This window comes from Oryctolagus cuniculus, assembly GCF_964237555.1.
Source record: "Oryctolagus cuniculus chromosome 16 unlocalized genomic scaffold, mOryCun1.1 SUPER_16_unloc_1, whole genome shotgun sequence".
In the NCBI taxonomy this organism is placed as follows: domain Eukaryota; kingdom Metazoa; phylum Chordata; class Mammalia; order Lagomorpha; family Leporidae; genus Oryctolagus; species Oryctolagus cuniculus.
This window is the reverse complement of record NW_027208201.1, coordinates 5,676,619-5,748,707: the sequence shown is the minus strand read 5'-3', so window position 1 is coordinate 5,748,707 and position 72,089 is coordinate 5,676,619. Positions and strand designations below refer to the sequence as shown.

The window sequence follows — 72,089 nt, the reverse complement described above, 5'->3', positions numbered from 1 at the left end:
GCCTAATGGCTCTGGATAAAACTTCCATTACTATATTGAATAGCAATGGTGAGAGCCGGCATCGCTGTCTGGCGCCAGATCTCAGTGGAAAGGCTTCCAACTTTTCCCCATTCAATATGGTGCTGGCTGGGGGTTTTTCACAAGTTGCCCTGATTGTGTTGAGGAATGCTCCTAATATACCCAATTTGCTTCTAAGATCAATCCCATTCACAATAGATACAAAGACAAACCAATACCTTGGAATAAACTTAACCCAGGATGTCAAAGATCTCTATGATAATTACCTTCAAGAAAGAAATAGAAGAGGATACCAAAAAAATGGAAAAATCTTCCATGATCATGGATTGGAAGATTCAGTATCACCAAAATGTCCATTCTCCCAAAAGCAATTTATACATTCAACACGATACCAATCAAAATACAAAGACATTCTTCTCAGATCTGGAAAAAGTGATGCTGAAATTCATTTGGAGGCACCGAAGACCTCGAATAGCTAAACCAATCTTGTGCAAGAAAAACAAAGCTAGAGGCTTCACAATACCAGATTTCAGGACATACTACAGGGCAGTTATAATCAAAACAGCATGGTACTGGTACAGAAACAGATGGATAGACCAATGGAACAGAATTGAAACACCAGAAATCAATCCAAACACCTAGAGCCAACTCATATTTGATCAAGTATCTAAAACCAATTCCTGGAGCAAGGACAGTCTATTCAATAAATGGTGTTGGGAAAACTGGATTTCCACGTGCAGAAGCATGAAGCACGACCCCAAAATTACACCTTACACAAAAAGCCACTCAACATGGATTAAAGACCTAAATCTATGACATGACACCATCAAATTTTTAGAGAACATCAGAGAAATCCTCCAAGATACAGGCACAGGCAAAAATTTCTTGGAAAGGACCCCAGAGGCACAGGAAGTCAAAGCCAGAATTAACATTTGGGATTGCATCAAATTGAGAAGTTTCTGTACTGCAAAAGAAACAGTCAGGAAAGTGAAGAGGCAGCCAACATAATGGGAAAAATATTTGCAAATTATGCAACTGATAAAGGATTAATAACCAGAATCCACAAAGAGATCAAGAAACTCCACAACAACAAAACAAACAACCCACTTAAGAGATGGACCAAGGACCTCAATAGACATTTTTCAAAAGAGGAAATCCGGGCTGGTGCCGTGGCTCAATAGGCTAATCCTCCCCCTGTGGCACCAGCACCCAGGGTTCTAGTCCCAGTCAGGGCACTGGAATCTGTCCCGGTTGCTCCTCTTCCAGTCCAGCTCTCTGCTGTTGCCCGGGAGTGAAGTAGAGTATGGCCCAGCTATTTGGGCCCTGCACCCGCATGGGAGACCAGGAGGAAGCACCTGGCTCCTGGCTTCAGGTCAGTGCGGTGCAGCGGCCACAGCACACCGGTCACAGTAGCCATTGGGGGTGAACCGATGGCAAAAGGAAGACCTTTCTCTCTGTCTCTCTCACTGTCCACTCTGCCTGTAAAAAAAAAAAAAAAAAAGAGGAATTCCAAATGGCCAACAGACAAACAGACACATGAAAATATGTTCAGGATCACTGGCCATCAGGGAAATGCGAATCAAAACTACAGTGAGGTTTCACCTCACCCTGTTACAAAAAATGAAGAATGAAATGGGAAAAAGATTAGGAGATGGAATGGTTTGCAGGTGGGAGGGTGGTTATGGAGGGAAAATTGCTATAATCCAAAAGTTGTACTTTTGAAGTTTATATTTATTAAATAAAAGTTTTCCAAAAAAGCTAATGAATAGAGATGGAAGTGGTACAGAAAGAGGCAGTGACCCAAATGCATATATATAAATACCAAAAGTGTTCCTTCATATATTCTAAAACCTTAGGTATATATGATTTGAATAATTATCATACTATGGTACACCCTAATTCAAGAGATTATGATTGACACAGTCATCCTTTGTAGATACCATACATATTTGCCTTTGTCACTTTTATTCCATTCAACCCCTCTCTGTGGAGGATCTCAGGCAAGGCCATTATTTCATGCTGTGTTGCCAGAGTGGGACAATCCTAGGGAATTTTTCAAGTGTTTTCCATAACAACAGGGGTTGAATTCCTAATGCATAGTTAGTTCCTAAGTAGTGGAACCCTCATACCCCAGATTCAGAATCTTAGAAATGGTTTAAACATGAACCATGTACATGTGACTATATGTGTTCATGTCAACAATGTGATATCATTCATTTCTCTGTTGGCCTATATATTTTTGAGTAGTTACCCCAAGTATTGTGCCTACAATATGCTATCATTAGAATATTTTATATAGAATTTAAAGTTCCAGCTCAGATAAGGATGACAGCTTGCTAAAAATATTATTAGCCATACATGTTCCCTGAATCATTGCCATGTTAGAGAGATGTTGGATGAAGTCCAGGAAGCATAAGGCTCAGCTGTCCACCTCCACAAATTCTAGACCCTCCATCTCTCAATTACATGGTGGCCCTTGGAAGTCAGGCCCCTTCCCCACCACTACTGCTACCGTTCTATCAAAGATTCCTCTAGAATTCTATAAAAAATCACATTCTTACCCACTACCTACATGACCCCTTTTTTTCCTGATCTAATGAAATTGTCAAGCATTGGTCTTCTGTTTTATGATATGTTATTTATTCAATTTCTAATTCTTCCTGCACTAAGTACTCTTCACATTTCTTTTTAGGTTGGTGTGTGAGTCTTGTAGAATGGAGGCCTATATGTGAATGAGTGTAATTGGTTGCTACCAGATTTCTCATAGGTAATTGGTACAACCTTGAAGGGCATGATCATGATGGGGAAACTAAACTCAATAAATTTAAGCAAGGAAGTAGAAGATATACAAACTAAGATCTTCATAAGATAAATGGAAGTGCACACAAATAAATGCAAAGAAATATGGTATTCATGTATTATAAGTATTAATAGCCTTAAAATATACATAATATGAAAAGGCATATAATAACTTAGTTCAAATCATGTCAAAATCCCCATGTCATTTTTCACAGAAGTAGAAAAGAACAAAGGTTACCAAGGCTGGGAGTTTCAATGCTCAGAAGTTAGAGAAATAAAATTTCATTTAGACAAGACCAATGAGTTCAAGTGATGTGTTGCACATCATGCGGAGCCTGGGAACAGCATGCAGTTTACTTGCAAAATGTCTGAGGCAGATGACTTTAATGTGGTTAACCCAAAAAATTGAAGATGATGAGAGGATGTGAGGTAAACACATGGCAAAGAGCTGGATGAACTGATTCACAATGTGCACAGATACCAACTCATTCACTTGGAACCATAAGTCTAGACGATTTAAAGTTAACAATTAAAAACAGGTAAGAAGATTATTAATTAAAAAGGTAGAGGAAACAGCACTCTGGCCTCAGAATCAGCCCTTAAGGCACACGGATCTGGCTGAAAAGCCCATGAGAGTATTACAGGCATGGAAAGCCAAAACACTCTGGCAAAAAAAAAAAAAAAAAAAAAAAAAAAAAAAAAAAAAACAACAAAACCCTACATGAAAGATCTCTGCGAGTGAGATCCCAGTGAAAAGAACAGGTCATCAAAGAAGGAGGTACCTTTCTCTGAAGGGAGGAGAGAACCTCCACTTTGACTACGACCTTGTCTAAATATGATCAGAGTTGGAGAACTCAAAAGGCTTCCATAGCCTTGGCGACTCATGACAAGAGCTTAGGGTGAGTACTGATGCCATTAACAAGAGTGTCCATTTGTTAAGTCAACAACAGGAGTCACTGTGCACTTACCCCTCATGTGGGATCTCTGTCCTTAATGTGCTGTACATTGTGATTTAATGCTATAACTAGTACTCAAACAGTATTTTCACTTTGTGTTTCTATGGGGGTGCAAACTGTTGAAATCTTTACTTAATATATGCTAAACTGATCTTCTGGATATAAAGAGAATTGAAAATGTATCTTGATGTGAATGGAAGCGGGGAGAGAGAGGGAAAGGGGTGGTTTGGGGGTGGGAGGGAAGTTATGGGGGGAAGCCATTGTAATCATAAGCTGTACTTTGGAAATTCATATTCATTAAATAAAAGTTTAAAAAAAGGGTAGAGGAATATTGTTTAGAATGTTTCCTGTAAAAAGTGAGAGAAAATAGACAGCCTGAGAAATCCATGTTTGATACAGAACAGAATTCCTTTCACTTGTCACATGGAAACCATACCAATGCTAAATGCTTGTTAAATGCGGAGAACCTCAGGGAGGTGGGTAACTGGATAAATTGTGTGGAGGGGTATACATGGTGAAAGAATTGGTCCCCTTTTCTGAATATGCCCGTTCATTCTTAATCATGAAGCCAATGTTCCCAGCAGCATTCTGTAGACTTGAGATTGATATTAGATACAGCAATGAAGAGACTGGGTGGGGAGCACAGAGTCATCAATGATAGACATCAGACCTTGACTTCTTTCCAACTCATATGTGGAATTATGCAACTAGATATTTTGTTGATCCTAGCATCGACTCTTTCTAAACTTGCCAAACACACCAAGAAGTCCCCTGGAGTAACACTTAACACTTTGTACACAGTCCAATCATTCAGTGGTCCCCAGTGCTTTGTTGGACCATGATGAAGTCATACAAGGAGGAGAGGAAAGAGAGTCCAAAACATGTTTTTCCAACATGTTTTCCCCAATAATGGAGGGTGACAGGTGCAGGGCCCCAGGGCTGGGTGATCCCTTGAGTTACTGTGTGGGACACAGTGAAGCAATGAAAAGGCTGAGCTGCAAGTGCTGTGCTGATCACATGGACACCAAGGGCAATGTCTCACTGCATGGACTTCCTTAGAAATAACTCCCTGTAGTTGCTAGTTGTGCCCCTTTCTGACTCACTAGACTTGAAGACAGCGATACTGGGATTCGGCAGTGCCCTGCACAGAGAGCGATTCTCTGCAGGGGATTGAGCCTGCTGACACCTGCCAGCTCCTTGTTCCCTAACCTCAGCTGATGTTCTGGGCTTCATCTCTGCATTGTGAAAACACTGGCAAGATGTTGTCTGTGAGCCTTCTGTGCCTACTCCTGCATACTATACACACTTTACAGGGCATGACTCACAGGGAATGCCATCATTACCTTAAGCCAAGTATCAACCAAGACGGAGACCTGATCTTGGGTGGCTTTTTCCCTCTCTACTATCCAGAAACAGAAACTGAAAAGGTCCAGATATCTTTTTTACATCGTCCCCAGTATAAAACTGTTGTTTCGTGGTAAGTTCAAGATTGTGCATATGTGTTAAGTCTGGTTATTCTTGAATGTGAGTGTATGTTACTATGTCTGTGTTTAATACTTTCTGAGAATGCTGGAAGGTATGCAGAAAGTGGCATAAATGCCAATAAAGAAAGGCATAGGTTCCCTCCACTCTTGTTCCTTCCACACCTTCCTGTTCATTTTTCCATTTGTTTCTTAGTCTTTCAGGGACAGAGCAGTGACATCAATAGAAATGTGCCCACTCCATGTAGCCCTGGACATCTTGGGATGAGTCAAAATGTGGGGACTCCAGATCCCATCCCACCTGCATGCATGGAGTGGGCACAGGTGTCCTGAGACACTGAGACCCTGGTCTGGGGTCAGCGTTAGGATTAAGAGGTCATTCTGGGTGTCAGTGCTGACAAGAGCATTGTTGAAATGCACTTGATAGTGAATCAATGTGTGTCTGAGATGTGCCACCATAAACAGACTGTGACAGACTGTGTCTCACCACATGTCAATAACTTAGCCCCAACAGACTGCAGGCATTAAGTCTCTGAAAGTCACAAGGAGAAAGGGGTTTGTCTTCCCCAGTTCTTTTGCTTGGATCCTGATGGTTCTCCAGGAATCACACAGAAAATTCTGGGCTCGACGTACCTGTGCAGCATGTGTTTTAGTAACTTTTAACATGGATGTCTGAAGAGGATTAGAAACAAACATCCTGTCTCTGCACCCTTGTTGATGGTGACAGTGGAGTGTGTTTCTGACTCACTGCAGAGAACCACATGCTCATGTGTTCAGAAGAGGGTGAGGCAGAGAGCTGTTGGTTTAAATGGTGTGTGTCTGGCTTTTCCATGCTTTTTGGAATTTAAAGCTTATCCACTCAGCAGATTGCCATGCAGTGTGGGCAACTGATAATGGGCCTGGCAACTTCTGAGGCACAGTGTTACCATGTAATCTCTCATCTCAGGGACACTGGGAGACAGTGAGGACCTGTCTTGTTCATGATCTCAGGGTGAGGTCCGCCCACGCCAAAAAGAGGAGGACAGGCTTTGCCCTGCCTTCTGTTCCCCAGGTAGAAAAGTGTCTGGTCACCCTTGTTTGTGCAGACATGCCAGCCTTCATGTGCTTGTCACACTCTAAAATAAAATTATGTATGCTTTAGTCTCCTTTAGTTAATATGGGCCAGATGATTAATTCTTTGTGGACTTTGGCTTCAAGCTCCAGCTTCAATACAATGACTGAACTCCCTTAAAGCTGATGGAAGATGTGTTGTTATTTGCCTAAAAGGAGTTATTTTATGTGCAGATCCCACACTTGTTTACCCAGTGTTTGGCCTTTAATTTGGCATTCATTTTGCGTGACTGTATGTAATACTCTAATGATCAATTTCATTTAATAAACTGCATATTTCTCTGAGATGATTGGGGTACATCATTGAATAATGAGATAAAGTCTTTTATCAAGATTTTTAAAAGAGTTACCAACTCATTGCTGATAAACCTGTTAATGTTCATCACCCACTCACAAATCCCCATAGTCCTTTTCAGTGTCTCTACATTTTTCATTCTTTCTCTCCTAGTCCATACCACCCATCTGTCTTGTGTGTCTGAGGATCAGTCTGTTATAGCCCCTCCATGTGAACTGATTCATACCCCTTGTGGTCTTTTGTGACTAACATCTTGCAGTGCACCATGTTTTCCTATTTTATTCATGTTGTGGCTTGCAACAACATTTAGTATACTTTTCTCAAAATATCTTAATATCTAGGTCTGCTTTGGTGTCAGACACTCCTGTTTACTTAAAATAATAACTCTGCATGCCAGGTTCTGTACTTAACAACTCACAACTTTGCATTCAGGAAAAAAAAAGAATTAAGCTAGTCAACTTTCAGCTGATAGCACATGCTGTAAATAACCCAGGGTGAATGCAGTATGCCCTTCACAATGAAAAATTCTATTACTAAGACTAAATGTGTAAAAGAAAAAAAAGTTTATTCAATGGTTTTAATTTATTATTCAAATAAATAAATTTAAGCTATGGACACATGACAGTAGCATGATTTCTGTGCCAGGTTGACTTCATTTTTAACAAGTAAGTCCTTGACATATCTGAAAATCTCCTTGGATTAAGTGTGTCTAGAATATTGACTTTTACCTGGAGGACAAAATTAAATTTTAAACTCCACATATAAGAACAACATGCACAACACTGTCTGACCCAATAAATACTGTTCAGCTAAAAATAAAGCACTGTCAATTAGAAACTTTTTGAATGTGTTTATAATATTGAGGATAAGAATAAATGACAAACTCTTAATTAAGCCCAAAACAGAAACATAATATCCAATGCAAAGTAACTAAAGGAATGATTGGATGAATATATTGAGTCCCAGGTAACTTATTAACATGTATGACTTTTCTTAGCTTTCAAATTATGGAAGCAATGTAATAAGTTATAAAAGTTCAAAAGAATTCCAAGGGAAGAAGAAAAAAGAAATCCATAGTGAGGAAATAGACCATCTACTCTCTCATAAAATGTGAGAGTTCCTAAATTCTCAGAAATCCTATTTTCACTTAAGATATATGTTGTGATTATAGAGTAAATTGAGATTAAGTTATATCAAAGATTAAATGAAACAAGAGAAAGGAAGGAGGGATAATTGAGGGAGGGACATATGGTTATCCTCTTAGAATATCTATGAAATATATGAAATCTTTGTATTAATAACAATTTTAAGAACATATATAGAAAACAGGAGGCAACATGCAAGTGTAAAATATGAAATGACAAATGTGAATTCAATAGAGAAAAAAATAAATGGAAACTAAGCAATCATCAGCAATTATCTGACAGATTTCAGGAGTCAAATGTTTACATTCAAGGAAAACAAAATGTTAAATCTGATTTGAGCAAAGCAAAATATTAGAGTAGAAAATTAAAGTGAGGACTAGGGAAAAACAGCTCAGGTGGCCCTGAGAATGTTCTAAAATTTTGGACAACAGATGAGTCAGGTGGTATTCAGGCTACTCCAGAAATTACTGAAAACAGAAATGCTTGCTCCTGGGTGTTGTCCTTAGGTTGAACACATCAAAGATTCCCTAGAGGGTTCATGAAGGTGAGAGTGATCATAGACATGGTTTGCTTCAGAGGAGTCCAAGGACCTTGCCAGGATCTTCTAGAGCCCTTGGAACCTCCCTCACACCTCCTCCATGTGCAAGAGCTGTGGCACAACTGAGTGGAAGCCTGAGTCTGACCATTGCTGCTTCAGGGCGTGGCTGTGTTGTTGCTCTGAATTCCATGCTCTGAACCTTCTCCCTGATGCTGCCCCTCTTTTTAGGTGGCTGTGGAAGAGCTACCAATACGTGCTGGCCTTCCGCTTTGCCATCCAGGAGATCAATAAGGACCCCCAGCTACTCCCCAACCTGACCCTGGGTTTCAAATTCTTCAATGCCTTTGCCAGTGAACAGTATACCTTATTGAGTTTAGTGTATTGGTTGGCTGGGATGAATCTGGCTTTTCCTAACTACAGCTGCCATAAACAAGGAAGACATGTTGCCATCATTGCTGGAACCACATCAGCATTGTCCATTGAATTTGGAACACTTTTGGAGCTCTACAAAACCCCACAGGTAAATGAGTTGTGAATTTGGAGAACAATAGTTGAATCTCCTCCAACACCATTCTCTCACCTCTGAAAAATGGAAATGGGGCAGCCGAGTGTGCATATTCCACCATGGTATAGGAGAGATCCCATGGATTTTTCAGGGACATGAGATTATTAACAAGGGAAGGATAAGGAATAAAGGCAAATAGCAGGATATGTTGACCATATTTCTTTTTTTTTTAACAGGCAGAGTGGACAGTGAGAGAGAGAGAGAGAGAGAGAGAGAGAAAGGTCTTCCTTTGCCATTGGTTCACCCTCCAAAGGCCGCTGCAGCCAGTGCACTGCGGCTGGCGCACCACACTGATCTGATGGCAGGAGCCAGGTGCTTATCCTGGTCTCCCATGGGGTGCAGGGCCCAAGCACTTGGGCCATCCTCCACTGCACTCCCTGGCCACAGCAGAGAGCTAGCCTGGAAGAGGGGCAACTGGGACAGAATCCAGTGCCCCAACCGGGACTAGAACCCAGTGTGCTGGTGCTGCAAGGTGGAGGTTTAGCCTAGTGAGCCGCGGCGCCGGCTGACCATATTCTTAATATTCCTGTCTAGGGCCTGTGTAACCATCTCCCACCAGCTGGAAGCATTGACTATCTAATATTCTCACCTCTATGCCTCATAAAAAATGTCCACAGCACACAGACATGCCCCATCCTAGGACAGCACTGTCTCAGGTGGCACCCAGAGATCTAGGACTAATGGATATGGGGATCTACCTCTTGGTTCTCTTTGGGAAAACACTGAGTGTAACAGTGAAAAATTATTTTTAAAAAGACTTCCATATTTGTTTATCTAAATGGCAAAGCAATGGAGAAAGAAGGAAAGGCACATACACATACACACAGAGGTGGGGTGGATCTCCTATTCCACAGTGTCACTCCCCAAACTCCCACAACAGCTAGATCTGAGCCAGCCAGCAGCTAGCAGCCAGCAGCCAGCAGCCACTATCTCCTTCCAGTTATACCACATGGTAGAAAGGGGCCTAGTACTTGTGTAACACATTGCTGAATCCTCAGGCACATTGGCAGGCAAGTAGATCGGAAGCATATTAACCAGGACTTGAACTGACAATTTAAAATTGGATGCTGGTATCATCATTGATAGGCTAACACACAGTGCCACAAGGCTGGCTCCACCATGGAGTGTTGAGACTCATATCCAGTTATACTGGAGCTCAACCAATCATGTTTTCAATCCTAATTAGTCACAAGCACACAGATTGATTTTTTTCACATTCTCAGTGGCCATGCCATATACAACTCTACATATCAAACATGTGGACATTGAATCCAATCTTCAGGAGACAGCGAAGCAGCCAGTCAGACAAGGGGCTCCAATATAACCAGCTCTGCTGGTTTGCTCACCAAATGTCTGCCATGATGTTGGGCTGAGTCTGCCAGAGCAGATGTGTAGAACCAGGAAGTCATTCCACATGAATTCCATGACCCAATGACTTGAGACATTATCACTTCCTCCCTAGGTCTGCACCAGTATCTAAAAAAATACTTCCCCAGGGACACACTACACAAGAAAATGTGCCTGCCAAACATAGACCACATGGTGAGCAGAAGTTTCTGTTTTGGAAAAATTATTTTGCCCCAAATCAAAGAGGGTTGGTAATTGTATTCTTGGAGACAATGCAGGATTCCTGTGGTAATCCGTGTACACCAAATACCAAGAGATCAACACAGTAGAGATTTCTGTCTAAAGTTATCTACCATGGAGAAGGTGGCTCTGCTCCACCAGTCACCCTGGGCAAGGATGTGGGAAAGACCACTGGCTGGGTGAAGCAGCATCCAAAGTTTCTTATTCCTCAGTCCCCACTGCAGGACATGAAGAGCATACAGAAACTGACAGATTTTCTTTAAAGCTAAGGATGAGGAGTCACATTTATTAACCTAAAGTAATGTGCATATGAAGCATGGTCTTCTCTGTGGTCAATATAGCAAGATTTTTCATCTCACTGCACTTTTTCTTTTCACACAATAGTAACCTACTTAAAGCTCACCTTGGGGAGATTTTTTTTCACTCACTTCCAAGTGAGATAAGACAAATCTCACAAAAATGTGATCATGTTTTTCTTTGCTTTCAGCTCACCTATGGTCCTTTTGATCCCATGCTAAATGATAAGGACCAGTTTCCCTCACTCTATCAGATGGCCACCAGTGACAGCTCTTTGGGCCATGGAATGATCTCCTTGTTGCTGCATTTTGGCTGGATGTGGGTGGCTCTTTTTGTGTCTGATGACATGAAGGGAGAGCAGTTCCTTCAGTACTTTGAAGCAGAGATGCTCAAGAAAAGTGTCTGTGTGGCCTTTACAGTGAAGCTCCCTGTCACAAAGAAGTTGTATGGGGATAGTGATCTCACTTTCATGAGTAGCATCAGAGCTTCATCTGCAAATGTGCATATACTCTATGGTGATGTAAGAGGTCTCATCATTGTGGATATTTCAGTGAGGTCCTTTTTAACCATGGGGAAGGTGTGGATCTTGACATCAAAGTGGGATCTTGTTATGTCTGAGACAAACCACATGTTGCACTCTCTACATGGAGGCTTCTCATTTTCACTCCACAAGGAAGAAATCCCTGGCCTCAAACATTTTGTCAAGATGGCAAACCCTTCCCACTACCCAGAAGACTTTTACTTTAGTAAATTATGGCTTTTCCATCTGGACTGCTCACTTGCAGGGTCATTTTGTGGACGTATTGGAACCTGCTCACGAAATACTTCCTTAGAGTTTCTTCCAGGACATATTGACCTGTTGACCATATCTGACTACAGCTATTTAGTCTACAATGCTGTCTACACAGTGGCTCATGTCCTCCATAAAATGCTTTTGGAGAAAGTAGAAACGGGATCTCCAGGAGAAGCAGCCCAGCCCATGATTCTTCCCTGGCAGGTAAATCTCCCTTAGAACAGAACAAGCACTGGCCACTTGATGGAATCTAGAGATGTTTTATTGAGGTACAGCATCATGACCCTGCTTTTCATCTCAAGTTCAGAGAGATTAGGTACAAAAAATATGGGCTCTTTCTTTTGGTTAGTGGTATATCTGTGATTGTTGGCTTTGGCTGGAAATTTCAGTCACTGTAGATTTTGAATGTTTACTTTCTAATCAGAAATCATATTAGAAAAGTTTCTAATGCTGGCTGAAATACTGTAAAGTATACAATGAAACACATGAGTAAACAACAGATAAAAAGTTGTCATTCCCTAATATTCTTTGGAATTTATATAAAGCCAAAAAAGACATATTGACCAATTATTTTTCATTTCTATTCATTTTTCATTTGTAAAATTTAACAATTTTGGCATCCTGCTACGTGTACATCACATGTAGATATTTATATATATTCATATATACAGCTTTTTCTTGGAATAGGACTATTAATTTAAAAAGGTGAGGGATTAATGACAATGTTCCTAATAAAGGGAAATTAGGGTGTATATCATATACATGGTATGCTTCATGGAAACAACATGCTAGGATATCATCACAGTGTTTGTACTCTGTATATTAACTTGAACAAATCAGAAAAACATCTGATGTTTCTTTCCTGGGCCTGCAGTATCTCACTCAGCATAGTGATCTTCAATTCCATGTATTTTGTTGCAAATATTGATCAAATCTATAATTGACTAATTATACATAATATAAATTAATTATATACATTATGTAATTATATAATATAGTACACAATTAATTATTATATCAATAATTAACTATTATATAATTGATTTTAGATCAATAATTAATTATTGATTAATAAATTGATCTATAATTCTGTATAATCTGTGGCCTCAGCCCTTAATGAGATAAGATACTTTTTGTGAAAATAGACATGGATTTCACATAATATCCTAAACATGATAGGAAATGGATGGGAAATAAAGCATGTTAGACCAATTGTCCTTACAAACTCTGCAGCAATCAGGGAGTATGGACTGTAGTCTCATTTCTTACACATGAGACTACTGAGGATGCACGTAAGCACAGGATATGCCCTCTGGATTACAAATGAATCTGTCTGGGTTTTAACCCTAGCTTACATAATCCATTCCCTATATATAGAATGTATTTAGGAACTTCTGTTTGTGTATGCAAAGAACAAATACATTCATAAAATTGCAGAATAAATTAAATAAGTGTGATATGTAGAAAAGGTAAAATGTATATGCAAAAATTAACATGAGAAAGTTTACTTCATAAATTAATTATATTTTACTCATAAGAAGCATATTTTATAATCCACATGATTAGAGTCAAACCTTGGTAAAGAAAATGAATTTTTCAAGAAGGCTTCCATAGATATAATTTTGAATTATTTGTGAATTTTGTCCTCTACATTACTTAAAAATTAAGTGAAAACTGTTTAAAAAATAAGAACTTAGTTGTATCCCATAGCAGGTGTGTTGTGATCTAGAAGGTCCAAGGTTAACACATACTATATAAAACATAATAAGCTTTCAAAGATTTGAAATTTTGCCTTTAGTCATACCATACTTCCTGATATGTCAAAGATAGTCACAGTCATCAGAATAAGTGACCCAAAACCAAAGAAAGGAAGAACACCATGTTGTACCACATTCAACCTGTGTTAAGGTATACCTTATAAGGTATAAGACATATTGCTGATATATGTAATGTACATAATGTACATATTTATAAATATGGACCTCTGAGGTGTTACCAGTTGTCTTGAGTCTCTTGATGGAAAATATCTTATGAAACAATCATGCATAAATCTCTAATTTTTCCCCAACCAAAATACACTAATCATCAACTATATTTTGAACCTTATGAAGAACTTATGTAGATGCACACTTGTGATATATCATAACACCTATCAAGTTATTTCAGTAGCCATCTATGTGGTTCCAAACTAGTAACAGTAGAGTTAGATTCCACAAAGCCCCAACCAATCTTTCATGACCAAGGCTGCAATACAGCCTATGCTCCAGTCAACCTCTGGACCAAAAACTATAGTTTTCTGATTGGGGACAATCACTCTTTGATGTTTTGTTGAGGGAGCAGAGGAGTACCTGAACCCAGGAGATGTTTAACCATCCAAAGAAAACTAATGTTCTACCAAATGGAAAATCTGAATGCAGAAGACAAGAAAGAGGGCTTGTTTAGAGCATCTGACTTCCAACAACTAATTTGGATGTGCTCTGTATTTCAATTATATCTGTCCTCCAGCTCCATCCATTTCTTAGGAAAATCCAATTTACAAACAGCGCTGGAGATGATGTATCCTTCCATGAAACAAGAAACCACATGGTGCATTACTATATCCAGAACGTTGTGAATTTTCCTAGTGGTCTTCGTTTGCTTATTAAAATTGGAGAGTTTTCCTCCAAGAATCCACATGAACAAAGCTTACTTATCAATGAAGAGATGATAGAATGGCCTGTTGCATTCAAAGTGGTATGATTCTCTTTTGACAAGGAATACCCATAGAGAGATCCGTGAGTAGTCTTGTGAGGAGATTAAGTGTGAAATGATCAGGTTCCTTTGTAATCCTTGGGAATCAGGGTCAGTGAAACAGGAGTGGTAATAGTTGAAATACTGAAATGGATGTCTAGGTATTGACCACAGGTACAGGAGGAGGGGATATAGTTGTGACTTTCAATTGAAGACCAAGGTGTTATGTAGTGAGGAGGGCTCTACTGACATCCTTCACGGTGGCTGATAATAAACCAAACCATGATCATGCTTCTCTTTTTCCTTCAGACTCCTCGATCTGTGTGTAGCCAGAGCTGTGGTCCTGGATTCAGGAAAATGTCACAGGAAGGAAGACCTATCTGCTGCTATACTTGTGTTTTGTGTCCCGAGAGAGAAATTGCCAATCAGACAGGTAGAAAATTTCCAATCCATAATTTATGGTCCTAATTAATTCTCCACAAAAGGGAAACCAAAGAGTTTCAGTAGGACCCAGTGAATTTTTAGTGCATCATTTTTTCTATGCACATATGTACTTGTTAATTCAATATATCAATTTATGATCACTACAGCTATTTCTTTATGTTTAAGCTGTTGTCTGGTGGTGCTCATTCTAGAAAGTCAACTTTAGCACTGATGCTAAAAGACATCACAACACATTAGATGAGTCATCATCTGAGATTTGCAGGTGGAACCTGCTATATTGCAGCTGAGAAATTCAGGAAGTATAATAATCAAGACTTTCTATTGGTGCCTGTAGATCATGAAACCAATTCATCTTTACAAACACATGATAAGCACAGAGCAAGCACTTGTATGTCATCGTGGAAATACCATATTCCTTCCTGCACTTTCATTAATCTTGTGCATGGTATTAAGGATGTCTAATTAGTACCACAGTTACATTTAGATTTCTAGAATTTATTAAAGGAAAGATTCAAGGTGAAGTATGCATATCACATCCTGCTATAATATATAGTTTGGCATACTCATTAAAAATGTTTGAACAAGACAAACATAAAAAGAATTACCTATCAAACAAAATGTACCAAGAATGTAAAAACTATGCAAGGTCTCATTGAGAAATAATTTCTTTTTTTCAAAATATTAGAAATAGACCTAGTAATGATTTGATTACCTCCAAAAGAGCATCTCAATTCCCATTGTGTTAGCAGTAGCAACCATCTGGCTTTATTCATTTCCTAGAGGGAATAAATAGTTTTGGTCATGGAGAAGATAACTGAACAGAGTTAACCTATGCTTTTTTTTTTAACAAAAATTCAATAACAAGTAAAAAGAATTAAAAAAAAACTAATTCTGGAAACATGTTGTAAAACAATACTTGCTTGTATGTGCAAATACTGTATAAAGTATCTGAGATTGAAGACAGAGCCTCTGGAGACCCCAAGAGGAGGAATGAGTACTTCAAGATAAGAAATCCAGAAAGATTTACTCTAAATTACATTGGGATCTTGTATGATTGAAGAAGTATCATCTACAAAACCTAAATCAAAACCTTATGACAAGTATAGCCAGACCCCAATATCATCATCTGTATTTTTTATGATTTATTTACTTATTTGAAAATCAAATTGACACAGAGAAAAGGAGAGGCAGAGAGAGAGAGAGAGACAGAGAGAGAGAGAGAGTCTTCCATCTGTTGGTTCACTCTCCATTTGGCCCCTATAGCCAGGGTGGCACTGATCCAAAGCCAGGATCCAGGAGCTTCTTCTGGGTCTCTCATGTGGATGCAGGGGCCCAACAAAGGACTTGGGCCACTCTCTATTGCTTCCCCAGGCCATAACCAAGTGCTGGATTGGAAATGGAGCAGCCAGGACTTGAACCGGGGCCCATATGGGATGTTGGCATTGCAGGAGGCAGCTTTACCTGCTATGCCACAGCGCCGGAGCCCATCTTCTGTATTTAACTAAAACAGAGATATGTCCATTCATTGACTTGTCTCTATGACTTATTTCTTGCCGTACTGGCACTGAAATGTTATTTCAAGAGAGACAACATGGTGTCCAGAGCTGACGTTTTTCCCCACCATCCACAAGAACAATGGGGTAACAAGCCATGATTTCATGAAAATGAGTGAAAAGTTCAAAAAATACAAAATAAAAAATTACTCAGAGTTTCCACGATTATTTTAAACTTTAATATGTATAAGTGAAATGGACACTTTGTTTTGGTTATTGTTTATAGCCTTTGCCTCCATTCCCACTGAACTATAGTCATTAATTTTTACTTGTTGAATTCTTGATTTAGTGGAGTTTTAAGCCTTTGACTATAATGTAAATTAAAAATATGCTATTTCAAAAAATAAAAAGGAAGAAATGAAGGAAGGAATTAAGAAAAAGAAGAAAAGAAGAAAGGAAAAGAGAAAAAAGAAAGGAAAGGAGGGAGGGACGGAGGAAGGTAGAGGTGAGGTGGAGAAAAGGAAGTATCTTAAAATGGTACCAGTGAATGGAATGTTAGCTCTTTTGCTTTTATTAATATCATACTAACATGAGAATTGGTGAGAATTATGTTATAGTAATTATCATGCAATTGTTGTGACCCTGAGAATGTAATATATTAGTAAATTCATTTTGAAATTAATTTATACTATGTACTAACTTGAAAAATATCTAATTTCTCAATCAATAACTTGATAAATTATCAATTGCACTCAAATTTCTTTATTTATAAAAAACACCTCTGTTCAAATCCAAATGTTGCTTACTTGATAAAATGCACCTCAAGATTACATTAAAATTGAAACAAGGTTCCCAAGGAAATAAAAATATAAAATGAGAAAAGACTTTTTCTGCAGATATCAAGTAGTATGCAGTCAGGAAATGCTAGCAATTGGAGTATTGATGATGGTAAGTTTATCTTGCGAGGTTTGGGTTATTTATTTCTGTGTCTGAAGCATGGAGATACAGGATGTGACATGAGGCTGACTTAGGAGATAGTACAGACAAAGGCTGGAAAGCATCCATGCTCGTGGGAACAGCACTGTGTCACAGGATGAGTTAACCGAGCCCCCATCTCCTGAAGGTGTTGTTTGAATGAGTTTATTCCAATCTGCCGATGGGCATGCTCCCTGGTCAGCAATGCAGAAACCTGATTGGGTGTGCCCTGGTATACATCACAAGCTCCCACTGGCATTGCAGAGTTGACCATTTTTGACAATAGGAAAAAATTCAAAATTTCTGCAAAGTAAAAATTCAGTATTTCTCCTTCATCAGATGCAAAGCAGTGCATGCAGTGTTCAGACGATGAGTACCCAAACCAGGAAAGAAATCGCTGCCTCCCTAAACTGGTGACCTTCTTAGCCTTTGAAGAATCCCTGGGGATGGCTCTGGCCTGCATGGCTCTGTGCTTCTCTGTCCTCACAGCTGCGGTCCTCTGGGTCTTTGTGAAGCACCGAGACACTCCCATCGTCAAGGCCAATAACAGGACCCTCAGCTACATCCTGCTCATCACCCTCCTCCTGTGCTTCCTCTGCTCCTTACTCTTTGTTGGCCGTCCCAGCACAGCCACCTGCCTCCTGCAACAAATAGCATTTGGCCTTGTGTTCACAGTGGCTCTTTCCACTGTGCTGACCAAGACCATCACTGTGATTCTGGCCTTCAAGGTTACAAAACCTGGAAGAACAATGAGGAGATTGCTGGTATCAGGCGTATATAACTCTGTTATTCCCATCTGCTCCTTGATCCAAGTGGCTCTCTGTGGCATCTGGTTGGGAACCTATCCTCCTTTTATTGAGTTAGATACACACTCTGAGCTTGACCACATCATCCTGGTGTGCAACAAGGGCTCGGCCACTGCCTTCTACTGTGTCCTGGGATACCTGGGCTCCTTGGCCTTGGCCAGCTTCACTGTAGCTTTCCTAGCCAGGAATCTGCCTGACACATTCAATGAAGCCAAGTTCCTGACATTCAGCATGCTGGTGTTCTGCAGCGTCTGGGTGACCTTCCTGCCTGTCTACCACAGCACCAAGGGGAAGGTCATGGTGGCCGTGGAGGTCTTCTCCATCTTGGCCTCCAGTGCAGGGCTCCTAGGCTGCATCTTTTTTCCCAAGTGCTATGTTATTCTTATTAGACCTGAGAAGAACACTTTGAAAGGCTTAAAGAAAAAAGCAAGTTCTAAAGGATTCTAAATTTTTTCCACTTGTTTTATTATCATATATTTAGAGTTTAGTACCAAGAATCCACTCTGAAATAGCATTCCAGAAATATGGGGGAACTAAAATTGATTTTTCCTTTAAAAACTTATTGTATTGGACATTATCCTAGCATTCTGAGTGCATGGCATAAATTTCTACCTTTGGCTTTGGCTCCTGACATGGACGTCTGACTCCTGGGGACCCTGGAAGGAAGGGTTGAATCTTCATGTTAACTTGGTCCTGGCCACCTATGTGAAAAACTGGGGTCTGACTGCCTGTTGTTGGTTGTAGCCTCAGTCCAGGACAGGCATGGGGTTGTGTTTCTCTCCCTCTCAGAGTTAGTAATGGATTTTAGAGAAAAATTTTATATTGAGTAAAAATAAATTATGATGTACATTTTCATCCAGGCTACAATGACAATGTTATTTTATATTAAAAGGCTATCCCTGAAATGGTGGAGACTGAATTAATTTATATTTTTTATCAATGTACAGACAATGTAATTGTTCATATTTGCTAAGACATCTAATTATACAAGCTTTATGTTCTGTTTGCCCTGGCTATTGAGTGCTTGACATCTCTTTGTTGACATTGTCATTTAAGTGAGATTCCTTTTCCAGACACGGGAGGTGCTTGGTCATACAGTGTTCCTCTGTAGAGATATTGTGTTGCCCAAAATATCTTAATAAATTCTCATTGTTGAGCTATTTTGAAATGATGTCTTTATCAAACATATATGGAATATTCATTTAAACATGGCACCGAATCATTAACTGTATGTTCTTTCATCAATATATTGGTTTTTGTTTTTGTCTTTGTTTTAAGTTTTATTTTTTCACTTGCACATGCGACACAATGTTGTTTTTATTAATGTGAAATTCTCATAGCTAAGATGAACCAATTTTAAACTGGATAAGTCAAAAGCATTTAAGTACATGCATATTCATATTGAACATTCAGATTGTGCATAGTATGTTCACACATTCGTGCAATAGTCTTGTCTAAGTGGATTGAAGACATTTTCATCACCCTATAAAATTACTTTATGCAATAAGAAGTCAGTTTCAAACTCATATCATGCAAGCAATCATCTTCTTTAGTTTCTCTGAGCTTACCTTTTCTGAATAATTCTGATCAATATGTAGCATAGGAGTCTGGCTTCAAACCCATCCACATTGCAGCAGGCATCATTTATTTCTTTTTCAAACTGTATAACTTTCCATCTTACAGATTTTTATCATTCTGTTTTACAATTTTATTGATTCATTTTATTGCTCAACCTAGTAATATTTTATTTGTTATTTTGAGATAGTATAGTTTTAGCTTGCATTTGACTCAAAGGCTTAATGCTGCACTAAATAAAGTGTTCAACAAATACCAAGAAAGAAGACCATAGTTCTGCAGGAATATAGGCAGGGGATATAAATGATAATCCAATGAAAAATGTTCAACTTCTCTTATATATAGCAAATTTTAAAATAACTTTTGAACATTCATGCTATGGTAGTGTGCAGTGGAAGGTTTCTGGCACATAACAAACCTTCCCAGGCAGATGAATCAATTAATTCACAAGCTTTTATTGGGATTCCGCTCCTGGGCAAGGTTTCCCAGCCCCAACAGAGCATCAGAGGTTGGAAGGGCTCCTTTAATAGATATAGGGCATAGAGGTTAAAGGTTGAGGCAGGTCTGATCCTCGTGGGTTGACCTTTAGGCAACCGGTGGACCTTCACAAGGACTTTTCTTTCCCAGAAGTGTGGGTAGGGTCTCTCCATTCCCAGAAGTATAGGCCTTCTCTCCTTGTGGATCCCAAAGCTACTATGTAGTTCTTAATAATTTATTCCACAAAGATTTAAAACTAAGTATGGCAAAACATTGTATTTTCAGCCAAAATGATACACACAGACAGTTTACTTTCCTTTAATTTATTTTTATTTCATAGCCAAAATGAATTTTTTCTTTTATTTCCCCAGAACACTTTTATTTAAGGTATCTAAACTTCAAACATTTCATAAATACAACCTTAGGAACATTGTGAATCTCCACATCCTTCTTCCTCCTTCCTCTCCAATTTCCATTCCTACTTTACACTGAGATCTATTTTCTTTTTTTTAACTTTTATTTAATGAATATGAATTTCCAAAGTACAGCTTATGGATTACAATGGCTTCCCCCCCATAACGTCCCTCCCACCTGCAACCCTCCCCTCTCCTGCTCCCTCTCCCATTCCATTCACATCAAGGTTCATTTTCAATTATCTTTATATAGAGAAGGTCAGTTTAGCATATATTAAGTAAAGATTTCAACAGTTTGCATCCACATAGAAACACAAAGTGAAATATACTGTTTGAGTACTCGTTATAGGATTAAATCACAATGTAGAGCACATTAAGGACAGAGATCCCACATGAGGAGTAAGAGCACAGTGACTACTGTTGTTGACTTTACAAATTGACACTCTTGTTTATGGCATCAGTAATCACCCTAGGCTCTTGTCATGTGTTGCCAAGGCTATGCAAGCCTTTGAGTTCACTGATTCTGATCATATTTAGACAAGTTCATAGTCAAAGTGGAAGTTCTCTCCTCCCTTCAGAGAAAGGTACCTTCTTCTTTGATGACCTGTTCTTTCCACTAGGATCTCACTCGTGGAGATCTTTCATTTAGGTCAATTTTTTTTTTTTGCCAGAGTGTCTTTGTTTTCCATGCCTGAAATACTATCATGGGCTTTTCAGTCAGATCCGAATGCTTTAAGGGCTGATTCTGAGGCCAGAGTGCTGTTTAGCACATCTGCCATTCATGAGTCTGCTGTGTATCCCCCTTCCCATGTTGGATGGTTCTCTCACTTTTTTATTCTATCGGTTAGTATTTTCAGACACTAGTCTTGTTTATGTGATCCCTTTGACTCTTAGTCCTATCATTATGATCAATTGTGAACTGAAATTTATCTCTTGGACTAGTGAGATGGCATTGGTACATGCCACCTTGATGTGATTGAATTGGAATCCCCCGGCATGTTTCTAACTCTACTGTTTGGGGCAAGTCAGCTTGAGCATGTCCCAAATTGTACATCTCTTTCCTCTCTTATTCCCACTCTTATGTTTAACAGGGATCACATTTTAGTTAATTTTTAACACTTAAGACTAACTGTGTATCAATTACAGAATTAAACCAATAGTATTAAATAGAACAAACAAAAATAATACTAGGAGGGATAGAGTATTAAGTTGTTTATCAACAGTCAGAGCAAGGACTGATCAAGTCACCATTTCTCATAGTGTCCATTTCACTTCAACAGGTTTCCTTTTTGGTGCTCGGATAGTTGTCACCGATCAGGGAGAACATATGATATTTGTCCATTTGGACTGGCTTATTTCATTCAGCATGTTTTCCAGATTCCTCCATTTTGTTGCAAATGACGAGATTTCATTGTTTTTCGCTGCTGTATAGTATTCTGCAGAGTACATATCCCATAATTTCTTTATCCAGTCTACTGTTGATGGGCATTTAGGTTGATTCCAGGTCTCAGATACTGTGAATTGAGCTACAATAAACATTAAGGTGCAGACCGCTTTTTTATTAGCCAATTTAATTTCCTTTGTGTAAATTCCAAGGAATGGGTTGGCTGAGTTGAATGGTAGGGTTATATTCAGGTTTCTGAGGAATCTCCAGACTGACTTCCATAGTGGCTTTACCTGTTCACATTCCCACCAACAGTGGATTAGTGTCTCTTTTTCCCCACATCCTCACCAGCATCTTTTGTTGGTAGATTTCTGAATGTGAGCCATTCTAACTGGGGTGAGGTGAAACCTCATTGTGGTTTTGATTTGCATTTCCCTGATTGCAAGTGATCTTGAACACTTTTTTAGGTGCCTGTTGGCCCTTTGGATTTCCTCTTTAGAAAAATGTCTATTGAGGTCCTTGGCCCATCTCTTAAGTGGGTTGTTTGTTTTGCTTTTGTGGAGTTTCTTGATCTCTTTGTAGATTCTGGTTATTAATCCTTTATCTTTAGCATAGCTTGCAAATATTTTTTCCATTCTGTCCGTTGCCTCTTCACTCTCCTGACTGTTTCTTTTGCAGTCCAGAAACTTCTCAATTTGATGCAATCCCAAATGTTAATTTTGGCTTTGACTGTCTGCACCTCTAGGGACTTTTCCAGAAACTCTTTGCCTGTGCCAATATCTTGCAGGGCTTCTCCAGTGTTCTCTAATAATTTGATGGTGTCAGGTCATAGATTTAGGTCTTTAATCCATGCTGAGTGGATTTTTGTGTAAGGTGTAAGGTAGGGGTCTTGCTTCATGCTTCTGCATGTGGAAATGCAGTTTTCCCAGCACCATTTATTGAATAGACTGTCCTTATTGCAGAGATTGGTTTTAGATCCTTGATCAAATGTAAGTTGGCTGTAGATGTTTGGGTTGATTTCTGGTGTTTCAATTCTGTTCCATTGGTCTATGCATCTGTTTCTGTACCAGTACCATGCTGCTTTGATTGCAACTGCCCTGTAGTATGTCTGAAATCTGGTATTGTGATGCCTGCGGCTTTGTTTTTGTTGTACAAAATTGCTTTAGTTATTTGAGGTCTCCTGCATCTCCATATGAATTTCAGCATCATTTTTTCTAGATCTGAGAAGAATGTCCTTGGTATCCTGATTGGAATTGCATTGAATCTATAAATTGCTTTTGGGAGAATGGACATTTTGATGATACTGAATCTTCTAATCCATGAGCATAGAAGATTTTTCCATTTTTTGGTATCCTCTTCTATTTCTTTCTTTAAGGATTTGTAATTATCATCGTAGAGATCTTTAACATCCTTAATTAAGTTTATTTGAAGGTATTTGATAGTTTTTGTAGTTATTGTGAATGAGATTGATCTTAGCAGTTCTTTCTCAGCCATGGCATTGCCTGTGTATACAAAGGCTGTTGATTTTTGTGCATTGATTTTATACCCTGCTACTTTGCCAAACTCTTCTATGCATTCCAAGAGTCTCTAGTACAGTTCTTTGGATCCTCTAAGTAAAGAATCATATCGTCTGCAAAGAGGGATAGTTTGACTTCTTCCTTCTCAATTTGTATTCCTTTCATTTCTTTTTCTTGTCTGATGGCTCTGGCTAAAACTTCCAGAACTATGTTGAATAGCAGTGGTGAGAGTGGGCATCCCTGTCTGGTGCCAGATCACAGTGGCAATGCTTCCAACTTTTCCCCATTCAATAGGATGCTGGCCATGGGTTTTTCATAAATTGCTTTGATTATATTGAGGAATGTTCCTTCTATACCCAATTTGCTTAGAATTTTCCTCATGAAAGGGTGTTGAATTTTATCGAATGCTTTCTCTGCATCTATTGAGATGATCATATGGTTTTTCTTTTGCAGTCTGTTAATGTGGTGAATCACATTGATTGATTTGCGAATATTGAACCATCCCTGCATACCAGGGATGAATCCCACTTGGTCTGGATGGATAATCTTTCTGATGTGTTGTTATATTCTATTGGCAAGAATTTTATTGAGGATTTTTGCGTCTATGTCCATCAGGGATATTGGTCTATAATTCTCTTTCAATGCTGCATCTTTCTCTGGCTTAGAGATTAAGGTGATGCTGGCTTCATAGAAAGAATTTGGGAGGATTCCCTCCTTTTCAATTGTTCTGAATAGTTTGAGAAGAATTGGAGTTAGTTCTTCTTTAAATGTCTGGTAGAATTCAGCAGTGAATCCATCTGGTCCTGGGCTTTTCTTTGTTGGGAGGGTCTTTATTACTGTTTCAATTTCTGTTTCAGTTATGGGTCTATTTAGGTTTTCTATGTCTTCATGGTTCAATTTAGGTAGATTGCATGTGTCTAGGAATCTATCCATTTCTGATAGATTTTCTTGTTTGCTGGCATACAAGTCCTTGTAGTAATTTCTGATGATTCTTTTTATTTCTGTGGTGTCCGTTGTTACGTTTCCTTTTTCATCTCTGATTTTATTGATTTGGATCTTTTCTCTTCTTTTTTTTAGTTAGTTGGGACAATGGGTTTTCAATTTTATTCATTTTTTCAGAAACCAGTTCTTCTCTTGGTTGATTTTTTGTAGTATTTTTTTTGGATTCAATCCTGTTAATTTCTTCTCTGATTTAAATTATTTCTCTTCTCCTACTAGATTTGGGTCTGGTTTGTTGCAGATTTTCTTTGAGATGCAGTGAAAGCTAATTTATTTCGTGCCTTTCCAATTTCTTGATATAGGCACCTATTGCTATAAACTTGCCTCTCAACACTGCTTTTGCCATATCCCATAAGTTTGGATATGTTGTGTTGTTATCCTCATTTACTTCCAGAAAGTTTTTGATTTATTTTTGATTTCTTGAATGACCCACTATTCATTCAGGAGCATGTTGTTCAGTCTCCATGTGTTTGCATACTCTCTAGGGTTTCCTGAGTTGCTAATTTCCAGCTTCATTCTGCTGTGGTCTGAGAAGCTGCATGGTAGAATTCTAATTCTTTTGAATTTGCTGAGACTTGCTTTATGGCCTAGTATGTGATCAATCCTAGAGAAGGTTCCATGCACTGCTGAGAACAATGTAAAATCTTTAAATGTAGGATTGAAAGTTCTGTAGATATCTGTTAGATCCATTTGGGCTATAGTGTCAATTAAATCTGCTGTTTCCTTGTTGATCTTCTGTCCTGTTGATCTATTTCTTTTTTTTTATCTGTACCCCCATATTTATTGCCGCTCAATTCACAATAGCTAAGATATAGAATCAATCCAGATGTCTATCAGTTGAAGCCTGAATAAATTACGGTATATTACACCATGGAATACTACATAGCAATTAAAAAAAGGGAATCCTGTCATTTGCAACAAAATGGATTCAACTGGAAACCATTACACTTAGTGAAATAAGCCAGTCCCAAGAAGGCAAATACCATATGTTCTCCCTAATCTGTGGTAACTAATATAATAGAGTACCTAAAAGGTAATCTATAGAACTGAGTTTGGCACTTTGAGATGTGATGACTTTGAACAGCCCTTGTCTCAACAATTGAGGAACAGACTTCTTTTGCATACTATTCGTTTAACTCTTTAAATTAATGTAAGGTTAATCATAGGTGTATAGGGCTGGCGCTGTGGCTCATTTGGTTAATCCTCTGCCTACAGTGCCGGCATCCTATATGGGCACCGGGTTCTAGTCCTGGTTGCTCCTCTTCCAGTCCAGCTCTCTGCTGGGGCCCTGGAGGGCAGTGGAAAATGGCCCAAGTGCCCGGGCCCAGCACCCGCATGGGAGACCAGGAGGAAGTGCCTGGCTTCGGATCAGTGCAGCACCAGCCATGGTGGCCATTTGGGGAGTGAACCAACAGAAGGAAGACTTCTCTGTGTGTGTGTGTGTGTCTCTCTCTCTCACTGTCTAACTCTATCTGTCAAATAAAATTTTTTTAAAAATTAGGTGCATAAAGATAATTTAAAATAGATCTTAGTGAAAAATAATAATGGGAATAGAAGAGGGAGGAGGCAGAAGGATAGCAGGAAGAATGTGGGAGGGAGGGCGGGGTGGGAAGAATGAATCACTATGATCCTTAATTTGTATATATGAAATGCATAAAGTTTCTATACCTTAAATAAAAGGTTTCTAGTTTAAAAAAAGACTAGCTTCTTTAATTTAGCATAATCATTTTGAGCTTCACCCACGCTGTGGCTTGTATCAAGTATCTAGGTTGTTATTGCTGAATAGAATTCCACTGCACAAATATACCCATTTGATTTATTCATCTACCTGGAATAGACCTTAAATTGCTTTCAGATTTTATCATTATGAATAATATTATCAAAAACACATCTCCAGCTGGCGCCATGGCTCACTAGGCTAACCCTTCTCCTGCGGCACTGGTACTCCAGGTTCTAGTCCTGGTTGGAGTGCCAAATTCTGTCCCGGTTGCTCCTCTTCCAGTCCAGCTCTCTGCTGTGCCCCCGGAAGGCAGTGGAAGATGGCCCAAGTGCTTGGGCCCTGCACCCGCATGGGAGACCGGGAGGAAGCACCCGGCTCCTGGCTTTGGATCAGTGCAGTGCCAGCCGTAGCAGCGATTTGAGGGGTGAACCAATGGAAGGAAGACCTTTCTCTCTGTCTCTCTCACTGTCCAACTCTGACTGCCAGAAAAAAAAAATCTCCCCAGTTCTTATGTGAACCTATGTTTTTATTTCTGTTGGACAGATTTCTTCTATGCTTTTTAAGATTGTCTTACAGTATACTGAGTTGAAAGAAATATTTAGATATTATTAATATAATATCTTTTAGGTATATGATTTGCAAATATTTTAACCTAGTGTGTAACTTTCTTTTTTTTAATTTTTATTTAATGAATATAAATTTCCAAAGTACGGCTTATGGATTACAATGGCTTCCCCCATACCGTCCCTCCCACCAACAACCCTCCCCTTTCCCACTCCCTCTCCCCTTCCATTCACATCAAGATTCATTTTCAATTCCCTTAATATACAGAAGATCAGCTTAGTATACCTTAAGTAAGGATTTCAACAGTTTGCTCCCACACAGAAACATAAAGTGAAAAATAATAGATGATTTTTTAAATGATAATGAAATCAGATCCGAACTATTGTTATGTTTAATCCCAGTGAGAGTCAAGTTGGGAATTGATAATTTCTTTTTTTTTTTTTACAGAAGATCAGTTTAGTATACATTAAGTAAAGATTTCAACAGTTTGCACCCCCATAGAAACACAAAGTGAAATATACTGTTTGAGTACTCGTTATAGCATTAAATCACAATGTAGAGTACATTAAGGACAGAGATCCTACATGAGGAGTAAGAGCACAGTGACTCCTGTTGTTGACTTTACAAATTGACACACCTGTTTATGGCATCACTAATCTCCCTATGCTCCATTCATGAGATTCCAAGGCTACGGAAGCCTTTTCAGTTCTCCGACTCTTACTTATTTAGACAAGGTCATAGTCAAAGTGGAGTTTCTCTCCTCCCTTTAGAAAAAGGTACCTCCTTCTTTGAAGACCTGTTCTTTCCACTGGGATCTCACTCACAGAGATCTTTCATTTAGGTTTGTGGTTTTTTTTTTTTTTTCCTCCAGAGTGTATTTGCTTTCCATGCCTGAAATACTCTCATGGGCTTTTCAGCCAGATCTGAATGCCTTTAGGGCTGATTCTGAGGCCAGAGTGCTGTTTAGGACATCTGCCATTCTATGAGTCTGCTGAGTATCTCACTTCCCATGTTGGATCACTCTCCCCTTTATTTGTTCTATCGGTTAGTATTAGCAGGTACTAGACTAGTTTATGTGCTCCCTTTGACTCTTAGTCCTTTCATTATGATCAATTGTGAACTGAAATTGATCACTTGAACTAGTGAGATGGCATTGGTACATGCCACCTTGATGGGATTGAATTGGAGTCCCCTGGCATGTTTCTAACAATACCATTTGGGGCAAGTCAGCCTGAGCATGTCCTAAATTGTACATCTCTTCCCTCTCTTATTCCCACTCTTATGTTTAACAGGGATCAGATTTCAGTTAAATTTCAACACTTAAAAATAACTGTGTATTAATTACAGAATTAAACCAGTCATATTAAGTAGAGCAGACAAAAAAACTACTAAGAGGGATAATGTATTAAGTTGTTCATTTACAGTCAGGGCTATGCTGATGAAGTCACCATTTCTCATAGTGTCCATTTCACTTCAGGAGGTTTCCTTCTTGGTGTTCCATCAGTTGTCAAGGATCAGGGAGAACATATGGTATTTGTCCCTTTGGGACTGGCTTATTTGACTCAGCATGATGTGTTCCAGATTCCTCCATTTTGTTGCAAATGACTGGATTTCGTTGTTTCTTACTGCAGTATAGTATTCTAAAGAGTACATATCCCATAATTTCTTTATTGAGTCTACCGTTGATGGGCATTTAGGTTGGTACCAGGTCTTGGCTATTGTGAATTGTGCTGCAATAAACATTAGGGTGCAGACTGCTTTTTGTTTGCCAATTTAAATTCCTTTGGGTAAATTCCAAGGAGTGGGATGGCTGGGTTGAACGGTAGGGTTATATTCAGGTTTCTGAGGAATCTCCAGACTGACTTCCATAGTGGCTTGACCAGTTTGCATTCCCCACCAACAGTGGGTTAGTGTCCCTTTTTCCCCACATCCTCGCCAGCATCTGTTGTTGGTAGATTTCTGCATGTGAGCCATTCTAACCGGGGTGAGGTGGAACCTCATTGTGGTTTTGATTTGCATTTCCGTGATTGCTAGTGATCTTGAACATTTTTCATGTGCCTGTTGGCCCTTTGGATTTCCTCTTTTGAAAAATGTCTATTGAGGTCCTTGGCCCATCTCTTAAATGGTTTGTTTGTTTTGCTTTTGTGGAGTTTCTTGATCTCTTTGTAGATTCTGGTTATTAACCCTTTATCCGTTGCATAGTTTGCAAATATTTTTGCCCATTCTGTCAGTTGTCTCTTCACTCTGCTGACTGTTTCTTTTGCAGTCCAGAAACTTCTCAATTTTATGCAATCCCAATAGTTGATTTTGGTTTTGACTGCCTGTGCCTCCCGGGTCTTTTCCAGAAACTCTTTGTCTGTGCCAATATCTTGAAGGGTTTCTCCAATGTTCTCTAATAACTTGATGGTGTCAGGTCATACATTTAGGTCTTTAATCCATGCTGAGTGGATTTTTGTCTAAGGTGTAAGGTAGGGGTCTTGCTTCATGCTTCTGCATGTGGAAATGCAGTTTTCCCAGCACCATTTATTGAATAGACTGTCCTTGCTCCAGGAATTGGTTTTAGATCCTTGATCAAACATAAGTTGGCTGTAGATGTTTGGGTTGATTTCTGGTGTTTCAATTCTGTTCCATTGGTCTATCCATCTGTTTCTGTACCAGTACCATGCTGTTTTGATTATAACTGCCCTGTAGTATGTCCTGAAATCTGGTATTGTGAAGCCTCTACCTTTGTTTTTGTTGTACAAGATTGCTTTAGCTATTCGAGGTCTCTTGTGCCTCCACATAAATTTCAGCATCATTTTTTCTAGATCTGAGAAGAATGTCCTTGGTATCCTGATTGGAATTGCATTGAATGTATAAATTGCTTTTGGAAGAATGGACATTTTGATGATGTTGGTTCTTCCAATCCATGATCATGGAAGATTTTTCCATTTTTTGGTATCCTCTTCTATTTCTTTCTTTAAGGATTTGTAATTCTCATTGTAGAGGTCCTTAACGTCCTTGGTTAAGTTTATTCCAATGTATTTGATTGTTTTTTAGCTATTGTGAAAGGTATTGATCTTAGAAGTTCTTTCTCAGCCATGGCATTGCCTGTGTATACAAAGGCTGTTGATTTTTGTGCATTGATTTTATATCCTGCCACTTTGCCAAACTCCTCTATGAGATCCAAGAGTCTCTTTGTAGAGTTCTTTGGATCCTCTAAGTAAAGAATCATATCATCTGCAAAGAGGGATAGTTTGACTTCTTCCTTCTCAATTTGTATTCCTTTCATTTCTTTTTCTTGTCTGATGGCTCTGGCTAAAACTTCCAGAACTATGTTGAATAGCAGTGGTGAGAGTGGGCATCCCTGTCTGGTGCCAGATCACAGTGGCAATGCTTCCAACTTTTCCCCATTCAATAGGATGCTGGCCATGGGTTTTTCATAAATTGCTTTGATTATATTGAGGAATGTTCCTTCTATACCCAATTTGCTTAGAATTTTCCTCATGAAAGGGTGTTGAATTTTATCGAATGCTTTCTCTGCATCTATTGAGATGATCATATGGTTTTTCTTTTGCAGTCTGTTAATGTGGTGAATCACATTGATTGATTTGTGAATGTTGAACCATCCCTGCATACCAGGGATGAATCCCACTTGGTCTGGGTGGATGTTTTTTCTGATGTGTTATTGTATTCTATTTTATTGAGGATTTTTGCGTCTATGTCCATCAGGGATATTGGTCTATAATTTTCTTTCAGTGCTGCATCTTTCTCTGGCTTAGGGATTAAGGTGATGCTGGCTTCATAGAAAGAATTTGGGAGGACTCCCTCTTTTTTGATTGTTCTGAATAGTTTGAGGAGAAATGGGATCACTTTTTCTTTAAATGTCTGGTAGAATTCAGCAGTGAATCCATCTGGTCCTGGGCTTTTCTTTGTTGGGAGGGTCTTTATTACTGTTTCAATTTCTGTTTCAGTTATGGGTCTATTTAGGTTTTCTATGTCTTCCTGGTTCAATTTAGGTAGATTGCATGTGTCCAGGAATCTATCCATTTCTGATACATTTTCTTGTTTGCTGGCATACAAATCCTTGCAGTAATTTCTGATGATTCTTTTTATTTCTCTGGTGTCTGTTGTTATGTTTCCTTTTTCATCTCTGATTTTATTGATTTGGGTCTTTTCTCTTCTTTTTTTTTAGTTAGTTGGGCCAATGGGTTTTCAGTTTTCCTTATTTTTTCAACAAACCAGCTTCTTGCTTGGCTGATTTTTTGTAGTTTTTTTTTTTTATTCAATCCTGTTAATTTCTTCTCTGATTTAAATTATTTCTCTTCTCCTACTAGATTTGGGTCTGGTTTGTTGCAGATTTTCTAGGTCCTTGAGATGCGCTGAAAGCTCATTTATTTGGTGCCTTTCCAATTTCTTGATATAGGCACCTATTGCCATAAACTTGCTTTCAATACTGCTTTTGCTGTATCCCATAAGTTTGATATGTTGTGTTGTTATCCTCTTTTACTTCCAGAAAGTTTTTGATTTATTTTTGATTTCTTGAATGACCCAGTGTTCATTCAGGAGCATGTTGTTCAGTCTCCATGTGTTTGCTTACTTTCTGGGGTTTGCTGAGTTGCTAATTTCCAGCTTCATTCCGCTGTGGTCTGAGAAGCTGCATGGTATGATTCTAATTCTTTTAAATTTGCTGAGACTTGCTTTATGGCCTAGTATGTGATCAGTCCTAGAGAATGTTCCATGCACTGCTGAGAAGAATGTGAAGTCTTTAGATGTAGGATTGAAAGTTCTGTAGATATCTGTTAGATCCATTTGGGCTATAGTGTCGATTAAATCTGCTGTTTCCTTGTTGATCTTCTGTCCGGATGATCTGTCTATTTCTGAGAGTGGAGTATTGAAGTCCCCCAGTACTATTTTATTGGAGTCTAATTCTCCCTTTAAGTCCCTTAACATATCTTTTAAATAAACCGGTGCATGTAATTAGGTGCATATACATTTATAATAGTTACATCTTCCTGTTGAATTGAAACCTTAATCATTATATAGTGTTCCTCTTTGTCTCTCTTACCAGTTTTTGTATTAAAGTTTATTTTGTCTGATATTAATATGGCTACACCTGCTTTTTCTTGGTTTCTGTTGGCATGGAATATCTTTTTCTAACCTTTCTCTTTCAGTCTGCATGCATCTTTGTTAGAGAGATGTGTTTCTTGTAGGCAACAAATTGTTGGGTTGTGTTCTTTGAGCCAGTCATCCAATCGGTGTCTTTTAACTGAAGAATTCAGACCATTAATGTTTAATGTGACTATTGATATGTAGTGACTTTGCCCTGTCATTTTCCCGTAGATATTTTCTAGTATATGCTTTGAGCTTCCCATGCTCTTTTACTGGTAGGTGTTCTTCCTTTCCCTTCTTTCATATTGATGGCCGTGTTTTTGTGTTTCTGAGTGCAGCACATCTTTAAGCATCTTTTGCAAGGCCAGATGAGTGGCCGCAAAGTCTTTCAATTTCTGTTTGCTATGAAAGGTCTTTATTTCACCTTCATTCACAAATGAGAGCTTTGCAGGATATAATATTCTGGGCTGGCAATTTTTCTCTCTTAGCACCTGTGCTATGTCTCACCATTCCCTCCTAGCCTGTAGTGTTTCTGATGAGAAGTCTGCTGTGAGTCTGATTGGAGATCCTCTGAGAGTAATCTGACATTTCTCTCTTGCACATTTTAGGATCTTTTCTTTATGTTTCACTGTGGTGAGTTTAATTACAACGTGTCGTGGTGAGGATCTCTTTTGGTCATGTTTATTAGGGGTTCTATGAGCTTCCTGTACTAGGATGTCTCTGTCCTTCTCCAAACCTGGGAAGTTTTCTGCTAGTATCTCACTAAAAAGGCCTTCTAATCCTTTCTCTCTCCCCATGCCTTCAGGAACTCCTAGAACTCGAATGTTGGTTTTTTTTAATAGTATCCTGTAGATTCCCAACAATATTTTTTAGGTTTCTAATTTCCTCTTCTTTTCTTTGGTTTGACTGTATGTTTTCCTGTGCTCTATCTTCTAAGTCCGATATTCTCTCTTCTGCCTCACCCATTCTGTTTTTAAGGCTTTCTAGTGTGTTTTTCATTTGATCTATTGAGCTCTTCATTTCATTTTGATTTCTCCTCACTGTCACACTTTCCTGTTCTAGTAGTTGCTTTATTTCATTTTGATTCTTCCTGAAAATTTCATTTTCACGAGAGAGATTTTCAATCCTGTCAATAAGGATTTCTGTAGTTCAAGGATTTGCTTTTGAAAACTTCTAATTGTTCTTATCATAAATTTTTTGAAATCTGTATCTTGCATTTCTTCTATCTCATCATCTTCATAATCTTGGTTTGGGGTGTTTTGTTTATTTGGAGGCATCATAGTGTCATCGTTGATCTTGTTCCCTCGATTTCTGTGTTTGTTGCTTGGCATAGTTAATTCTTCTTTCATAACTGTGCGTTTTTTAATTTTTTTTTTATTTTATACTATGTCTGTGTTAAGTGTACTGCCTGCTGTTGGAGGAGCCTTGGAGGCTTGAGATGGGTGTGGCCTGAGAGCTCTGCTTGGTTTTTCCTTGTTACGCATGTGCAAAGGTGACACCCTCAGGTTATGCGTTTTAAATCTCTCTTTTCATTTATTTATCTATTTATTTATTTTATTTATTCAGGGGGTAAGTAATATCGCATGCACGGCTGTGCAGAATTGATGGTATTTAGCTTCCAATCTCTGGCTTCTACCCAAAGAGTCTGTGCATGCTCTGTTTCTCCTCTGGACTCCCACTGGGTTGCCTAGGCTACTGAATTGTAGTGACTCAGTTCCTTAGCTCTCCCCTGTTGTTATGTAAATCCAGAGAGGGGGCCTGCTCTTTGTCTCTTGCAAACTCTTGCAAACTCTTGCAAACTCTCCCAAGCCTTTCAGCCTTGCAACCTTTGCAAGGTTGGCAGAGAGAGAAACCCCCCACCTTTTTTTCCTTCTCTCCTATAGTCAGTCTGGTGCACTTTCCCACTCCCCTCTAGATTCTGACCTCCGTTTCACTACCAATGTCTCGGGTTATTAAGCTCACCTCCCCTTCCAGAGCCAATGTGTGGACTTGGAGCCCTGGGCATCCCAACTCTCCCCGCTGGTGACTGTGTGACATCCCGATCTGTCTATTTCTGAGAGTGGAGTATTGAAGTCCCCCAGTACTATTGTATTGGAGTCTAAGTCTCTCTGTAAGTCCCTTAACATACCTTTTAAATAAACCGGTGCCCTGTAATTAGGTGCATATACATTTATAATAGTTACATCTTCCTGTTGAATTGAACCCTTAATCATTATATAGTGTTCCTCTTTGTCTCTCTTAACAGTTTTTGTGTTAAAGTTTTTTTTTGTCTGATATTAATATGGCTACACCTGCTTTTTTTCATTTCTGTTGGCATGGAATATCTTTTTCCAACCTTTCACTTTCAGTCTGCATGCATCTTTGTTTGAAAGATGTGTTTTTTGTAAGCAGCAAATAGATGTGTTTTGTTCCTTAATCCATTCAGCCATTCTGTGCCTTTTAAATGGAGAGTTGAGTCCATTAATGTTCCATGTGACTATTGATAGACAGTGACTTTGCCCTGCCATTTTCTCAAAGATATTTTCTCGTGTATGCTTTGAAGTTCCTATGATCTTTTACTGGTAGGTTCTCTTCCTTTACCTTATTTCATATTGATGGCCATGTTTCTGTGTTTCTGTGTGTAACACATCTTTAAGAATCTTTTGAAGGGCTGGACGAGTGGTGACAAATTCTTTCAATTTCTGTTTGCTATGAAAGGTCTTTATTTCACCTTCATTCACAAATGAGAGCTTTGCAGGATATAATATTCTGGGCTGGCAATTTTTCTCTCTTAGCACCTGTGCTATGTCTCGTCATTCCCTCCTAGCTTGTAAGGTTTCTGATGAGAAGTCTGCTGTGAGTCTAATTGGAGACCCTCTGAGAGTAATCTGACATTTCTCTCTTGCACATTTTAGGATCTTTTCTTTATGTTTCACTGTGGTGAGTTTAATTACAACGTGTCGTGGTGAGGATCTCTTTTTGTCATGTTTATTAAGGGTTCTATGAGCTTCCTGTACTAGGATGTCTCTGTCCTTCTCCAAACCTGGGAAGTTTTCTGCTAGTATCTCACTAAAAAGGCCTTCTAATCCTTTCTCTCTCCCCATGCCTTCAGGAACTCCTAGAACTCGAATGTTGGTTTTTTAATAGTATCCTGTAGATTCCTGAGAATATTTTTTAATTTCTAATTTCCTCTTCTTTTCTTTGGTTTGACTCTATCTTCTAAGTCTGATATTCTCTCTTCTGTTTCACTCATTCTGTTTTTAAGGCTCTCTAATTTGTCATTTTTTCTATTGTATTCTTCATTCCATCATGATTTCCCCTCACTATCACAGTTTCATGTTCTACTAGTTGCTTTATTTCATTTTGATTCCTCCTTAATGTTTCATTTTTTCATTTTTTTCTATCCTGTCCAGTAAAGAATTCTGTAGTTCAAGAATTTGTTTTTGAGAATTTCTTAATATTCTTATTAATATTTTGAGATCCGCTTCTTACATTTCTTCTATCTCATCATCTTCATAATCTTGAATTGTTTTTTTTTTTTTTTTCATTTGGGGGTATCATAGTGTCTTCCTTGTTCTTATTACCTCGGTCTCTGCATTTGTTGTTTGGCATTGTAGAGATATTCTTTGGTTTCTTCACTGTGGTGTTTTTTCTTGTTGTATTATGACTAGAGTAAGTGGACTGTCTGCTTTTGCTGGATCCTTAGAGGCTGTGATGGGTGTGGCCAGAGAGCTCTTTTTGTTTCTTCAGGGTTAAGGTTGTACAAAAGGTGACTCAACCAGGTTGTTCTCTCCCTTGCTCGTTCTCTCTCTCTCTCTCTCTCTCTTTGTCTCAGAAGGGAAGTAATTTGCACAGCTGAGTGGAATTTAAGGCAGTTTGTGTATGAAATCTGGCCCCTGTGGGTATTAGACTGCTCTACCCCAAGGATCACACAAAGGGTCTATGCAGCCCTCAGTGTGGTCTCAAATTTCTCCGCAGTCTCTCACCAGATTGCCAAGGTGACCGAGTTTGTGTACTCAGTGAGTTCTCTCGCCCACTCTTAGATTTTCACAGTCTCATTTCATTAGCTCCACACTTTCACTATGTTCTAACCTCCAGTTATTTCTCCCCACCAGAGTCAGGTTTTTCTGCTTGGCTGATGGTGGGCACCGCTTTGTATGTCCAAAATGGTGCCTGCTCTTTGTCTTGCTTGGCTTTGTAAGCTGAGTGGAGAGAAAGGCTAGTGTCCATGCCAGTTCCCCTTATTTATTTTTTTTTCTTCATTCCTGGTGAACTTTCCACAGTGGGGCTTCAAGCCTCCTTCCCTCTAGGCTCTTTCTGCCTTTCCCCGCCAATGACTTGGTTACCGAGGTTTTTGTCTCACCTCCCCTTCTAGCGCTGGCATGCAGACTCCACACCTCGGCTTCTGTGCCGTGGGCATCCTTGCTCTCCCTGTAGGTCCTCTGTGTCATATCCACTAGATCAGGAAGTGTTTCCTCTGCAATTTTTTTCCGAGCCTTTTCCTGAGACTACAGTAACTCCACTTTTATTAAACTATCTTTTCAAGATGTATTTTCAAATAACTTTATACACATAAGCTTAATTCTATGCTAAATAAAAGTTCAACAAATAGTATGAAAAAATAAACCATTCCTCAAAAATTGAGAAAAGGGCTGTTCAAAGTCATCGCATCTCCAAGTGTTGTTTTTTTTTTTTTAATTTTCATCTTGTGATTATTTTAAAGTTAGCTCCCACATTTTAGGGAGAACCTGTGGTATTTGTCTTTCTGTCTACCATATTCATTTTATCTACTTGTCTACAGCAGGACATTCATTTTTTTCCACATTGTAACTGGTATAAACTAGTTCTCCATACTGTTTTATATAGCCGCTTTACCAGGTTACATTCCCTCCAACAGTAGATTAGCGTTCCTTTTTGCACACATCCTCACCAGTATTTGTTGTTTGTTGATTTCCATATGAAAGCCATCCTAACTGGGGTGAGGTGAAACCTCATTGTGGTTTTGGTTTACATTTCCCTGATGGCTAGTGATCCTGAGAATTTTTTTCATGTGTCTGTTGGCCATTTGGATTTTCTCTTTTGAAAAATGTCTGTTTAAGTGCTTTGCCCATTTCATCACTGGGTTGTTTTGTTGTTGTTAAGTTTCTTGAGCTCTTTATGTATTCTGGTTATTAATCTTCTATCAATTGCATAGTTTGCAAATAATTTCTCGCATTCTGTCAGAGTCTCTTCACTTTGCTGATTGATTCTTTTGCAGTGCAGAAGCTTCTCAATTAGGTGAAATCCCATTTGTCAATTTTGGCTTTTATTGCCTGTACCTCTAGGGTCTTTTCCAGAAATCTTTGTCAATGCCAATGGCTGACATCATTTTAAAATCAGTATTTTATGACTTCATGATGAAGAGTAAGAATAGATTATATCAAGGTACATACACTTCCCAAATCTGTAGGCAAGGGCAATGGCTTCACTTGTATTTTCCATAGCCATGCTCACTGTCACTGTGCTCCCATCTTTAGTGATCTCCCACTCAGCAGTTTCTGCTGTACTGTGGTCTCTCACAGCTACTCATCTCAGAACTCTGGGTCTATGACAAACAAATGCTGTGAAAACCTAGCAACCAGCTGATTTCTCTCTGTTTTTTAACAAAATGGATAGCAAAAATTTTAGCCTAGTGATTATGATGACCATGTCCTCAGTGGAGTGTCTGAGTTCAAACCTTGGCTCCAGCTCCTGACCCCAACTTCTCAGTAATTCAGACTCTGTGAGGCAGTGGTGACAGATCAAGTATTGGTTCCCTGTCACCTATGTGCATTTATTTCTGGGAATCTGGTTCTGTCCAAAACCAGCCCCAGCTGAGTGGGTGATTTTTCTCTTTCCTCTTAGACTTATTAAAACATAAACATGGCTGGGGAATTTTTGAAATAAAAGAAAAAGAGTAATTGTGTGAATCTAACCTCAGCTGACTAGCAAAGATATAAATAATAATGTCATATTTATGAGCAGCTATTCCTGAATTTGGGAATATTGAATTAATATCTATTTCCTTAATCAATTTACTTACATTACAATCACTCATATTTGATATGATATCTATACTACATATGCTTTTTGTTCAGTTTACTCTGGCTCATTTGAGTTTGTCATTTCACTGTTGGAACCATAATTTAAGTGGGGTTTCCTTCCCAGTAGCAAAGTCTATTGATCATGCTATTATCCTGAAATGGATACTGTACTGTCCACACAGCTTTTAATGAATAATCATTGCCCATCTACACACGCTGGTATTCTCAAAGATGTCTTGATCCTTGTTCTTATTAACATCAGAGTAGCTGACTGTGGGTTACTATGTTCTACCCCAACACCCACCCCCATCCCCCAAATCCTACATACTCTAACAGAGAATATGCTTATGCCAAGAATCTGTTTTAATCATGATTTACAATGTTTTCTTCCTGAACATCACATTCCTATGCTTTTATGAAACCACAAAGCTGCTAACATAATCTTCAGGGGAAATCGTTGTAGAATCATTATTTAACTAATGAACTTTTCTTATTCATACTCAAAAAATAAAAATAAGGTGGTATCTTTATCACACATATATGTATTTTTCATGAATACATAGAAATAAGTCTGTAATTAAATACATAGGACTAAATCTATCTATTGACTGCTGTTCATTTTTCACTTCGCTTAGAGTTTTTTCCATTATTCCAAATGCAGAGAATGCTGTTTCTATTGATATATAATTCACAAAGCTAAAAAGTGTATCATTTTAAACTGAAAACCTCAGTGGAACTGAAGCATATTCATACTTACATGGTACATTCGCATTGTATACAACATGTTTACAGATTTGTGCAAACAACATCTCTATGTAGATCCAAAACCACTTCACCATCCCATAGTCAATCTCTTCTCCATTAAGCAGCCACCAGCAAGTTCTCAGACCACAGGGCATAGAACCCTCCATCTCCTTCAGGTTCTTTTTTAAATTTTTTAAAAATTTTATTTATTTATTTGAAAGTCAGACTGACACAGAGGCAGAGAGAGAGAGAGAGGTCTTCCATCTGTCGGTTCACTCCCCAAATGGCCACCATGACTGGAACTGGGCCAATCCGAAGCTAGGAGCCAGGACTTCTTCCAGGTCTCCCACATGGGTGCAGGGGCCCAAGGACTTGGTCCGTCTTCTACTGCTTTTTTAGGCCATAGCAGAGAGCTGGATTGGAACTGGAGCCGATGGGAATCCAATCAGCCCCCATATGGGATGCCGGCACTGCAGGTGTTGGCTTTACCATGTACAACACAGGTCCAGCCTCTTTCCTTGTTTCTATAGGTTTACATATATTTTACATACGATAGAAAATATACTAAAAACATATTATCTGTTGCAAAGTGCTTGGACACCATCCTTTAAGTGTGGTCACACAGAAAAATGAAAAGGATGTGAGGTAATGAACAAGACACATAGTTGGATAGAGCCAATCCTCAGTGTATGCAGTTGCAAATCATTCTCATGGAACCATAACTTGTTACATTTTAAATAATCATATAAAAGTATTTAAGAAAATTCTTTTGAGATTTTTTCTATGAAATGTGAGAGAACATAGATATGACCAGGAAATCAATGTTTGATAACGAATACATTTTCTGTCACTTTTCACAGGATATGTCACTTATCACAGTTCCTGTGACTTTCCACTTGCCATGGGATGTTTAAAGAAGCCTTGCTGTTGCAGAATAGAGAATTGAGAAGATTTTTGTGGAAACAAATTTATTGTGTGGAAGGGTAGGTCCAGGGGAATGAGCAATTTTGAGAAGTATACAGAGAAGTGACAGAAATCCAGTCCTTTGAAAGTTGAGTCCTTTTAATTTATTTTCCCTTCCACAGCTGTCATTTCTCTTTTCTCCCTCTTTTGCTCCCTAGTCCCTCAGAACAGAAGAGAGGTGTCAACATTTTTAAGCCCACTAATATTGCCACATTCCCCGATCTATTATTTGGGGTATTGGAATGGGTGAGACTGTTGGGATCCACAAATGAGTCTAATCAGTGTCCATGGAGATAGCTCACAGTTGTCCTGAGACACTGATAACCTGGCATAAGGTCATGCTTAGATCCCAAGGGGCTCTCCCTGGTATCATGGCCTAAAAGGGCATTGTTGAGATGTGCCTGAACTAGAAGCTATGAAAGCCTGAGATCTACCACTCTAAACAGACCCCCCATCAATCAATAACTCAGTTCTACCAGAGAGGAAGCATTGGTGTTCCTGATCATGAAAAGAAAAGGAAAAAGAAATATGTTTCCTAAGGAGTCAATGTTTTTTGCTCTAGGATGCTGATGGTACTTTTTTAGGAGCATTACAGAAACGGCATTAATTCTGGGCTGGGCTGCTAGTTTGCTGATTAACAAGGGGGTTTAACACCTTGTTGGTCACAACAGTGGAGAGTGCTTCTCAGACATTCAAGAGATCCACAGGCTCATGTGTTCAAAACAGGGTGAGGAACATTTAAGTTGTTTAATTGGAGTTAGTCTGCCCTTGTGAGTTTCTTTTGGAATTTACACCTGTCCCCTCAGCAGGTTACCTTGCATAGGAGGGAGCTCCTTGTTTTGGGGACAGAATTGCAGCCTTGTGGTTTCCCTGACCTGTGCCTTTACATAACCTATCCCTTATTACTGTTTCCACTTGGTGTCCCAATCTCTTTTAGTATTTCCATTTCTACCCAAAATCTGAATGGAAACATTTTTGTGGGAGGTCTTTCATGTGTGTGAATTCCTTGGTTAGGTGACAGCTACTGACTGTTTGCATTGTGTTACAAATGAGGAGGTGGAATGTGATCTGAAGATGAAGGAATCCCTAACATCAGAGTGAGAGCCTTTAGCTCAGGTACCAAAGCTGGAGGTGCACTCTGCCTTCTGTCCTGAAGCTAGGGAAGTATCTCTCCACCCTCGTCCTGTGCAGAAGTGGCCCAGCCATCAAGTGCTTGTCACATCCTAGAATTTTTGATGCCTAGACCTTGGTAATATAACATGGGCACCAGCTATTAGTTCTGTCTTGGTATCTCATTAAGAATATCAAAATTATTTAAAGATTTAACACAAAATAAAATTCCATGTAATTTATTAGTTAGAACAAAAGAATCATGGAAAAAACAATGATTTAATGGACAAACATTGTTAGTCTTTCATAATTTATTAACAAGGAAGAGTTTTTATATTCAAATTATGTAGGTAACTTGAGAATTCAGAAAAGATGAGAATAATTCAAATAGAAGAAGAGAAAAATAATTCACAATGAGAAAACACAATTAAATATCATAGAAAAATGATATGTGGGAGTTATTTTTAAATTCCAAGAATAAATGTAGTTGGCTAAACCACTGAAAATAAGCAGAACATATTCAGGTGCAAAATGTGAAATGCAGAGAGGAAAATTCATTACCAGGACTGAAAATAAAGACACTTGAGTAACAGGCTTGGATTCTACACAATAAGTCATAAGTCCTGAAGTAAATGCTCATCTTTCTAAGAGAATATAGTTGAACAAAACTGCCTTCATAATCATTGACATATTAGAGTAGAAAATTATACAAAGGGCCCAAAAAAGTTCCTCAGGTGAATATGGATAAAGAGGAGAATGCTTTCCAAAGCTGGAAAAACTGGCAGGTTGGGTGGTTATTTAAAATATTCAAAACCTTATGGGAAATAGAAATGCCTGTAAGTTTGTTTCTGCTACTGAGCAGAAATTGGATTGCAAACTGGATACACCAAGTCCTTTCCAGAAAAGTTCATGAGGCTGAGTGTGTGCACAACTTTTTCACACCACTAGAGGGCAACATCTTGCTGTCTGGTCCACACATGGAGACACACCCCTACTATTTGTAGGACCTTCAAATATCTGTCCAGGAAACAGGAGTATGCTACCTCACCCCAGTTACAAAACCTGAACATCCCTCACAGTGATTTGGAAACACTTTGCTTCATAGGAGTCAAAGAGGCATCTCAAGATCTTCCATGGCCCTCAGGGCTGGCACATCACTAAGTAGCAACCATAGTCTGACTTAGGACTTCTTCTGAATTCCATGGTCTCACCTTTCTCTCTGATGCTTCCCCTCTCTTTAGGTGACTGTGGAAGAACTACCAATATGTGTAGGCCTTCCACTTTGCCATCCAGGAGATCAATAAGTATGCTCAGCTACACCCAAACCTGTCCTATTAAAAACTGAGTAATATTCTTCTGGAATGAACAGACAAACTAATACTGATATCTGTATGTGATTAAAATTTAATTAAAATAAGGGCATGTCCATTAATTGACATGTGCTCTGTAACCTCTATCCTGCTATATTATCAGTGGTGAGCTATCTTAAAATACACAATATTATGTGCAGAGTTCAAGGTCTTCTTGACAGGCAGATGACACAAGCATATAACAAACCATAATTTCAACTGAAAATGAGATGAGTTGAATTTTCTTAAATACAGGCTTTTCTTCAATATTTTAATGAAAATAACAATTTTACCCAAAGTAAATAAAATTCCATTCCAATGCAGTGTCTTCTGTTCAATACATCACAATATTTATACATAAAGCTGACCTCAGGAATTCCAGAGAAAGGAAAATATAAAATAAGGAAAGACTTCTTCTAACAGATACCAAGATATATAAAGAACAAAATCGTAGAAAATAAGTATTGTTTAAAGTGAGGATGTCCTAGGAGCACTAAGTAGTTTATTTCTCCATCTGATTATGAGCAAGGAAAGTTTTAAACTTGATGACACTATACAAGTATAATTTTTTCAAAGATTTATTTATTAATTTTAAAGGCAGAGATATAGGGAGGCAGCGAGAGAGAAAGAGGGAGGGAGACAGAAAGAGAGAGAGACAGAGAAAGAGAGAGAGACAGGGAGAGGTCTTCCATCCCCTGATTCACTCCAAAAATAGCTACAATTGCCAGAGCTGGACCTATCCAAAGCCAGGAGTCAGGAGCTTCTGGGTCTCCCACATGGGTTCAGGGGCCCAAGGACTTGGGCCATCCTCCACTGCTTTCCCAGGCCATAGCAGAGAGCTGGATTGAAGTGGAGCAGCCAGAACCTGAATCAGCACCCATATGGGATGCCAGCACTGCAGACGGCAGCTTTGCCTGCTATGCCATAGCACAGGCCCCTAAACAACTGTTCTAAGTCAAGTAAATACAAGGCTGATGAGAAAGACAATGTGGACAGTAGAAGAAAGATTTGAGAAGCATCCATGTCCATCAGTGAACCTAAGGAAAAGGCAATTTAAGCCCTGCCATCTGCTAAAGGTTTTTTTGGATGGACTACTTGGCACCTGTAGATGAGTGTTCTCCCTGGGTTAGGAATGCAGAAATTTTCACAACAGAGAAAAATGAAGAATTTGAGATAAGGAAACATGGAGTCTTTTCCCCCCTACATATGCAGAGCTCTGAATCCCATGTGCAGATCACGAGTACCCAAACATGGAGAGAAACCACTGCCTCCCCCAGCTGGTGACCTCCTTAGACTTTAAGGAATCCTTGGGGATGGCGCTGGTCTGCATGGCTCTGTGCTTCTCTGTCCTCACAGCTGCGGTCCTCTGGGTCTTGGTGAAGCACCAAGACACTCCCATCACCAAGGCCAATAACAGGACCCTCAGCTACATCCTACTTATCACCCTCCTCCTGTGCTTCCTCTGCTCCTTACTCTTCATTGGCCATCCCAACACAGCCACCTGCCTCCTCCGGCAAATAACAAATAACAAATAAAAAAGCCTTGTGTTCACAGTGGCTGTTTCCACCATGCTGGCCAAGACCATCACTGTGATGTGACCTGGAAGAACAATGAGGCTATTGCTGGTATCAGGAGTTTCCAACTTCATCATTCCCATCTGCTCCTTGATCTAACTGGCTCTCTGTGGCATCTGGTTGGGAACTTGTCTTTCCTTTATTGAGTTAGAGACACCCTGAGCCTGACCACATCATCCTTGCATACAACAAGGGCTGGGTCACTGCCTTTTACTGTGTCCTTGGCTACCTGGTCCTTGGCCCTGGCCAGCTTAACTGTGGCTTTCCTAGCCAGAAATCTGCCTGACACGTTCAATGAAGCCAAGTTCCTGACGTTCAGCATGCTGGTGTTCTGCAGTGTCTGGGTGACCTTCCTGCCTGTCTATCACAGCACCAACGTGAAGATCATGGTGGCTGTGGAGGTCTTCTCCATCTTGGCCTCCAGTGTAGTGCTCCTGGGCTGCATCTTTTCCCCCAATGGCTATTTTAGTCTTATAAAAACTCACTAAAATTCTTTGAAACCTTTTAAGAACCAGAGAAGTTCGAGGGGATCCTAAAGTATTTTTCTCATGAGTTTCTTCACATTTTCAAACCTTATAAACAAAAACAAAAGGAAAATAGCATTCCTACATTGTCAAATAAGAAATCTATAAATCATTGTTAGGCATTTAGCCTAGCAATTAAGATGACCTTGTCCCACATGACAGTAGCTGAGTTTGTAATTTGGCTCTGACCCCTCACACCTTATTTCAAGGAAATTAAACCCTTTGAGTGAATGGTGATGACTCAGAGTTACTGGGTCCTTGTAGGTTGATTTTTTTCCTGACTCCTGGCTCTGGCTTCAATCCATTGTCAGTAGCTTCAGGCACTGAGATATGAAGCAGTGAAAGGTTGGTCTCTCAATTATCTCTCTGTTTCTCTCTTACTCTCAAAAACTCAAAGCTGGCAGAAATATAGTAATATAAGATGAAAGGAATCACTGCTTAAAATTGAAACAGAGCTGGCCATCAAATTATAAACAGCAATCACATTTTATATGATAGGGCTCTCCCTGAAAATATGCACACTAATTAATTTGATTTTTTATCACTTTAGATGTTATAAATACTCATATTTGAAAATATGTCTCAGTTATACATGCTTTATGTTGCTTCCATGAAGGTCATTGAACATTTTTTTTTTATTTTGTGTTAATAATGTAATGGAATTTCTTTCCCAAATACAAAAGTCAAATAATCCTTGAACATTCATCTCTTTGGACACTGTATTGTTCACAAAACTCTTAGTAAATAATTACGGCCTGGCTATTTTGAAAAACTATATTTATCACATTTGTAGGTAGTATTCACGATTACATAGTAATGATTCTATAATTGTGCCCTCTATCATTTGACAGCTTTCTGTTTTGGTCTTTGCTTAGAATTCTTATTCCTTGCAACAATGATGCTATTATTGAGGTGAAATTCACATACCCAATAAGAACCACTGAAGTATTGTACAATGATGTGATATTACAGTACATTCACATTAAAATTCTGCATTGATTTTTGTAAAGTACATTCAAAAGTTTATGCAATTATGATGTCTGTGTATATTGCAGCTTTTTGCATCACCCTATAATCAAAGCCTTTCTCCACTAAGCAGCTGCTTGTAAACCTCCATGAACATAGTTTATGCAACCATTCATCTCCTTTAGTTTCTATGGGCTTACCTCTTCTGGATAGTTCTTAGCAATGGGATGAGATAATATGTGACTTCTGAGATCTACCTTCTTTCACATGGCATTACACTTTCAATTCATTAATTTATAGCAGGTATCCTTCATTATTTTTATGCCTGTTTAACATTCAAAGTTATGGATTTCCCATATTCAACTTGTTCATTTATTCACAGGTGACAATTTAGGGGTCTCATCCTTTCGGTGTCATGAGCAGAATTTTCTGAGCATTCTTGTAAAAATATATGTTTGGGTATGCACCTTCAACTCTTCTGAATGCACAGGATATTTCAAATTGTTATGAGGAAAACACAGTGAATATATATGTTTATTTTAGTAAAACTTTTTAGTTTTTATTTATTCATGTTTTAGGCTAGTTTCTATAATGTAAAGGAAATTAAAAAAAAAACCAAAAAAGTGACATGTAAATCAAATTTTTTAAGAATAATAAAGATAACAAGAATAATAAAGGTTAGGGTTATGGTTAGGGTTAACCTAGTATACAAATATACAAATATATATAGTATCCAAACATACAAAATAGTATCTCTAGTATCCAAATATACAAAATACTTAAATATAAATATGTTGAGTGTTAAAATTCTAGGCAAACATAACTTATAAAGGTATAGCCAGTATAGTAGTATTTTATGAGATATGACTTTTTCATGACATTTCTTAGTATCTTGCTTTTTAATAACTATTTTCTTAAGTATCTATTTCATAATTCATTGATTTACTTTATATTATTTTTAAAAAGAGAAATATTTTCTGAAACCAGAAAATTAGGTTCTTTAATAATACAAAATGATGATAAAATGCTCAAGCTATTTAAGGGCTTTCCCAGATTCTTTTAAACATATCATGCCAAACACAGAACACAGTAGCTTTGGAGGATTCTGTGCTGGAAGTTGATTTTATTTCCAAGGTAACTCAGATTATGCTATGGAAACACATGAACACCAAAGTTGTAAGAGATCAATGCAGTGAAGATTTAAATTAGTCTCATAATGAGCATATAACAGTGACTGCTGAGAGAGGGGGTTGTTTTCCCCAGAGACATGGGGAGAAAATGAGGGAAAGACCACTATCCTGATGATCTACATCCAAAGTCCATGTATTCCTCAGTTGGAACTGCAAAGCATGCACAGCATGTGGGGATCTTGCTGGTTTTCTTCCATGCTGTGAGTGAAGAGTCACTCTCCTTAAAGCAATGGTCATGTGAAATGTCATCTTCTCTATGCTCAGAATGACAGAGTGCGGCATGGGGACAGCCTCATCCACAACCATGCCCCACGTTGCTGCCATGGTCCACACTTTAGCCACATGAAGAAGCATTTTTCTGCAATGTATACACCTACAAGACTCTACATCACTGTGTAGCATGTGCACATTTGCAGAGGAAACTCTTATGCTCCTCTTGAAAGCAATATCACTAGATACTGAGGATGTTTTTCTTCCTGAATTTGTTTCTTTGAATTTGAATTCTTCCTAGATTTATTTAGGTTTTACCACTGCATTATCTGAATTCATTACTTATATGTAAAATATATTTAGTAATTCAGATAGGCATGCACATGGTACAAATAGATTAAATTAGCTGAAGAAATTAAATTCTAGGAAAAAGACAAATAATCATATGTAAAAGTTAACCTCAGAGAGTTTATTTCACCAATTAATTTCTTTTTTTACTTATAGTAAGAGTACTTGAAATAGTCTGTGCTCCTATTTACAGTCGGTAATTTGGCATAATTTACAGTGAATTTGTCAAGGGTTCCAAAGATATATTCCTAATATACCCTATATTAGGCATCATAATCCAAGAAGGCAAGAATTAGTTCACACTATGAATAGCTGTAATATAATGTGAAGATTTGAAAGTTTTGTATTTGGTCATACACTGATCCTTATATTATGAAAAGAAGATCACATTTTCATAAAGTAGTCCAAGGGTAGAGATGGAACATGACATAAGTAGTATTATACATAGGTTTAAATTTATAGAATGTACACATTTTTATAAGTTTGGGCCTACCAGATAAACAAAGTGTCTTTAAACAGAAATTGTGAATTCTGAAAAATCTATGGATTGATTTGTATGTGTTGAGCCAAAACTGAGCTTGAATTTCATTTATTGAATTTAAATAAAATTTTAAAATAAACCTACCACTAGAAGAGTAACCTACACAAAAATCATAGTGGCCTGTCCATCCATGTTTTGCTAATGTTATTGGAGAACTAGGGTTAGCTTCCATAAAGATGCAACCAAATCTTTAGGATGAGTTGCAAAGAGCCCATAGCCAAGCCAACCTTGAACTATATCATACACCTATGTTGATTGTATTAAGTCAATTCCCAATTTGTTAGAAGGGTTCATGGACAAACATTTCTAATCATTTGAACCCATTAGGTTGTGGCCACCAAAAAAACAAAACAAAACAAAACAAAACAACAAAAAAAAAAAAAACAAAAACAAAAAACTAATTTCTACCAAAAAGAAACATTGAGGATAGGGAGTTTGAGAAAAAATAATGACTGCTAAGAAAACATGCACCTCCCACCTCTCATTTGAGTGTTCTCTCTCTTTCCAATTATGCCTATTGTACAGTTTCAGCAACTTCCAAGGAAAATCCAATTTGCAAACAGGGCTCGGGATAATGTATCCTTCCATGATCAAGGCACAGTATGGCACACTATGATAAACAGAGTATGTGGATTTTTCTTTGGGTCTTGGGTTGCTGGCTAAAATTGGGGAGTTTCCATGCAAGAGTGCACATGACCAAGACTTGGTCATCAATGCAGAGATGATAGAATGGCCTACTGTATTCAAGGAGGTGTCATTCCATGAGAATTAGAAACAGATGGAGGTGAGAGGATATGAGGTGTGAAATTTTAAAATATGCATTCAATTCTCATTTCACTTATATGCACAAACTATGATGTTCCTCACACATGTCCTCAGCCAGTGTCTATCGAATGTGCAAGTTTGTATCATCAGCTGAGAGAATTGTAGTAACAAAGCTAATAAATAGGGAAAGAAGCAAATTAAAAAGAAAGAAGAACACACACATGCTCGGATGCTACATATATTCCTGAATACATTCTGAAAGGCATAATTACATATGGTGAGAAAATTTACTGTATTTTGATGCACTCTGAACACAATTAGATTACACAAAAAGATGTTTAAGGGTAAGTGCAGGGATTCACTACTGCCCTTCTCTGGATATACTTAGTTATTTAAAATTCATGAAGCCAGTTTCTCCATTAGACTACTACAGGCCTGGGAGAGATATTAGGCACAGCCATGAAGAGACTTTCTGGGTACATATTGGGTCATCAGTGGTGAATGTGACCTTTCACCTTCTTGATGAAGGATCGTGTGAACAGGTAAAACTGAGTGTGTCTTTTTTTAATTCCAACAGTAATTCTTTCTACAATTGACAAATCCATCAAAACAATAGAAAGACCTAACAACTCTTGGCCCCTGTGCACGCAGGTTTACAGAGCTCTGTCCCAGCAGCACCCCAGGGAGGAATGAGAGTTCAAAGCATGTTTTCCAAAGCTGTTTTTCCCCATAATGGAGAGTGGCAGGTGCATAGCCTCAGGGCAGGGTGATGCCATGAATTCCTGGATGGGACAGAAATGAAGCAATAAAATATATAAAAGCCAGAGCTCTTCTGATCTCAGGGACATTAAGGCAAGGTTAAACACTGTGACTCCATTTGAAATGTCTTCCTTGTGGTTCTAGCTGTGTCCCTGTGTGAACCAGTATTTAGCACACACTATCTACAGCTTGAGGGCATACAGGAATCCTGGGACCAGTTATGTACTACACAGATATCTAGTCTCACTGCAGGGGGCTGAGACATCAGAGATAATACAGACCATTCTCTCCCAATATCAGCAGAGACTTCAGCCTTTAACTTTATGTTTGGTTCACTTGACATGTTGTTTTCTGTGATTTTTCTCAACCCACTCCTGAATTTTTCATACAGTTCACAGGACATATCTCCCAGGAACTGTTATAATTCCATGATGCCAAGTGTCTATAGAGATGGAGACTTGGTACTGGGTGGGTTTTTCCCCCTTTACTTCCTGGAACCAGAATCAGACATGATCCGGTTATCTTTTTTATCCAGGCCAATGGATAAAATGGAGAGAGACCGGTAAGTCCAACACTGAGTTATGTGTCAACTGTGGTTCAGACTGTGAGAGAGTGTGTGCTTGTACCTGTGTGTGGTTAATTGCACTTGGGAATTCTTAAAAAAGAACATATAGAGAAGTTGAAGGAATGCATGTCAATGAAGGCTGCACTTGCTTCCCTTCTTTTGCCTTTCACAACCGTCCCTTTACATTTTCTGTTTGCTCTCCACTCCTGCAGAGAGTGAGAGATGGACATTTTCACCCACTCTATTGATCTCACCTCCTGATCAGCCTCCAAGAATCTTGAAATGAATATGCAAGGTCTGAACTTAAGACCTGGCAGCCTTGTGTAATGGAAAAAAGAAGTAAACCTGTCAGCTTGCAGCTGACAACAAGTGCTGTAAGTAACCCAGCAGTGAATAAAAATCCCTGTACCAGGGAATTAATTGCAATTAAGCAAAAATGATTAAAAGCAAGAAACATTTCAGTTCAATGCTCTTAAGTTTCATTCAAATAAGTAAAACTACGTATGGAACAGTCTTCGGTAGCATATTTTTAAAATTATTTACTTGATAGGTAGAGTTACAGACAGTGAGAGGGAGAGACAGAGAGAAAAGTCTTCTGTCTGCTGGTTCACTCTCCAAATAGCCGCAATGGCCAGAGCTTTGTCAATCCAAAGCCAGGAGCCAGGAGATTCTTCTGGGTCTCCCACACGGGTGCAAGGGACCAAGGACTTGGGCCCTCTTCTACTGCTTTCCCTGGCAATAGCAGACAGCTGGATGGGAATAGGAGCAGCTTGGACTAAAACTGGTGCCCATATGGGATGCGGCACCACAGGCAGAGGATTAACCTACTACGACACAGTGCCAGCCCCATCAGTAGCATATTTTTTGATTGGTCTACATAGTGTATAACAAATAAACCCTGTTTCTGAAATAAAAAAAAAAACTTTTGAATCACCTGTTTATAAAAAGTAACAAAATTTGACTATTTTAGGTAAAAAAATTCAAATTCTCTTTGTTAGAATAATACAGAATTGTGTGAAACTTGAGAAAAATTGAGAAAAATGCACTTATCCTAAAATCAAACACTGAATTTTAGAAAATGTATAGGCATATTTCATAAATTTAACACATATTGAAATAACAATCTATTAACCTCAACATTTAAAAAGGGATCAATGCACCCAAACAACAGATGACTCCATAAATTGATTTAATCCCACGTAATCTATTGACAAGTATGTATTTGCTTGACATTCAAATTATGGATAAAATATAGAAATAAGAAAAAATTTTGAAAGAAGAGGTGCAAAGGTATCCATTGTGTGAAAACAAAACATTCACACTCTTGGACAGGTAAAATTTGAGAGCCATTACTAAATCCCAAGAACTCATAATTTTGGTTAAGCTTTATAGAAACATGCAGAAAATATTAAAGAATAGAGAGTGAAATGGTGAAATGGAATTCAGAGCTTGAGGAAAACAGTGAATAAAATAAAGTGAACATTGTAAATATTCTGACAATTTGATGTTCTGAATGAAATGCTCTTTTTTAAAGCAACTATGTTTGAACAAAATTGCTTCTGTGAATGTTGGTATATTAAGTGGAAAATTACAGAAAGGGCTCATAAAAATGGCTTTGGTGAATAAATTAGAGATGCTTCCAAATGCTAAAATGACTGACAAGTCAGATGGTGTTCAATTATTTCAAAAGGTACTGAAAACAGTGATGCTTGCCTCTTGGGTTCCATCCTTAAGTAGAAGTGAAATCCCATGTTGGGACACATCAAGGCTTTCCTGAAGGGCTTGGGAAGGTGAGTGTGATCATGGGCACAGTTTGCTTCAGAGGAGTCCAATGGCCATTCCATGATCTTCTAGAGCCCTTGGAACCTCACTCACACCTCCTCCATGTGCCAGAGCCTCAGCTCATCACTGAATGGAAGCCTGAGTCTGACCATTGCTGCTTCAGGGCATGGCTGTGGTGTTCCTCTTAATTCCATACTCTCTCCCTTCTTTTTGATGCTGCCCCTCTCTTTAGGTGGCTGTGGAAGAACTACCAATATGTGCTGGCCTTCTTCTTTGCCATCCAGGAGATCAATAAGGACCCCCAGCTCCTCCCCAACCTGACCCTGGGTTTCCAACTCTACAATTCTGTAACCAGTGGTCACTTCACCCTGAGGAGCACTCTGCACTGGCTGACTGGAAAGCATCATCTCATCCCTAACTACACCTGCCAGACACAAGGCAAGACAGTTGCCATCATTGCTGGAACCACATCAGCATTTTTGGCTGAAATTGGAACCATGCTGGAGATCTACAAAACCCCACAGGTAAATGGGTTGTGAAATCTGGTGAGAAATACTTCCATCTCCCACCAGATCTGTTACATCTGGGGCAAGGTCCTGTGGAAGCCAAGTGACATATTCCACTATTAGTTGAAAAAGATTTTGGGGAATTCCTTAGACTGAGAAAGGGAAGGAACCGTGGAAGCTGAGAGCCTCCACCAAGATACTCTTCTGGGGCCAATGTATCCATCCCCACCTCTTGGGAATATAGATTGTTGACTGTTCACAGGAAATACCCACAGCACAGAGATGTCCTAGGATGACTCCATGTTATACATGGATATATGAAGACCTGGGACAGTACTTTCCTTTGGATTCCACGGAACATAACAGCCCCAATGATCATTAAAGAGTGTTTGGGGCTGAGTTACAGTTGCATGAGATTTCACACCCTTCCAATCCTGACTTCTGCACATTCAGCAGATTCCTTCACAGCATTCCCAGTTCACTTTCCATGTGCAACAAAGAGATTTAAATCTTACTGTGTGTTTCATGAACTGAGAAACAATGAGACACACACAGTATACACCCATTCACTAGTTTAGTCAACAAATACCCACTATGGTTCTGCTGCTGACTGTCCTTGAAAAACTGAGGGGCCTGGAACTCAATTCAAATCTCCCAATTAGGTGTCAGGAACCCAATTACATAATCCATTCAAGCGACCTCCAAGGGTCTGCATTCACATTCTTAGGATTCTTAAAGGAAACCCACTTCAAACAGGTGGCAATCTACACACATTACCAGCAAACTCACAGTAGAGTAGCATAGGAGGATTCTGGTCTGAAAAGCAAGTTTAAGAAAACTCAGAGATGGTAGGTGAGTGTTTTCTTCAAGGCAATTTAGGTTATGACAGAAAAATTAATGAAATTCAAGCTATCAAGAAATCAACACAGTAAAAGGTTGTTTGGCTCAGAGGAAACATTAACACCAGTTTCAATGGGGGCTATCCCAGATGTAACATGGGGTGAAAAGTGGGAAAAACCAATGTCCTGGTCCAAAATCCATGCACTCTTCTTCCCTCAAATGAATATGAAGATTTACAGGTATCTTACACATTTTTGCATGCTGTGAATGAGGATATCCATTCTAATCCTGAAAGCAATAAGCATTGAAGCATGGATTTCTCTGAACCCAGATGATAGAACGTGGTCTTCTCTACCCACAAACCTCAGATCATCATGGTTTTCTTTCCATTCAGATCACATACGGTCCTTTTGATCCCATGCTAAGTGAGAGAGACAAGTTTCCATCGCTCTATCAGATGGCCACTAGTGACAGCTCTCTGGCCTGTGGAATGCTCTCCTTGCTACTACATTTTGGCTGGATTTGGGTGGCGATCTTTGTATCTAATGACATGAAAGGAGAGCAGTTCCTACAGGATATTGAAGCTGAGATGGTAAAGAAAGGTGTCTGCTTGGCCTATTCAGTAAAGCTCCCTGACGCTAAGTCAAGGTATGAAGAAACTGAAATCTCTTTCCTAGAGGGGATCCGAATTGCATCAGCAAATGTGCATATTCTATATGGTGATGTGAGGAGCCTCTATACCATGGAATTTCTAAGCAAATACTATTTAACCCTGGGGAAGGTGTGGATCATGGCTGCAAAGTGGGAGATTGTTGTGAAGGAGACAGACCACATGCTGCACTCTTTTCATGGAGGCTTCTCATTTTCACACCACAAGGGGGAAATCCCTGGCCTCAACCACTTTGTCAAGACAGTGGACCCTTCCCACTACCCAGAAGATTTCTTCCTCAGTCAACTATGGCTTCATGCTTTTCACTGCTTACCTCCTGGGTCACTTTGTGGAACAATTGGAGTCTGCCCACCAAATGCTTCCTTTGAGTTTTTCCCAGGACACATTGACATGCTGACCATATCTGACTCCAGCTATTTCATCTACAATGCTGTGTATGCAGTGGCCCATGCCCTCCATAAGATGCTTTCAGAGCAAATAGAAAAGGGATCTCCAGGAGATGCAGCTCAACCTAGGATTCTTCCATGGCAGGTAAACATCTCCCAGAACAGGACATGCACTGAACACCTGATGGCATTCTCAGGTATTTTTATTGCATTACCATATGACCGTGTTTTCATGTTGAGAATGGCATGATCAGGTATGATGGAAAGTGGGCTCTTTCATACCTCACTGTGTTTAGATACATCTGTAATAGTTATCTGTGTTTGGAGGATTTGTTATCTGCTATTGAACATTTTAAAAAACAATTTCTGCTATGGAACATGTTGAAAATATTTAAAAACAGTATAAATACTATGAAATGCACATAAGTCTACAGATAAATAGTTTTGGACATCTGATCACACTGATAACCAATGCCGAAAAATAGAACATAGCATTACTAATACCTAAATAGAGCTCTATATCCCCTACTCAATTTCTTTTTTTACATGTGATAGAGAAGCATATTGTCAATAACATGGTATGCTGCAGGGAAACAATATTAAGATTACATAGACAGTGATCAGACAACCACACCATTTTATACTCTATATATTAACTAGCACAAATAAGAGAAAACAAGATGTTTTTGTAGGCCTGGCTTATGTAATTTACTGTAATGTCCTCCAGTTTTAAATGTCAAGATTTCATTTTTCTCATGGATAAGTAATATTCAAATATATATATATATATATATCACAAATATATATATATAGATATCAGAATTCCATCACCCAGTCATCAGCTGATGAACATTTAGATGATTCCACATCTTAGGTATTGTGCATTGAGCTGCTATAGAATTGGGAGTGCAAGTGACTCTTTCATGTGCTTATTTTGTTTCCTTTGGATGCATTCACTAGAGTGAGAGAACTGGGCCATGTGGTAGAACTAGTATTGGTTTTTTGAGGAATTTCTCTACTATCTTCCATTATGGTTGTGCCAGCTTACAATCATTCCCATCAAATGTATTGGCGTATTTTTTTCCAGATCCTCATCAGAATTTGTTATTTTTCAAATTTTGTATAATACTCATTCTTGGCGGAGTGGAGTGAAATCTCACTGTAGTTGTTATTGGCACTTCCCTAATGGTTAGCAGTCCTGATCATCTTTTCATATTTCTCTTGGCCATTTGTATTTCATCCTTTGAAAAATGCCTGTTATTATCCTTAGGTCATTTCTTAACTGGATTTTTGGTTATGTTGTTGTTAAGTTTCTTGAACTCCTTATACAATCTGGAGATTAATACTTTATTGGATCCATGTTTTGCAAATATTTTCCCCCATTCTGTAAGTAGTGTCTTCACTTGGATGAGTGTATCTTTTGCTGAGTTACTTAGCTTAATGTATTTTGTTGCCTTTATTGCCTTTATTTCTTGTATCTTATCCAAGAAATTGTTTCCTAGGTAAATGTCCTGCAGTGTTTCCCCAGTATTTGCCTCTTATAATTTGATGGTTTTGGATTTAGGCTTAGATCCTTGATAAAATATGAGTTGATATTTTTATAGGGTGTAAGGTAACAGTCTGAATTCAAATCTCTGCAAATAGAAATCCAAATTTCCCAACACTACTTGTTGAAGAGACTGTCTTTTTCTAGGGAGTGAGTTTAGTTCCATGCAACATTTTCAACTCAGACTCTATAATGACAGATCATAGAAGAACAATGTTTCTCACTGTAGGATGAAATGCTATAAAGTATCTTTTTTTTTGACAGGCAGAGTGGACAGTGAGAGAGAGAGACAGAGAGAAAGGTCTTCCTTTGCCATTAGTTCACCCTCCAATGGCCGCCGCGGCCGGCGCGCCACGGCCAGCAGGCTGCGGCACCGTGCTGATCCGATGGCAGGAGCCAGGTACTTATCCTGGTCTCCCATGGGGTGCAGGGCCCAAGTACTCGGGCCATCCTCCACTGCACTCCCTGGCCACAGCAGAGAGCTGGCCTGGAAGAAGGGCAACCGGGACAGAATCTGGCGCCCCGACCAGGACTAGAACCCGGTGTGTCGGCGCCGCAAGGTGGAGGATTAGCCTAGTGAGCCGCGGCGCTGGCCTATAAAGTATCTTAATACAGCTCATTACAAAGACTGGAAAGAAGATAATGATCAAAAACTACTCTTTTCTTTGGAATGATTGCAAAGCTAGGAAATATGGACTATGTTGTATCCCACAGCAGCTAAAAATCTTTCTGATTTTAAAATATCCCCTATCATCTCAAAAGGTAGCATTATATGCAATAAAAATGAGTCAAAGTGCAGAGAGAGAAATAAAAGTCATGACACCATGGCTCACTAGGCTAATCCTCTGCCTGCGGCACTGGTACTCCAGGTTCTAGTCCCGGTTGGGGCACCAGTTCTGTCCCAGTTGCTTATCTTCCAGTCCAGCTCTCTGCTGTGGCCTGGGATGGCAATGGAGGATGGCCCAATTGCTTTGGCCCAGCATCCACATGGGAGACCAGGAGGAAGCACCTGGCTCCTGGCTTCAGATCAGCGCAGCACACCAGCCATAGCAGCCATTTGGGGGGTGAACCAATATAAAAGGTAGACCTTTCTCTGTCTCTCTCTCTCACTGTCTAACTCTGCCTGTCAAAAAAAAGTCATGGCACATTATTATTAAACTTTACTAAGGTGAAAATATTTTACAATAAATTACACATATACATCATACATAATTTTATAAGTTTAGAATTACCAAGGGCAGCCAGGGATGTACAAGCTGATTTGGGAAAATGTTTATTAAGAAAAATTATGCTTCAATTTTTAATTCATTTAATTAAATTCAACTGCACATTAGCAGGAAGCTGAATCAGTAGTAGAAAAGCTGGGATTTAAACTGGCACTCACAGGGGTTCTGGGCACAGTGGAAAGTGGCTTCACCTGCTGCACCACAAGACAGCACAAATTTCTTAAATGAAGAAATTTTTTTCTGATATAAAAGAACAGATTTTATGTATTTCATTGATACAATTCTAAGAAGATAACCATCCTTTTTTTTTCTTTCTCAATCCCCACTACTTCCTTTCCTATTTTCCTTTTAATTTTTGCAATAACATCATTTCCATTTACTTTAAGTTGCAGGGTTAATACACTACTAATCATAAGTTCCACAAGTGAAAAGTAGAAAGACTACTACTCCACAGGAATTTACACAAGGGTGATAAACACAAACCAAATCCAGAGAAGACAGTTTCATTTTTATATATTGTGGGTTTTTCTTCCATTCTATAAATAGTACCTGTCACCAAAAAAATTATTTGATATTTTCTTTATGGAATGGCTATATTTCGTTATGCATAATGGTATCCAGCTGAATCTATTTTTTTTAAAAGAGAGAATTTCATAATTTTGGGGGGTAGGATTAAACTTTTAAAAGTGCACACAGTTGCACTCCCCTGTGGAACCATCACAATGATCAAGATATCTCACATACAAAGCCGTGTTGTTCTCATGTGGAAGAACTAAGATGAGCTTTCCTAAATCTCTGACTAATCCTTCATGGTCAGCCACCTTGTGGGACACATTCTGTGATTTCTCTGTTTGGATTCAAATGCTCCCCATCATTTTAATTGGGGAGAGGCAGAATTCCCCACACTTGAACCCACAATATGGTGACCATTCAGACAAAACTCAGCCTTTACCAAATAGACTCTCTGAGGATAGAGAGGAGGGAAAAGCAGGATTTCTCATGTGCACCTCCCACCTCTCATCTGAATGTTCTCCCTCTTTCCAATTGTGCCTCCCCTCCAGCTTCATCCACTTCTGAGGAAAATCCAATTTACCAACAGTGCTGGGGAGGATGCTTCCTTCCATGAAATGAGACACCGTACGGCACACTATGATATCCACAACATTGTGAATTTTCCCGCTGGATTTCGTTTGCTGATTAAAATTGGGGTTTTCCTCTGAGAGTGCACACGGCCAAGAGTTGGTCCTCAATGAAGACATGATAGAATGGCCTGTTGCATTTAAGGAGGTGTGGATCCATGGGAATATTGGATACATATGGAGGTTCTGAATAGAATCTGAGAGGAGATTATGTGTGAGAATTTAAATAAGCATTCAACTCTCATTTCACATCTTGGCTTCCAAAGTTATGGTGTTCCTTACACATTTAAGAACCAGTGTGTATTAGAAGTGCACATGTGTATTAGATATTGTTGTTTTTTACTTTTGGCATATTTATGCATCCCGAGGTTGAGTGACTAGAATGAGCAAGGTTAAGGAATGGAGACAGAGATCAATATACAGAAATAAATTACTAAATGCATGTATACACAGATTCTAAAATTTTATTTCAACTTTTTTTATTTATATAACTTGAAAAAATTTCATGTATTATATATATATATTTATAAGCATAGTGATATTTTAATCACTTGGTGAGAGTCATTATTATGTTTTGATGCAGTATGAACACAAGTAAATTATGAGTTGACTATTTGTAGAAACTATTCCCATTTTCCTTTGTCATTGTGCTTGTGAATCAGTTCAGTTTTTCTTCTGAATATCACCACACAGCTGTGATAAAAAATTTATCATCATTGTGCTGTTGATACACCCCAGGCAATTTTGTGGCTGATTTGTATGACTATTGTATGTTATACCACAAATGCATTGGTAGAATCAGGAATTGATGCTCTCCCTGGGTCTAGACATTTAGAAGTAGATCAATGCGCAATCCATGGTTTGTAACATTTGCTCATCTTTTACTTGTAGGCTTGTCTTTTTTCTGAGTAGCTACAAATAGAAGTGTACTTAGTCATCATATTTTTTGGATATTTTTTCTTGCATGTAAAATCTACTCAATAAAGGAAAGAGACATGTAAAATAGTCTCAGACATACACATTCTGAGAATGATTACCACATAAAAACTGAACTGAAAAGATTTCAGAGGAAGCAATTCAATAAAGAGACAAATGCCCAGAAGCATAGATCCAGTGATGAGCAAAATTAAACCCATCAGGTGCCCTCATAATATTTGGCAGTCAATTGACAAACCTGGAATGAGCATCTTAGAAACTCCAATGGGATGTATGAATAAAATCAACAAATACAGACTGGGGAGGACATAATGATGACCTTGGGATGAAAAGGCAGTTAGAGACATCCTATCACAGTGCTTAATGTCATGCAAAGCAATAACCATCACTTCTCTTTCCCCATCAGACTCCTCAGTCTTTGTGTAGCCAGAGGTGTGGTCCAGGATTCAGGAAAATACCACAGGAAGGAAAACATGTCTGCTGCTATACTTGCGTTGTTTGTCCAGAAAGAGACATTTCCAATCATACAGGTAGAAAACATATAACTTACCTGTGAGAACCCCAGGTTCTGAACTGCTTCTTATAAAAAGTAAACCAAGAATATTTGCGATGAGATAATAGTCTTCACTCATTTTTTCCATTCCCTTGTATGCTCACTATTGCCATCTCATTAAGTGTAAGCTGTTGTCTAGTGGTGCTTATCCCCTCAAGCTCAATGCTGACAATAATTCTATCTGTCATCCTTCTTTCCCATCCAATGATGGACAAGACTCTCAAATTGAGATCTAAGGTCTAAACAAGAAATACAATATTTGTGTTTTTAAGGATATCTAGAAGGCTTGAAATCAAAACTTTTTAATAAACAACTGATAAGCAGGTAGCTACTTCACATGAATTGTGATGGGAATACTGTATTACTTTCTGTGCTGCCTCTTTGACATAGTGCATGGTGTGCAGTACACATAATGAATGCAACCACTTTTCCTTTATGTACAAACCAGTAGAAGAGGAAAAACAAGATTCAATATAGAGACACAGCATCCTAAAAATGATGCAACTTGCTAACTCAAAAAACATTTAAGGAATGTTAAACATCAAATAAAATATCAAAGCCAAATGTTTTGAGAAATGTAAAAGTCTCATTGGTAAATAGTTCCACTGTTCAATGTAGAATAAATATGGTATTAATAATTTGAATTCTTCCAAAGGATGTTTTAATTCACATAATCTTTGCTCAAGAAATATTTTGATTTCAGTATCTTCAAACAAGCTATATATAGTTTCAAGTATAAAGAAGATAACAGAAAAATTACTTCAAGTTTCTGTGAAAACACTCAACATGCAGAAAGTTAGTGAAAGAAAGAAAACTAAAGTATCATGCATTAACCCATTGTACAATATACCCTTGCCTATGTATTCCTGGGGTATCTCTGAGACAGGTGCCAGAAGCACCTACATTCTATTAAAAGTAAACAGTATACATTGAAAAGAATTGAAAGAGAGAATTCCTCTAAATTTTTGCAAATGTTCATATTCCCTCTTTTTACGAAATATATTTATTTATTTGTTTCAATATTAGAGTTACAGATAGAGGGAGAGTGTAATAGAGAGGGAGAGAAGATACAGAGAAAATCTTCCATCAGGTAGATTCACTTTCCAGATAGCTGCAATAGCTGGTTATGGGCCAGGCCAAAGAAAGAAACCAGGAGCTTCTTCCAGGTCTTGCAGAGGCCCAAACATTTGAGCCTTCCTCTGCTGGTTTCCTAGGCACATTGGCATGGAGATGGTTTGGAAGTGAAGCAGCCAGGACATGAACAGGTGCCTGTATGAGATGCCATCATCGCAAACAGTGACTTTAACCACTACATCACAAGTCTTGTCCCAGAAGCTTGTATTTTTGCATGAGCACCAAGGATAAAAGCAAAGTAGGACTCTTACTGCAAGTGTAGCCCTACTAATAACATTTTTTTTATTTTTTAAAAAAAGATTTATCTATTTTATTTGAAAATCAGAGATTCAGAGAATGAGAAAGAGAGAGAGAGAGAGAGAGAGAGAGAGAGAGAGAGAGAGAAAATTTCAATCTAATTGTCAGGCCCCAGATGGAAACATTGGCTCAGGCTGGGCCAGGCAGAAGCCAGGAGCCAAGAGCTTCCTTTGGGTCTCCCACATGGGTGTGGGGGTCCCAAGTACTTGGGCCATCTTCTGCTATTCTTCCTAGGCAATTAGCAGGGACCTGGATTGGAAACTGATCAACTGGGACACAAACAATATCCATATGGGATGCTGGCATTGTAGGTGGTGGCTTTACCTACTATGCCACAACAATGACCCTATTTTTGTTTGTTTGACATTTGAAAGAGAGACATATTCACCAACTGGCCTATTCTTAATGACTTTTCTCATGCTATAGCAGCAGAAGTGCATTATTTCAAGTGAGACAATGTGGTGTACAATTTGGTGTTCACGTGAGATAAAATGGTGAAAGTCATGCTTTCAGCTTAACAAGAGTACCTAGTTGTGTTTCGGTAACATGATGAAAATACTACTTACTTTCTTATAACCTCAGAAAGATAAACAGCTACAGTTCTCTTTTATTCAAGCACAGTATCACAACAGATATATGGAAATACTGACAAGATGAGTCCATGTAGGAATTAGAGTAGAGAAAAATGTACGGAGGTCTCAGGAATGACACATGATTTATATAAGTCATCTCCATTTGAGAATAAGTGAGAAAAACCTTAACACTGATGACCCCAGATAAATACTATAATCCATGTGAATAAAAGGATTCTCCTGAGAAAGTAACTGGGGGCTGTAGTGAAGAGGGCTTGGAAGAATCCATGCCCATATGAAATACAGGAAATTCATCATTTTATAGAAATTAAAACACTAAAATAAAATCTCTGAGCGATAAGATGAGTTCACAGAGCCCCATGTGCCTAGGTGCTTGTTTGAATGAATTTCTGCCAAATGGAAATGGGCATTCTCACTGGATTAGGAATGCAGGAATTTTCTCTAGTGTTTCTTGGTATCCATCACTACAGGCTGGACTCAATGTGACATTGCAAAGGTGACCATATTTCTTAACAGGGATAGAGGAGAAAATTATGAAATGGAAACAGAGTCTTCCTTTTTCCCACAGATGCAGAGCAGTGTATCCCGTGTGCAGATGATGAGTACCCAAACATGGAAAGAAACCACTGCCTCCCCAAGCTGGTGACATTCTTAGCCTTTGAGGAATCCCTGGGGATGGCTCTGGCCTGTGTGGCTCTGTGCTTCTCTGTCCTCACAGCTGCAGTCCTCTGGGTCTTTGTGAAGCACCGAGACACTCCCATCGTCAAGGCCAATAATAGGACCCTCAGCTACATCCTGCTCATCACCCTCCTCCTGTGCTTCCTCTGCTCCTTACTCTTCATTGGCCGTCCAAACACAGCCACCTGCCTCCTCCAGCAAATAGCATTTGGTCTTTTGTTCACAGTGGCTGTTTCTACTGTGCTGGCCAAGACCATCACTGTGATTTTGGCCTTCAAAGCACTGAAACCTGGAAGAACAATGAGGCGACTGCTGGTATCAGGAGCTTCTAACTCCCTCATTCCCATCTGCTTCCTGATCCAACTGGCTCTCTGTGGCATCTGGTTGGGAACCTATCCTCCCTTTATTGAGTTAGATGCACACTCTGAGCATGGCCACATCATCCTGGTTTGCAACAAGGGCTCAGTCACTGCCTTCTACTGTGTCCTGGGCTACCTGGGCTCCTTGGCCCTGGTGAGCTTCACTGTGGCTTTTCTAGCCAGGAATCTGCCTGACACGTTCAATGAAGCCAAGTTCCTGACCTTCAGCATGCTGGTGTTCTGCAGTGTCTGGGTGACCTTCCTGCCTGTCTACCACAGCACCAAGGGGAAGGTCATGGTGGCTGTGGAGGTCTTCTCCATCTTGGCCTTCAGTGCAGGGCTCCTGGGCTGCATCTTTGCCCCCAAGTGCTACATTATACTCATAAAATCTGATAAAAATTCTTTGAAAGCTTTAAAGAACCAACACAGTTATGCAGGATCCTAAAGCATTTTTTCTTGAGTTTCTTCACATTTTCAAATTTTGTAAACAGAAACCAAAGGATAGTGGCATTCCAACACTGGAAAATAAGCAAAACTAAAAACCATCATTGGTTAGACATTTGTCCTAGCAATTAAGATGGCTTTGTCTCACATGACAGTAGCTGAGATTCCCAGGAAAATAAACCTTTTGAGTGAGTGGTGACAACTCAGATTTATTCAGTTCCTGTCAGTCAATTTTTTTCTTGGCTTCTGGCTCTGGCCTCAATCCAGGCTCAGCCACTGTGGGCATTGAGAGGTGAAGCAGTGAAAGGTTGTTCTCTCAACAATCTCTCTCCTTCTCTCTGTTTCTCTTTCTGCCACTCAAAAAAACACAATTCAGGATAGAAATATTTTCATATAACATAAAAGGAATCACTGTTTTAGTACTGAAACAGAACTGGCCATCAACTTATAAAGAGCAATCTCATTTTATATGATAGGGCTATCCCTAAAAATGTGCACACTAACTAACTTCCTTTTTGTTTATCAATTTAGATGCTATATATGTTCATATTTGACAACACATTTCAGTTATACATTCTTTATGTTGCTTCTCTGAAGGTCATGGGGAATTTGTCATTTTGTGCTTATAATTTAAGTGGAATTAATTTCCCAAATATAAAAGTCAACTAATCCTTGAACATTCTTTTCTTTGGATGCTGTATTGTTCATAAATCTCTTAGTAAATAATTACTGTCTGGCTAATTGGAAATGGTATATTTATCACTTATGTAGGTAGTTTTCAGGATTACATAGGAGTGATGCTATAATTGTCTGATCTATCATTTGACTGCTAGTTTTGCTTAGTTTTTATTCCAGGAGACAATGATGCTATTTTTGAAATTCACACACCCCACAAGATCCACTGAAGTAAATAGAGCAAATAGAAAAGGGATCTCTAAGAGATGCAGCTCAACCTAGGATTCTCCCATGGTAGGTAAACATCTCCCAGAACAGAACACGCATTGAACACCTGTTGGCATCCTCAGGTATTTTTATTGCAGTTCCAAGTGATCAGGCATGATGGAAAGTGGGCTCTCTTTCATACCTCACTGGGCATAGATATATCTGTAGTTGTTATCTGTGTGTGGAGGATTTATGATCTGCTATTGAGCATTTAAAAAAAACATTTCTGCTATGGAACATGTTGAAAATATTTAAAAACTGTATACATACTAAGAAATGCACGAAAGTCTACAGATAAATGAGTTTTCATCATTGCATCACACTCATAATCAACACCCAAATTCAGCACATAGCATTGCTAGTATCCCAAAGGAGCTCTGTATCCCAACTCAATTTTTTTAACATGTGAAAGAGGAGCATTTTGTCATTAACATGATATGATTCAGTGAAACTATGTTACTATTAAATAGCCAGTGATCTGACAACCACACAATTTTATACTCTGTATATTACCTAGCAGAAGTAAGAGAAAACTCGATATTATTTTAGGTCTGGCTTATATAATTTACTGTAATGACCTCCAGTTTTAAATGCCATGTATACATTCTCTCTCATGGCTGAGTAATATTCCATTATATATATATATATACACACATGTACATATATATTTTTATGTATGTATATGTGTATATATGTGTGTGTGTGTGTGTGTGTATATGTCACATTTCCTTCATACAGTCATCAGTTGATGGACATCTAGATGATTCCACATCCTAGCTAATGTGCATTGAGCTGCTATAAACATGGGAGTATAGGTTATTCCTTCATGTGCTGATTTCATTTCCTTTGAATGCATTCCCAGGTGTGGACAGCTAGACCATATGATACAACTAGTATTGCATTTCTGAAGACTCATTCTGCTATCTTCCATTATGGTTGTATAAGCTTACAATCTTTCTCATCAACAATATATTTAGGGATTTCTTTTCCAGATCCTCACCAGACTTTGTAATTATCCACATTTTTCACATTCTAAGTGGGATGGAGTGAAATCTCACTGTAGTTTTTATTGGCACTTCCCTGATGATTAGCATCCAAGTGCTTGGGACCCTGTAGTCACATGGGAGACACAGTTGAAGCTGCTGCATCCTGGGTTGGCTTGGCCTAGTCCAAGTCCTTGCAGCCATTGTGGAGTGAATCAGCAGATGCAAGATCTGTCTCTTCTTTCCCTCTCTGTATCTCCCTCTCTCACAGTAACTCTGATTTTCATAATTTTTAAAAGTTTAACAAAATTGAATGAACTATCAGTTGATTTTGGTGTTATGAATCAGAAATTTAAGCATAATTTTTCTTAATAAACATTTTACAAAATCTGCTTGTACATCCCTGGCTGTACCTGGTAGTTCTAAACTCATAAATCATTTATGTTGTGTATGTGCAGGTCTATTTGTATAGCATTTTCATCTCAGTAGAGTTTAACAGTAATATGCGTGAGTTTTATTTGTCTCTCTGCACTTTGACTCTTTTTTCTTGATAATACCGGTACCTTTTGAGATGATAGGGGAAATATTTTACAACCAAAAAAGATAATTATGAATGTCCTGATGGTAGTTAGGATCTGGACAGTATGTATTAGCCCTGACTTTCTGAGTCTCCTGACACCTTTGTGGGATGGCCAATTCTTTAAACAACTATCATCTTGTCTTCACTAATTTGAACCAAGGACTTCATAAATAACAATAATCTTTGGAAACATTCTTGGCCTATATACTTACTTTTCTAGTTATGAGGCTACCAAATCACAACTGGTGCGTCAACTATTATTGTACTTAAACACAGAAATTACATAATCAAGTAAACATGCTGATGTCCATTTACATATATGTATATGCAGATTATATATATTTCTTCTGTGAGACATTAAATTTATTTGATTTACTCAAATAACTTGATCAGTATATTTTCCTGTACATAAATGGAGAAATTCCTAATTGTGTTCTACAGTGGGTATTAGATTTATGTAAGCTAGAGTTAAAATCAAGAAAAATCCATATATAATCCAATGGGTGTACCCTGTGCTTATGTGCATGCTTAGTGATCTTGTAAATAATAATAGGCTCACAACCCTTCCTTACTCTTTGTGGCAGGCTTTCTATATGACATCACTTCCTGTGTCAGAGTCATTTTATGATATAACATTGACCCCACTTCTATTTTCCCCATCAGGGTCTCACAGAGAGCATGGGCTACAGTGTATAGCATTATAGAGGAGATAGCTGCTGTGGGATACACCATAGTCCATATTTCCTGGCTTTGCAATACTTTCAAAGTAAAGTGTGGTTTTGATCATTACCTTCTTCCTAGTCCTAGTAATGAGCTGCTGTATTAAGATATTTTATAGCATTTCATCCTACAGTGAGAAACAGTATTCTTCTATGATCTGTCATTATATAGTCTGAATTGAAAATGTTACATGGAGCTAAACTCACTCCCTAGAGAAGGAGTCTCTTCAACAAATGCACACATTTGGATTTCCACATGCAGAGATTTGAAATTGGACTGCTACCTTACAACCTATACAAATATCAACTCATCATTTATCAAGGATCTTAGCCAAAAACCTGAAACCATCAAATTACAAGAGGCCAACACTGGGGAAACACTGCAGGACATGTGCCTAGGCAATGATTTCTTGGATAAGACCCCAAAACTGGCCGGCACCATGGCTCACTAGGCTAAACCTTCGCTTGTGGCACTGGTACTCCAGGTTCTAGTCCCGGTTGGGGTGCTGGTTCTGTCCCAGTTGCTCATCTTCCAACCAGCTCTCTGCTGTGGCCCAGGAGGGCACTAGAGGATGGCCCAAGTGCTGGGCCCTGAACCCACATGGGAGACCAGGAGGAAGAACCTGGCTCCTGGCTTTGGATCCCCATAGTGGCCATTTTGGGGGGTGAACCAAATGAAGGAAGACCTTTCTCTCTGTCTCTCTCTCTCACTGTCTAACTCTGCCTGTCAAAAAAAAAAGACCCCAAAAGTACAGGCAATAATGGCAACAATAGACACATGGGATTAAATCAAGCTAGGTAACTTTTGCTCAGCAAAAGATATATTCATCAAAGTGAAGATACAGCTAACAGAATGGGAGAAAATATTTGTAAAATATGCATTCGATAAACTATTAATACCAAGATCGTATAAGGAATTCAAGAAACTTAACAACCACATAATCAGCATTCCAATTAAGAAATGAACTGGGGACAGTGCTGTGGTGCAGCAGATTAATGCCCTGGCCTGAAGCACCAGCATCCCATATGGGCACCGGGTTCAGACCCAGCTGCTCCACTTCAGATCCAGATCTCTGTTATGGCCTGGGAAAGCAATAGAAGATGACCCAAGTTCTTGGACCCCAGCACCCATGTGGGAAACTTGGAAGAAGCTCCTGGCTCCTGTATCCTTGCTTCAGAACTGCACAGCTCAGCCATTGTGGCCAACTGGGGAGTGAACCATCAGATCAAAGACCTCTCTCTCTCTCTCTCTCTCTCTCTCTCTGCATCTCCTCTCTCTGCATAACTCTGACTTTCAAATAAATAAATAAATCTTAAAAAAAGAAATGAACTAAGGATATGAACAAGCATTTTTAAATGGATGAAAAATAAATGGCCAAGAGACACATGAAAAGATCTCCCCATCATTTTAATTGGGGAGAGGCAGAATTCCCCACACTTGAACCCACAATATGGTGACCATTCAGACAAAACTCAGCCTTTACCAAATAGACTCTCTGAGGATAGAGAGGAGGGAAAAGCAGGATTTCTCATGTGCACCTCCCACCTCTCATCTGAATGTTCTCCCTCTTTCCAATTGTGCCTCCCTTCCAGCTTCATCCACTTCTGAGGAAAATCCAATTTACCAACAGTGCTGGGGAGGATGTTTCCTTCCATGAAACAAGACATCGTATGTCACACTGTGATATCTACAACATTGTGAATTTTCCCGCTGGATTTTGTTTGCTGATTAAAATTGGGGAGTTTTCCTCTAAGAGTGCACACGGCCAAGAGTTGGTCCTCAATGAAGACATGATAGAATGGCCTGTTGCATTTAAGGAGGTGTGGATCCATGGGAATATTGGATACATATGGAGGTTCTGAATAGAATCTGAGAGGAGATTATGTGTGAGAATTTAAATAAGCATTCAACTCTCATTTCACATCTTGGCTTCCAAAGTTATGGTGTTCCTTACACATATAAGAACCAGTGTGAATTAGAAGTGCAGATTTGTATTAGATATTGTGTTTTTTTACTCTGGGCATATTTATGCATCCCGAGGTTGAGTGACTAGAATGAGCAAGGTTAAGGAATGGAGACAGAGATCAATATATAGATATAAATTACTAAATGCATGTATACACAGATTCTAAAATTTTATTTCAACTTTTTTATTTATATAACTTGAAAAAATTTCACGTATTATATATATATATAAGCATAGTGATATTTTAATCACTTGGTGAGAGTCATTATTATGTTTTGATGCAGTATGAACACAAGTAAATTATGAGTTGACTATTTGTAGAAACTATTCCCATTTTCCTTTGTCATTGTGCTGTGAATCAGTTCAGTTTTCATGTATTATGTGTATATATATATATATATATATATAAGCATAGTGATATTTTAATTACTTGGTGAGAGTCATGTTTTGATGCTGTATGCACACAAGTAAATTATGAGTGGACTTATCCATCACCTATTTGTAGAAAAAATTCCCATTCTCTATATTTTCATTGTGCTTTCCAACCAGTTCAGTTTTTCTTCTGAATTGTACCTCATAGCTGTGTTGAAATACCCCAGACAATTATATGGGTGATTTGTTTAACTGTTGTGCATGATTACTAACTTAAAACCTGAGTAGCACCCTTACTGCAAGTATGGCCCAAGTAATATCATTTCCTTTCTTTTTTAAAAAAGTATTTATTTTATTTGAAAGAGTTACAGAAAGAGAGAGAGAGAGAGAGAGAGAGAGAGAGAGAGAGAGAGAGAGTCCATCTACTTATTCATGCTCCAGACAGACACAATTGCCCAGGTTCAGCATGGCAGATGCCAGCAGCCAGGTTCACTTGGGTTCAGGGGACCCAAGCACTTGGGCCATCTTCTGCTGCTTTTTTCATTTCATTAGCAGGGAGCTGGATTGATATGGATCTGCTAGAACACAAAACAATGTCCAAATGTGTTGCTGGTATTGCAGGTGGTGGCTTTACCTGCCATGCCACAATACTGAAGATATTTTTGTTTTTTACATTGACATATGATTGAAAGAGAGACAAATTCACCAGCTAGCCTGTTCTTAATCTTTTAAATAGGTCTTCTCCATTTGAGTATAAGTAAGAAAAACCTTAAACCTGATGACCCCAGATAAATATTCTAACCCATGTGATTACAAGGCTTCTCCTGAGAAAGACCCTGGGGACAGTAGAGAAGAGGGTTTGGAAGACTCCATGCCCATATGACATACAGGAAATTCATCATTTTATAGAAATTAAAGCACTGAAAGAAATATCTCTGGGTGACAAGATGAGTCCACATAGCCCTATATGCTAAGGAGGTTGTTTGAATGAGTTTCTGCCAAATGGAGATAAACATCATACCTGGAACAGGACTGCTGAAACCTCCTCTATTGTTTCTTGGTATACATCAGAGCAGGCAGGACTCACCACAACATTGCAAAGGAATGTTTCCTTAACAAGGAAGAAGGAGCAAATTGTGAAATGGAAACACAGAGTCTTCCTTTTCCACACAGATGCAGAGCAGTGCATCCCATGTGCAGATCACGAGTACCCAAACCAGGAAAGAAGTCGCTGCCTCCCTAAACTGGTGACATTCTTAGCCTTTGAAGAATCCCTGGGGATGGCTCTGGCCTGCATGGCTGTGTGCTTTTCTATCCTTACAGCTGTGGTCCTCTGGATCTTTGTGAAGCACCAAGACACTCCCATCGTCAAGGCCAATAATAGGACCCTCAGCTACATCCTGCTCATCACCCTCCTCCTGTGCTTCCTCTGCTCCTTACTCTTCATTGGCCATCCCAACACAGCCACCTGCATTCTATAGCAAATTACATTTGGCCTTAGGTTCACAGTGGCTGTTTCCACCATGCAAGCCAAGACCATCACTGTGATTCTGACCTTCAAAGCACTGAAACCTGGAAGAACCATCAATTTCTGGTATCAAGCACTTCTAACTTCATCATACCCATCTACTCCTTGTTCCAACTGGCTCTTTGTGGCATCTGGTTGGGAATCTCTCCTCCCTTTATTAAGTTAGATGCACTCTCTTAGCATGGTCTTATTATCCTGGCATGCAAGAAATTTTCCTTCTCTGCCTTCTATTGTGTCCTGGGCTATTTGGTCTCCTTTGCCCTGGCCAGCTTAACTATGGCTTTCCTAGCCAGGAATCTGGCTGACACATTCAATGAAGCCAAGTTCAGCATGCTGGTGTTCTTTTTTTCTGACAAGCAGAGTGGACAGTGAGAGAGAGACAGAGAGAAAGGTCTTCCTTTTTCCTTTGGTTTCCCCCCTCCAATGGCATCTGTGGCTGGCACGCTGCGGCCAGTGCACCACGCTCATCCAAAGCCAGGAGCCAGGTGCTTCTCCTGGTCTCCCATGCGGGTGCAGAGCCCAAGGACTTGGGCCATCCTCCACTGCTTCCTGGGCCACAGCAGAGAGCTGGACTGGAAGAGGAGCAACCGGGACAGAATCCGGCGCCCTGACCAGGACGAGAACCCAGGGTGCTGGCACCACAGGTGGAGGATTAGCCCATTGAGCCACAGTGCTGGCCTTTTTTTTTCATGCTGGTGTTCTGCATTGTCTGGGTGACCTACCTGTCTGTCTACAAAGGGGAAAGCCATGGTGGCCATGGAGGTCTCCATCTTGGCCTCCAGTACAGGGCTCCTGAGCTGCATCTTTGCCCCCAAGTGTTATATTATTCTCATAAAACCTGATAAAAATACTTTGAAATGTTTAAAGAACCAACACAGTTCTAGCGGATCCTGAAAGTTTTTTCATGAGTTTCTTCACATTTTCCTACTTTAATCAAAAAACAAAGGGCAGCAGTATTTCAACCGTATCAAATAAGCAAAACTATAAACCATTGTTGGTTAGGAAGTTAGCCCAGCTATTAAGATGACCATGTCCCACATGACAGTAGTTGTGTCTGTAACTGGGCTATGACCCCTCACCCCACTCCAGATTCCCAGGAAAATAAACCCTTTGAGTCAGTGGTGACAACTCAGAGCTATTGGGCCCCTGTCAGTTTACATTTTTTCTGGCTCTTGGCTCTGGCCTCCGTCCAGGCTCAGCCACTGCAGGCACTGAGAGGTGAATCAGTGAACTGTTGTTCTCCAACCATCTCTCTCTTTCTCTCTGTTTTTCTCTCTCTGCCTCTCAAAAAAATACAATGCATACTAGAAGTATTTTAATATGAAATAAGAGTAATATTTAAAACTGAAACACAGGAGACCAAGTTTTAAATCAAGTTGTAAATAGCAATGTCATTTTATGATAGGGCTATGCCTGAACTTATAGACACTGTTTACTGCTTAGGAGATTTGTCATTCTATAAGACTGCTGTGTGAACTGCTTCCCATGTTCAAACATTCTCACTGTTCTAATTCTTTTTTTAAACTTTTATTTAGTAAATATAATTTTCCAGAGTACAGTTTATGGATTACAATGGCTTTTCCCCCCCATAGCTTCCCTCCCACCTGCAACCCTCCCATCTCCCGCTCCCTCTCCAATTCCATTCACATCAAGATTCATTTTGCATTATCTTTATGTACAGAAGATCAATTTAGTATATATTAAGTAAAGACTTCATCAGTTTGCACCTACACAGAACATAAAGTGTAAAATACTGTTTCAGTACTAGTTATAGCATTAATTCACATTGCACAATACATTAAGGACAGAAATCCCACATGAGGAGTAAGTACACAGTGATTCTTGTTGACTTAACAATTTGACACACTTGTTTATGGTGTCAGAAATTTTCCTAGGCTCTAGTCATGAGTTTCCAAGGCTATGGAAGCCTCTTGAGTTCTCTGACTTCGATCTTATTCCAACAGGGTCATAGTCAAAGTGGAAGTTCTCTCCTCCCTTCAGAGAAAGGTACCTCCTTCTTTGATGGCCCATCCTTTCCACTGGGATCTCACTCATAGAGATCTTTCATTTAGGGATTTTTTTTTGCCAGAGTGTCTTGGCTTTCCATGCCTAAAATACTCTCCTGGGCTCTTCAGCCAGATCCCAATGCCTTAAGGGCTGATTCTGAGGCCAGAGTGGTGTTTAGGACATCTGCCATTCTATGAGTCTGCTGTGTATCCCCCTTCCCATGTTGGATCATTCTCTCCCTTTTTTATTCTATCAGTTAGTATTCACAGGCACTAGTCTTGTTTGTGTGATCCTTTTGACTCTTAGACCTATCATTATGATCAATTGTGAACTGAAATTGATCACTTGGACTAGTGAGATGGCATTGGTATATGCAACCTTGATGGGATTGTATTGGAATCCCCGGCACGTTTCTAACTCCACCATTTGGGGCAAGTCAGCTTGAGCATGTCCCAAATTGTACATCTCTTTCCTCTCTTAT

General features: G+C 39.0%; 2 protein-coding genes across 2 annotated transcripts; both read left to right on the top strand.

Moving 5' to 3' along the window:
* The first annotated feature begins 5,089 nt into the window (after positions 1-5,089).
* Positions 5,090-18,479, top strand: LOC100338716 (vomeronasal type-2 receptor 116-like). The gene is made up of 6 exons (XM_070067610.1): positions 5,090-5,250; positions 8,571-8,862; positions 10,982-11,788; positions 14,090-14,317; positions 14,624-14,747; positions 17,566-18,479. Exons 1-6 carry the CDS (start codon positions 5,090-5,092, stop codon positions 18,477-18,479), a joined length of 2,526 nt encoding a protein of 841 aa, XP_069923711.1.
* Positions 18,480-51,170: 32,691 nt separating this feature from the next.
* On the top strand, positions 51,171-62,511 carry LOC127486826 (vomeronasal type-2 receptor 116-like). Its single transcript, XM_070067609.1, has 5 exons — positions 51,171-51,211; positions 51,436-51,727; positions 52,944-53,750; positions 58,859-58,982; positions 61,598-62,511. Exons 1-5 carry the CDS (start codon positions 51,171-51,173, stop codon positions 62,509-62,511), a joined length of 2,178 nt encoding a protein of 725 aa, XP_069923710.1.
* The last annotated feature ends 9,578 nt before the right edge of the window (positions 62,512-72,089 follow it).

Coding starts and splice junctions, on each gene's coding strand:
- LOC100338716 (XM_070067610.1), top strand. CDS start 5,090: ATGACTCACAGGGAATGCCATCATTACCTTAAGCCAAGTATCAACCAA. Junction 11,789..14,089: donor CCATGATTCTTCCCTGGCAG/GTAAATCTCCCT, acceptor TCTGTCCTCCAG/CTCCATCCATTTCTTAGGAA. Junction 14,318..14,623: donor GGCCTGTTGCATTCAAAGTG/GTATGATTCTCT, acceptor TTTTTCCTTCAG/ACTCCTCGATCTGTGTGTAG.
- LOC127486826 (XM_070067609.1), top strand. CDS start 51,171: ATGTTGGGACACATCAAGGCTTTCCTGAAGGGCTTGGGAAG. Junction 51,212..51,435: donor TTCCTGAAGGGCTTGGGAAG/GTGAGTGTGATC, acceptor CCCTCTCTTTAG/GTGGCTGTGGAAGAACTACC. Junction 53,751..58,858: donor CTAGGATTCTTCCATGGCAG/GTAAACATCTCC, acceptor TTTCCCCATCAG/ACTCCTCAGTCTTTGTGTAG.